The following is a 72,089-nucleotide window of genomic DNA, read 5'->3' on the forward strand; positions in this document are numbered from 1 at the left end:
CTATTTGTGATACTATAGTCAGTGGCTTTCTCTTTCCTGTTGCTTCAAAAGGGATTTTTTTCTTCTTCTTTGGATGTGCTTAGCACCTCTATTCTCATGTTCTGAAATGTCAGTTTGATTTTCTTTGTGTTGGGTCTATTAATTCTGCTGAGCACTTGGTGGGTTCTTTTGATCCGAGGACTCATGCTCTTCCATCCTGGGAAATGTTCTTGTATTCTTTTATTTATTTTCTCCCTACATTTCCCGTGCACTTTCTTTTCATAATTCCCATGGATGTTATGTTAGACCTCTTATATTGATCTTCTAATGTTCTCTTTTTCTGATTTCTGTTTTCCATTTTTTATCCTTTTGTTTGTTTGTCTGGGAATGTGCTATGTCTTTGTCTTTTAATTCTTCTACCTTTTTTAAAACTTTGGCTGCCATATATATTTTTAATTTCCAGGAGCTCTATTTATTCTCCTCAAGTTTCTATTTAATTGCATGCTATTCATAATATATAGGTGCAATATCTTCACATATTTATTTGAGTATATCATAGTAGTTTTTTTAAATGTTTTCTTTTGAGTCTTGCATTCATCAGGCTTAGTAACTTTTGAATTTCATTTCAAGGTCACTAGGCAGTGAGGGTCAGTTTCTTTGGAGAATTCCTAAATGTTTAATGTCTCAACCTTTTCTCTTGGTCATTCAATTTCTCTAGAGACAAACTCATCAGTTTCTGACATGTGGTAGGCAACTGTCATTTGTGGATAATGACAGGAAAAGAGGTGTGGAAACTCTCACCAGTGCAATATGAAAATTTTCATTGGCTCCTATTATTTTGAGATTTTGCCCCACCTTTTTCCTTACTGTTTCTGGTTTTTCCTTATTTGAGAGCCTCACTAGTGATCTTTACAAAGTCTTCCTGCCTCCTGCAAAGTAGAGGTGGGTTTGGAAGGTATCTACGATGTAACTATTCATAAACAAACTTTCAATCAGTCCTTCATTTTTGGTCAGAAACTCACCCTACCTTCTTGGGACCTGGGTCTCAAACCCTAAGATTTTCACGGGTCTAGAAAACACATAAGCTAACTACTCTCTGCATACTTATTTATAGATAAAGTTGTAGCCCTTTTTGTTCATCTAAGAGAATTCCCACCACATATCTATCCACACCTGTCTTCAATAGATCTATTTAAACCTCATGTCCATTGCTATGCGCTCTTGCCCTTTTTCTTTGCTCTTGTGAGATTATATCTCTAAATCTATCTCTGTGTCTATCTCTATCTGTACCTCAGCCTAGTTCTATGTCTGTATCTACCTATTCTTTGCCACTTTACAGGCAAGCCAGTAATGAAGGATTTATGCATATATCCACCCATCAAGTTTAACTAGAACCATTTCCTAAAACTAAATCAGATTAGTCATCTCCCTGATTCGAATCTTTTAGTGGTTTTGCATTCAATTGACCCAGAACCCTTTCCCTGCCTGCCTCTCTCGCCTCATCTGTTGCCACTCCCTTTAAAAAATCTGCTACTAGCTTGAGCCCAGGAGTTTGAGACCAACTTAAGCACCATAGGGAGACCCCATCTCTACAAAAAATAAAAAATTAGCCAGGCATGATGATGTACACCCATAGTCCCAACTACTCAGAGAGCTGAGGCGGGAGGATTGATTCAGCCCAGGAATTCGAGGCTGCTGCAGTAAGCCATGATTACACCACTACACTCCAGCATGGACTTCAGAGCAAGACCCAGTCTCAAAAAAAGAAAAAGAAAAAAAAATCTGCTACTGGAATCTTAAAACTGGAAGTGGCCTTAAAGATTAGCCAGTTGAGTTGTTTTTAAACAATACCTTGCAGATACCCAGAGATTTCGTACAGATGCCAGACTCACTGCTGAAGGTTGTGGGTTGTAGGGGGTTGTGATGGGGTGGTTACAGAAGTGGACAAAGAGTCTTACTCTGGTGTCTTCCCTCAGTTCAGTCTGAACAACTCCACTTTTATCAGTTTTATGGGCCAAATCTCTGCATAAAAAAGCTGCAGGCTGCAGTAAAATTAAAAACACGAAAACCATCCATCCAAACCACTTATTTTAAACATGAGCAATCTGGAGCCCAGGGAGGTGGTCAAATGACTTCCACATTCATGGTCAGCAGGGACAGAGCCAGGGCAGTCAGTATGTCATTTGCTCTGTGATGCTGCCCACAAAAGAATCTAGCGGGTGATGTGGGTTGCCCAAGCCTGCCCTGGAACAGAAGAGGTACATTTATGTCTTGATATGTTCACATGAGAGAACATTTATCCATCACCTGCCATGCCAGCCACTGTTCTAGAATGCAGGGATGGAGCAGTGAACACAGTACACATGGTGATCCACCCACCTCAGGCTCCCAAAGTGCTGGGATCACAGGCATGAGCCACCGTGCCAGGAAAGAAATTTTTTTTTTTTTTTTTTTTTTCAAGAAAAGCAGGCTGGGCATGGAGGCTCACATCTGTAATCTCAGCACTTTGGGAGGCCAAGGCAGGCAGCTCTCCTGACATCAGGAGTTCAAGACCAGTCTAGCCAACATGGCGAAACCCCATGTCTACCAAAACTACGAAAATTAGCCAGATGTGGTGGCACACACCTATAGAATTGATTATGGTATAGGGCTTATCAGTGGACCAAACCTGGCCCACTACTGCTTTTTGTAAATAAAGTTCTAATGGATTGTCTATGGCTGGTTTTGCAACTATAAGTCATTGCATGAAAAAGTGAAATTTATGCTGGTTGTGGTGGCCCATGCCAGTAATCCCAGCACTTTGGGAGGCTGAGGCAGGCAGTAGATTGCTTGAACTCGGGAGGTTGAGAAATTGGGCAAAACTGTGAAACCCTATCTTTACCTAAAATAAAAAAAAAAATAGTAAAAAGATTAGCCAGGTATGGTGCCCTGCACCTGTGGTCCCAGCAACTCAGGAGGCTGAGGTGGGAGGATCGCTTGAGCCCAGGAGGCGGAGGTTGCAGTGAGCCAAGACTGTGCCCTTGCACTCCAGCCTGGGTGGCAGAGTGAGATCCCATCTCAAAAAACAAACAAACAAACAAAAAACCCAAAACACCATACACGCTGAAATGTAGACCCTCAAAGCCTAAAATATCTGATTATTTACAGGAGAAATTTGTTACATGCACAAGATGAATGTATTCCACAAAACAAATGGTGAGTGGAAGAAGAGCACTCCCGTAAAATTCAGAAATAGTTAAAACTAATCTAGCAGTCACAACAGTGAATACTTTTGGAGTAAGTTAGTGATTCTGCAGGGTGTGCCGAGGGCTTCTGAGGAGCTGAGAATATTCTATTTTTTTATATGAATGCTGGTTACACAGTTGGGTTAAATTTGAAACTTTATTGGGTCATACACTGCATAAGATTTGTGCAGTTTCAGTATTATGTTTTTTTTTTTTTTTTTTTTTTTTTGAGACGGAGTCTCGCTCTGTCGCCCAGGCTGGAGTGCAGTGGCACAGTCTCGGCTCACTGCAAACTCCGCCTCCCGGGTTCATGCCATTCTCCTGCCTCAGCCTCTCCGAGTAGCTGGGACTACAGGCGCCCGCCACCGCGCCCGGCTAATTTTTTGTATTTTTAGTAGAGACGGGGTTTCACCATGGTCTCGATCTCCTGACCTCGTGATCCGCCCGCCTCGGCCTCCCAAAGTGCTGGGATTACAGGCGTGAGCCACCGCGCCCGGCCTTATGTTTTAAGTTTACTTTTAAAACTCATTTGTTAAGGTAAGGCATAAAATCTCTTCTGCAGTCTAAAAAATGGAAGGAGAGAAATTGCATTAAAGGCTAAATATCAAGAATGTAGGTTTCCCAGAAATATTTTCTTTTCCTTATATGACTTCTTTCTTTTATGTCTTGTACTGTCTTGTTTCTTACTTCCTTCATTTCTTTCTTTCTTCTTTCTTTCTTCCTTGCTTTCTTGCTTTCTTTCCTTCTTCCTTTCTCTTGCTTGCTTGCTTTCTTCCTTTCTTTCCTTCCTACCTTCCTTTCCTCTTCCCTCTCTCCCTCTTCCTTTCCTCCTTTTTCTTTCCTTCCTTCCTTTCTCTTTCCTTTCTTCCCTTTTTTCCTTCGTTCCTTCCTTCCTCCCTTCCTTATCGCTCTTTCCCTGTTTCTTTCTTGCTTGCTTGCTTGCTTTCCTTCCTTCCTCCCTTGCTTATCTCTTTCTTTCTTTCTTTCCTTCCTTCCTTCCTGAGACAAATTCCCTCTAACACTGAGTCTGTGACATCAAAATAAGTTATCTACAAAATAAGTTATCTCCACTGTAAAATAGAATGGTGAGAAAGGTGTAGAACAGACGTTCCCATTTCATAAGGGAAGAATAGTCAAGAAGAAAGGGGTAACTGGCGCCAAGTATGAAAACCCAAAAGAGAAAACAAGTCTTAAAACTCCAGAATGGTCTTCTTTGACTCCATGTCCCATGTTCTGGGCACACTGGAGTAGAGGTTGGACCCATAAGGCTCATACCACCCAGCAGCACTCACAGGTTGGAGTCTCTTGCTGTGCCTGCAGCTCTCCAAGGCAGTTCTGGGGTTGTGGGAGTGGTCTCAATCCCATGGCTCCACTAGAGATTGTCCTGGCGGGCTGTCTGTGGGGGCTGTGACCCCACAGTTTCACTGGGCATTGCCCTCATAGGGGCTTTCTGTGGTGACTCTGACCCTACGACAAGTCTTACCCTGGGTCCCCTGGCTGTCTGTGTCATCCTTTGAAATGTAGGCAGAGGAAACCATGCCCCCAAGTCTCTTGCATTCTGCACGCCTGCAGAATTAGCACCATGTGGACACTGCCAAGATTTATGACTCGTACCTTCCAGAGTGGTAGGTTGAGCTACACTGGAATCTACCTGAGCCACAGCTGGGGTGGCTGAGGAGCACTGCACTGGAATGTGGAAGCAAAGCTCCGAGGTGGCTGTGGGCAATGAACCCATGGAGGGTACCCTGGTCTGTCCCCCAAATTTATTCTACCCCCCTAGAGCTCTGGGCCTGTGATGGCAGGGGCAGCCGTGAAAGTCTTTGAAATGCCTTTGGAGTCATCCTCCCATTGTCTTGATGATCCCTTTTATGCATATGAATCGCCTTAGCTCACCCTTGGTTTGCTGTCCTGAGCACACCTTTTCATTCTTTACATAGCCAGGCTGAAAACTCCATTCTGCTGCCCTTTTAATTATAAAATCCATCTTTAAGTTATTTCTTTCCTCTTCTATCTTACTGTATGAGGTTAAAAATAGCAATGCATCCCATCCCCTTGGGAATGTTACGTCATACCTGATCAGGCCACTGACCTAAACTACTGGGCTTGCAATTACATATACACTTATGAGTTAGACAGACACTTTGAGAGCCGAGGTTGTGGCAGGTTTCGCTCTGTCAGCCACTTCTCTGAATGCCGAGAGCTCAGGCTGTGATGGGCCTTGGAGCTTTGAAACATCCCTCCTTCCCCTTCCCACCACCACACTGCTACTGCCCTCTAGCATCAAGGGACCTTACGTCCTTCACGGATTTCCCCCACTGTCTTGGTCAATCCAGCTTCTCTGGAGAACCGCTCCTATCAAAGTACATCTCAAAAGTTTATAATTAGGCTTTACTTTTCTTAGAGCCCTGCTTCCATCCTAACTGAGCAATTGGGAACCCACTCACTATGTGGTTTACCTACCTGGTCTATCAAATGTGTTCTTTGGAAGATCTGTTTTCTATTTTCCCCATCGTTAACCATTGTGAATCAAAAGAGAAAAAAATCTCATATGTCAGTAAACCATGTGATTCCTGAAACTGTGCTCTGGTAGCTCCTTATTTTAATCCCATAGAACACAATTCTACTGCCTGTATAATCAGAGATTATAAAATAACAGATGTTACCAAAAATGACAGATGTTACCAAAAAATAAATGTTTAAATGACAAATTGCATGGGATATATATTTGAATACATTTTTAAAAACATTTGTGTTAAATAACCACACCCCATGAAATCTGCTATCTTAATCATTTCTAAGTGCACAGTTCAGTGGTGTTGAGTATATTCATATTGCTATGCATCCCATCTCCAGAACTCCTCATCTTGAAAAACTGAAAGCTTATACCCATTGAACTAACAGTTTCCCATTCCCTTCCTTACCTGCTCCACGCAGCCAGCCCCTGGCAACCACCATTCTACTTTCTGTTTCTAGTCATTTGATTCTAGGTGCCTCATATGAGTGGGATTGTACAGTATTTGTCTTTCTGTGTCTGGCTTATTTCACCCAAAATAATGTTTTAAAGGTTTATACATGTCATAGCATGTCAGCGTTCTTCATTTTTAAGGGTATTTTACCACAAATTAAAATTAGGGGGTGGGGCAGAAGGACTGGATAGCATGGGAAAACCAGTGAATCAATCACTCCATCTTAATGGCTTCCAATAGAAGCTTATTAAGCCATATGAAGGGGGAGAAAAATAGTCTCCTATCTTCTCTACTTAGCTCTTAGCTGATGGATCCCTGTAGCAAAAGACAGATTAACAAGAGAAAAACAAACAAGCTTATTAAAATGTATATATCATATACATATGAGAGATACTCAAAAAATGAGTAACTATCAAAGAGATGGCTTAGAACTCCAGCTTACATAGCAACTTCAACAAAGAACAACAAATGTTTTAGAATTGTGACAAGACAAAGGAAAGGGACTTTGAGCCTCCAGGGGCAAATAAATGGTTGACAAAGGAGAATTAGTAAAGCTTGTTATGTAAATTTCACTGGGTGGTCTCCAGGCTGATAAGGGTTTAAAGGTGTCTCTGGTGCTTAACCTTTGTCATTGGTAGAATGGGAAGGAGGGATACCCTTGTAAATTTATGTCCTGCTTTTAGACAAATAGAAGGAGGGCAGAGAGTTTTTCCTGTGTCTGTTTCTTCTCAATGCTTTCAACTCAAAATAATCTTTATGCTAAAAAGATATATTTTGAAGTGGTATATTCTGGTCTTTTACACATAAAAAGGAATAGAACACTGATACATACAAAACCATGGGTGAGCTGCAAAAACATTCTGTTAAGTGAAAGAAGCCAAACATAAAAGGCCACATGCTGTATGATTCCATTTATATAAAATATTCAGACTAAACAAGTCCTGAAGACAGTGGATTGGTGATTACCAAGGTATGGGGCAGGGGTCAAATGGGAAATGCCTGGTTAATGGGCATGGGGATTGTTTAATGGGTATAAGCATTTCTTTTTGAGGTGATGAAAGTGCCCTGGGATTAGATGGTGGTGATAGTTGCAAAACTTTTTGAATAGACTAAAAAAAAAATCACTGAACTGTACACTTTTTAAAGGATGAATTTTTATGATATGCAGATTATATGCTAATTTTTAAAATGATGTGATTGAAAACATAGGGACATAAAGGAGACAGAGAAAGAGTTAACATAGGGCATGGTTACGATTCTGATTGCTTTATTTTCTTTCCCTACTACTAACTGATACAGGCAGGAGGCAGACAAATTCCTAGGCAGAAAGAGGTCCTCAGTGAATCCCAACCTTCAAGCTAAACGACAACCTGAAGCCTGAAAACCGGGCTGCCAGTTCCAGGTAGAGTCCACAACCCAGAGTGAGAACATCCTTGGTGCCTTTTAGCCAATGAAATGGTGCTTTTTTCTTTTTTTAATATATATATATTTTTATTATACTTTAAGTTCTAGGGTACATGTGCACAACTTGCAGATTCATTACATATGTATACATGTGCCATGTTGGTGTGCTGCACCCACTAACTTGTCATTTACATTAGGTATTTCTTCTAATGCTATCCCTCCCCCATCTCCCCACCGCACGACAGGCCCCGGTGTGTGATATTCCCCGCCCTGTGTCCAAGTGTTCTCATTGTTCAATTCCCACCTGTGAGTGAGAATATGCAGTGTTTGGTTTTCTGTCCTTGTGATGGTTTGCTGAGAATGATGGTTTCCAGCTTCATCCATGTCCCTACAAAGGACATGAACTCATCCTTTTTTATGGCTGCATAGTATTCCAGGGTGTATATGTGCCACAGTTGCTTAATCCAGTCTATCACTGATGGACATTTGGGTTGGTTCCAAGTCTCTGCTATTGTGAAGAGTGCCGCAATAAACATAGGTGTGCATGTGTCTTTATAGTAGCATGATTTATAATCCTTTGGGTATATACCCAGTAATGGGATCACTAGGTCAAATGATATTTCTAGTTCTAGATCCTTGAGGAATCACCACACTGTCTTCCACAATGGTTGAACCAGTTTACAGTCCCTCCAACAGTGTAAAAGCATTCCTATTTCTCCACATCCTCTGCAGCACCTATTTTTTCCTGACTTTTTAATGATCACCATTCTAACTGGTGTGAGATGATATTTCATTGTGGTTTTGATTTGCATTTCTCTGATGGCCAGTGATGATGAGCATTTTCTTATGTGTCTGTTGGCTGCATAAATGTCTTCTTTTGAGATGTGTCTGTTCATATCCTTCGCCCCCTGTTTGATTTTTTTCTTGTAAATTTGTTTAAGTTCTTTGTAGATTCTGGATATTAGCCCTTTGTCAGATGGGTAGATTGCAAAATTTTTCTCCCCAAATGGTGCTTTTTTCAGGCCTGCCCATGGACCAATTAGTATGCACTCCCTGATTCTGAGCCCATAAAACCCTCAGACTCAGCCACACACTGGGACTATCTGCCTTCAGGCTCCCTCTCACATAGAGGGCTACCCACTTTGGGTTCCCTCTTGTTTTGAGAGCTTTTCTGTCACTCAAGACAATTCTTCCCCACCTTGCCCACTCTCTAGTGTCTGTATAGCTCATTTCTCTTGGATGTGGGACAAGAACCTGGAGCCCACTGAATGGCAGGTGTGAAAAAAGCTGTAGCACTGTAGCCCTCCACCCTCCACTGGTGCCAGATGGCTGCCCCATGTGACAGGAAGCGGTGACAGCAGAACTTGGCCAGCCAAGGAGCCACGGGCCTGGGCAGGGCGGCAGGACCAAACAAGCTGAGACGTGACCTGATTTGCTGAAGCTTGCAGATGATGGGAATGAATGAGCTGTAACACAAATGAGCTGTAATGCTTCCTGAGGGCTCAAAGGACACTTTGAGCCTAAAGTCCCAGCACTTTAGTATTCCCTGAGGAAAAAGCTGTAACACCCCTTGGGGCTCCGTGGTTGCTGGCATCTTCAAGCTTTCAGGCACTGCTGCATCCCCCTCATCCAGACATTGGTGCCCAAGTCAGAAGTCATTCAAGGCCGCATGCAGACCAGTTGCAGGATGAGTGAAGAGCTGATGGGCATGGGATCCAGGCCAGGAGCATGAGCTGAATACAGCCTGCCAGGCCAAGTGGGTGAAGCAAGCCAGGCAGTGAACCCAGAGCTGAGCAGGGTCCCTGCATTGCCAGTCACAGAGGTTTCTGGCTGGCACAGAGTCACCAGCAGACTCCTGTGTCATAACCTTTGTGGAGATAAAAATCACCCACATGAGAACAAGGTTTATTAATTGAGATCACGCTCTGTATTGTAAGAGTCAGCCACCACAACAGCTTGTGCTTGACAGAGACTCAAAGGCAGGCAGAGGAGTAGGAAAAGAGGAAGGTGCATCCTGCTGGGAACTGGCTGATCTGGGAATGGCTGGAGGCAGACTGACAAGAAGAGGTGCATTCCGCATGATCTGTGAGGGTCAGCGTATTTGGCTTTCCCCTCTTGACCCTAACTTGGAAGAAGTATCAAAAATGAGGGAGGGTCTGGATTCAGTCCCGAGCATTTGGGACAGATCACTGCAGAGGTGTGGGTAGGCTCTCCAGGCTGGTGGCTGCTCACGGCCTTCCTGTGCTCACCAGTGAACTGAGACAATTCATTGGCCTGGAAACCCTCTTTATCATCTCTGGTCAACTGAATACCTTTCCTAGACTGAGAAACTTTGTTCAATATTTTTATAACAACTCCTATTGGTAATCATAGTAATAATTACAATAATGATAAATAGCAATGATTATACTTTTATATACTTATTAATATTTATAAAATGCTTATAATCTATACTTTAATTTACATTTTGGAATTTATATGACATACAGGGCTGGGCACAGTGCCTCACACCTGTAATCATAGCACTTTAGGAGGCTAAGGCGGACAGATCACTTGAGGTCAGGAGTTTGATACCAGCCTGGCCAACATGGCAAAATCCCGCCTCTACTAAAAATACAAAAATTAGCTGGGTGTGGTAGCATGTGCCTGTGGTCCCAGCTACTTGGGAGGCTGAGACAGGAGAATCACTTGAACCCAGGAGGTGGAGGTTGTAGTGAGCCGAGACTGTGCCATTGAACTCCAGCCTGGGTAACAGAGCAAGACTCTGTCCCAAAAACAAAAACAAAATTTATATAACATATTTATGTATTATATAATTTATAGATAAATATTTTGTATTTTATGTATAGTTTATGTATAATAAAGTTATATATTTATAGTACTTATATAATTATATATGTATTAATTACAATTATGTTTATAATTAACAAAAATATTCTCATTACTATAAACCTTGTGAGTCACTCTCACACCTGACACCCCAGCCTGCACCCTCCAACCGAGGACTCGATTTCAGTTTTAACCCTCTAGCTGCCCTTTCACACCAACTCCTGCCCATTCCCACCCCCATTTCACCAGGGTCAGGTCGGGCCATCTGTGTGACCTTCATGGATTACAGAAAAGCAGCCACCAGCTTGTTCCTGGCAAGGGATGCAAAAGTTTATGTCCACGAAAGCCACTGCAGGTGGTGAGGACACCCGGCCTTGGCTCCACTCACGTTGGGTCACATTTCTTGGCCCAGGGCTGGCAGAGAGTGCCCAGCATGGGCCTGGCCTCCACCTTGGAGCTCCCTGGTTGGAATGGGTTGGAGGGGGCTAACCCCCACAGTCCAGGAGGCCTTGATTTTCTTTTTCCAGAGGGCCCTGGGCCAGGGACAGCTGTGGGTGGGGGACAGCGGTGCCCTGCAAGGTTGGACATTCTGAGCCGTGAGCCCCTCCTCCATTGCCTTCCATTGGTGGGACCCCTTTGTGGACAGACAGCTGTACTCAGCATGTTTATTGCTCTAGCTACGACAACAAATAACCGTAACAGCGATCGTTACAATCATGATGAGTGGCAGTGACAAAAATAACTTCAGGCCTGGCATAGTAGCCCACACCTATAATCCTAGCACTTTAAGAGGTGGAGGTGGCCAGTTCTCTTGAGTCCAGGAGTTGGAGACCAGCCTGGGCAACATGGTGAAACCCCGTCTCTATAAAAAGTTTCAGAATTAGTCAGACATGAGGGAATGTGCCAGTGGTCCCAGCTACTCAGAGGCCAAGGCAGGAGGATCGCTTAAGCCCAGGAGGCTGCCATGAGCCATGGTCACGGCACTGCACTCCAGGGTTACTGTTACTCTGGGCGACAGAGCAAGACCCTGTCTCTAAAAAAATAAAAATAACTTTTCACGTGTTTATTTTTCACATGGATTTATCATTTATAACCTCTACAATTTATATTTAATGTTATAGAAGACTGTATTACAATTTTTGTGATTTCATATTTACAGATAAATATATCTTATAACAATAACATTTTTCCCATAAACCTTGGGCCCCACCCCACCTGAGGAATGATTCTCTGCTTTACCCCCACTGCCAGTCTGGGTCCCCGTGGGCCCTTATCTAGGTTGGCCCTAGCCTCTTGTCTAAGGCGGGAGCCGGACAACTGGTCAACCCAGCTGCTCGAGGCCTTGAGCTAGTCCAGTATCTCAATGGGCTGTCCCTTGGCTAGAATCTAATGGGGACCCCTGGCCTAAGGCAGGCAGGGGCCCATCGATGTGAGTCTTTGGAGGTTGATGGACTACAGTAGAGAGACCGAGCCTGGCAGACTGCTGGTCAACCCTGAGGATGCAGGGGGCTACCCATCCATCTCTGCTGTCCCCACCGCTCCCCAACTTTGTCCCAGCCCAGGGTGCATCCTGGCAGGGTGGCGAGGAGGCGGGGCATTGAGTCAGGTTACCTGATCACTGCTGCCCCACAGTGTGGCTCTGGGTCCGAGTCCTGGTGAACTAGAGGGATAGATGCATAGATGCTTGGAGCCTCCACGTGGGTGGACAAACCCTGGTGTCCAGGACTGACTTACAATGGATTGCAGTGAGGGAGCTGTTCTGCTGCTTAGGAAACCCAGAGGCAGGTCTTACTCGCATGTTTCCCCAGGAACCTGCATTTGGTGACGAGCGAGGGGCAGGTGCCTCTTTCTGGCAGTTCCTCTTTTCCCAATAGGGACTCTACATCCAGATGGGCCTAAGCGTAAGAGGAGGATACTGTGCACGCAGGATGCACCCCGCTGCCAGGGGAGGGGAATGTCTGGGACGAGATATCCAAGGTCAGTCAAGCCTCCTATGCACCGCTCTATCTTCTGTTTGCCTTAAGGTCACCCTGATGGTAGCTTTGCCCGATTGGTTACTCAGACAAGCAGACAGCAAAAGCCTGAGCCTGCAGTTCCTTTGTTAGGGAGCAGGATTGCCATGGCAACAGTACGTCTCCTGTAGGAGTCTAAATGTTAACAGTGGTCCAAACCCAGCTCAAATGTTCCCTCCCACAGGGACTGTGAGCAAGAGTTGTCTCCCTGAATGGATTTCAAAAAGCCGGCTCTTGGGTTCTTAAGAAAACAGCTCTGGGGGGTCGCTTTGCATCTCAAAGTGCAAAGAATGTGTAATTGCAACCTTTTTAAAGTAACTATTCTAAGAGAGAGTCCAGGGGCCTATCTGCCTATCACCTGGTTTGGTCTGGAATAAATTTTGGTAGCATGGAGCTTTCTCAAGCAGGCATTTTAAGTGGGACTGGGGTCATGGCCTTAAGCTGCTGGTAGCCAAGCTAGAGAGTCTGGTCAGGTCTCTTAGTGCAGTGGTTTGGATGGAGCCATTATGTGCCAAGAGGTCTGCAGTTCTCTCCCAACTCCTTCCTTTTCTGCAAACTCAGTCTGAGTTTCCATTTTGTTCTGTGGCCCTTTCCTTGCGGCCTCTTCACAGAGAAGTGGCACCACTGAATTTTAAAAAAGATGGTTAATCCTCTTTTAGCTAGTACCTACATTTTGGGGTATTAGAAAGTCTTGTTGTGATGTGCACTGCTCCTCAAACACTGAGCTGAGGAAGCTGTTCGTGATGGTTAATATTAGGTGTCAACTCGATTGCATTGAAGGATGCCTAGATAGCTGGTATTGTTTCTGGGTGTGTCTGTAAGGCTGTTGCCAGAGGAGATTAACATTTGAGTCAGTGGACCCGGAGAGCAAGACCCACCCTCAAGCTGGGTAGACACCAGCGAGGGTAGAACAAAGTAGGCAGAAGGTGGGATAAGTTGGCTTGCTGAGTCTTCTGGCTTTCATCTTTCTTCCGTGCTGGATGCTTCCTGCCTTTGGACATCAGACTCCAGGTTCTTTGGCCTTTGGACTCTTGCACTTACAGCAGTGGTTGGTCATGGGCTCTCGGGCCTTTGGCCACAGACTGAAGGCTGCACTGTTGGCCTCCCTGCTTTTGAGGCTTTTGGACTTGGACTGAGCCACTGGGGTCTTCCTTCTTCCTCGGCTTGCAGACGGCCTGCTGTGCAGCTTCACCTTCTGATCAAGTGAGCTAATTCTCCTTAACTCCCTTTCATATATAAGCTATCCAATAGTTCGGTCCCTCTGGAGAACCCTAATAGTGTTAGAAAACCAAAAGGTGAGAGTGTTTAATTCGGGAGCTTTTAGGTGACAGCACATCCCATGACTAAAAAAAGGATAGCTTATATATTTGTAAGAAACTCATATTACACTGATAAACACTGCAAAACAAGCTAGTTGATATTTTTGAGATCACATGTCTCTTATTTAAACCATCTTATTGATTTTAATATACCTATAAAAAGGATCTTTATTTAGAAAAGATTTCTAAGACCTTTTATGCAGAGTAACTGCAAAACTTCTTAGCTCTTTCATTCTTAAATACTCCCTTGAAACGAATTTTATTGATGTTTGTCTGCGTATAATTTCATGAAGAGCAAAAGGAAAATAAAATTAGCCTAATTAAAAAAAAAATAGCCTAATAGCTAATGTTGGCCAGCACTAACTACACTCAAGGCCCTCTCCCAAGCATTTCACATGGAGCAACATTTCATCCTCCCAACCACCAGTGAGGGGAGGACCATTCAGCTCCGTTTTCAGACAAAGAGCTTGACGCACACAGAAGTTACCTTGTCCACAGTCACATAGCACGTAAAGGGCAGGGCAAAGCCAGGATGCAAAGCCACACAAGGCCACCTGGCTCCAAAGCCCCTGGGTAGAAACCAGTGGGCCACCCTCGCACAGCAGCAGGGCCTTCCTGGAGCCAGACAGCAATGGGGAGGCTGCTCTGCGGCACCTCGCCTCTCACCTCCACTTCCTATCCTGGGCTTGTCAGCAGCCCTGAGCACCTCTCCTTCAGGGGACCGTCAGTGGGGAGAGGTCAGGCTCAAATTCATTTTTACATAAATGTTTTTGGTGTTAAAACTTCCCAAATGAGGCCAGGTATGGTGGCTCATGCCTGTTATCTCAACACTTTGGGAGGCTGAGGTGGGAGGATTGCTGGAGGCCAGATGTTTGAGACCAGCCTGAGTAACACAGTGAGACCCTGTCTCTACATAAAATTAAAAAATAAAAAATAGCTGGGCATGGTGGTGTATGCTTGTAGTTCCAGCTGCTTAGGAGACTGAGGCAGGAGGATTGCTTGAGGCCGGGAGTTTGAGGCTGCAGTGAGTTATGATCGTGCCACTGCACTCTAACCTGGATGTAGAGTGAGACTTTGTTTCTAAAAAATAGACCACCTGAATGAAAACGTCTAATATTATGTTGATATGTAATATTGACCAAAGCCTAACTATGGAAAACAAAATCTTAAGGTCTTGGAAGACATATGTCTTTTAAGTATCTATATTAGCAAAATTCATTACTCAATTCAATTATGCTAGATTTTTCCCCTTGCTATATGCTTAGAAAAGACGAAAAATGCACCCCTGTTAAAAAACTCATAAGAATTAAAAGAAATTTTTAAAAACCTCAAATTTTAGGATGATTTTTATTTACAAAACGGATTGGGTCTTTTGTTTTACAAAAATTACAAAAAAAGACTCTTAAAAATAGAAATAGCTTCTCAGACTCTTGGGAACTACTTTTAAGCAACCAAGGAGTTAGAACTCAGATGGTTTTCTTCTTTGTAAAAGCAACAATGACCACGGCTGTGTGCCACGTCAATCACCGCTGAGTGTCTTCTCCTACAATTATACAGCCCCGAGCTGTGTCTGGTGGAAAGGTCTCCACTCAGGTCAGAGTCTGAAGGAGCAAGATCTTCTCGTTAATGCAGAATCTGTGCAGAACCACCATAAGATTCTCTCCACAGCGGGAGACCTGGCGCTCCATGGCCAGGCGAAAGTCCTCCTTCACGCCTTTGGTGATGCCTCGAGTTACCGTGTGGTGCCTGAGGTCAGCAATAGGGAAACAGACAAAGACAAGGGGTTAGCACCAGCATCGCTGATCGCTGCTACTTGGGTAGGAATAAAGCCTGCCCCATATCTAAGTATAAGCTCAGATATTTTAAAAAGAACACAAGAATAGCTGCAACCAACCAAACATTCCAGCCCATTCCCCTTCAGAAAGACTTAAAACTAGACAGACATCTGTCGCACTCTATAAAAGGTTATTTCAAACATTTAATTGTTCAGTAAAATGACACCTGCTTTGCATTTGAATCAATGAAGCTCTGGTGTTATGCATCCCTACTGCTCACTGGTATACAATTCAGTTACTTAGGGCCAAATGGGTCCAGTCCACACTGGCTACAAAGAGCTTGTGTCCAGCCAGGCCAGCAGACCCTCCAGAGGCAGCAGCAAGGAGGAAGGAGACCTGAATGAGCCAATCACCCAAGTGAGCTCCCACCATGGCCCCCGCAGCTGGTGCTCCCAGAAAGGTTCAGGGCTCCTGCACAGCCGGGGTCACGAGCACATCTCTCTCCCCAGGACACCAGAATAAGGCACCTCCTCTAAATGCTGTGCCCATCTAGACTCTCATATGTTGAAGAAAACGCAGCAGGAGCTGGGGTCCTGACACGAGAATGTGGCACAGGTCAGGAGAGAGAGGAGGAGAGAGAGGCAGAATCTCTGAGGGGCAGAGGCAGTGGACTGCATGGTCCTACACTGTCCGGGCACTCAGAGGAGACCTGCACATGTGTGGAGGGGGTGGTGGGGACACAGGCAAAAAAGGTCTCTTAACTACGCCCCAAAGGTTGTGCTTTAGAAAAAGAAACCACACATGAAATCCCAGGAAACGGAAGAAACAAAATGAAGAAAGGAAAAGAAAAATCTAGCAAAAATCAGTCAGCTCAGTTAAGAGGAAGGGAGTTTTACCTACTAGTTCAGCAATTTGGTAGACTTAAACAAAAGTCACCTCTGTTTCCCACCCTCCTGCCTAATTTCCCTCACACAAAATTATAGGGATTGAAAATGAAGATTTTTTATGTTCTGGGCAAGATAAAAGTGTTGAAATTACTCTAAAATGTTTCTGTTTTTAAAAACTTGTACTAACGATCATATCAAATAAGGACAACAGGAGTCACCAAGTTGTAAAACAACAGATGAAAAGAAAAAAAAATCCAGTTTTGTTAGATAAGTAAAGCTATTACAGAACCTTCTAATGCCCATGGATGTTTTAAAGAACTACGGGGGAAAATAGCAGGGCCGTGGGGTAAATGCACAGTTCTTTGTGACTATCTCTCGTCAAATCTGGGTGGGTAGCGCAGTAGTTAGGACATAGCATCAGTGAGGTCCCACTAGGATAGATGCAAACCATTTATGCTGCCCTGAGATACTGCTCTTCTGGGTCCCAGGCTGCAGCCTCAAACTGGGGCTGACCCTCTGACCAAGTGGAGGTTACTGGCATTTGCAGACAGTTAGCCAGTTAGCTAAAGGGCAAACCCTCCTTTTCTTTTCTTTCTTTTTTTTTTTTTTTTTTTTTTTTTTGCGATGGCGTCTTGCTGTGTCACCCAGGCTGAAGTGCAGTGGCAATGATCTCAGCTCATTGCAACCTCTGCCTCCTGGGTTCAAGCAATTCTTGTGCCTTAGCCTCCCGAGTAGCTGGGATTACACGCACATGCCACCAGGCCCGGCTAATAAATCCTGCTTTTAATACCACTAAAAATATAACTAAATGCTACATCCTGCAGATCAGGGTCCAATTGTATTATCTCCATATATAAAGAGTGGCACAATTCGATTATATTTCTGTTAGAAGCACTATCACTTTGGTGAGTTTGGATGAAAAAGAGAATTAGTAAGCTTTTGTGGTTTAAGAACAGGATAAACCAGCTAATAAATGTGGCATTTTAGCCTATCAAATATTTTCATTTCAGAAAGGTAAGGTCTGAAAAAACATCAGTAGCAGGAAGAAAAAAAACACATCAGTGCCTATTTAGATACCAGGCAACTAATTGCTAATATGACAATAACGACTGGTCACTCATATGAATATCCACAAACAAAAATGTACTTAAACGTCAGCATCCTTAAATATATATGACCGAAAGCCTTAACGTTTTATCAAAAGAGAATCATAGTGCACCTAAGCTAATGTGCACTTAATTGAATACAGTTTTATATAGCTTTCATTGTTTTTTCCAGATCCATAATGATTTTTAAATCGAACACAAACACACTGGCAACTTATGGAAAAAAATAAGAAATGTTACAATATTACAACCAGATGGTTTGCCAAAATGCAGAACAAATTAAAAAATAAAGAAAGCATGAAAAAGAGCACTGAGGAACAAAGAGCTGAGAACCATGGGCAGTGAACATGTTGACAAACAGCACACTATGAGCGGGCGTTTATTCCACTTGGTACCTGTCAGCAGTCTGTATGCTGGGCTGAAGCACAGGTAAGAATTCCTGCTGCAGCAACCCCATGGGAGGGCTAGAAGGCCTTTAAAAAACAGCAAACAGCAGCATTCAAACACCCACACCGACTCACCCTGCACTGCAAAAACAACACTCCAGAGAAAATACACAAGACTACAAGCAGACTAAACAGAAACTCGTTAACCTCAACAAGCCCCTGGCCGTGGCTGGGTGTTTAAGGAGACTGGGGAGAAGCTAGCCGGCCCTCACTGCACCCGCTGCTGCTGGTGCGTGTCCAGAGGCGTCTCGGTTCCTGGTCCCAGAGCTCAGCCCCCTTTTGATGTGGTATAAAAAGCGACCAGTGAGGAAGAGGACGATGGAATGCAGCTGAATGGCAATAGGGAGTAGGGGCAGCCTTTGAGAAGACACATTTTCAAAGCCAGCCTCTTTACTTTCCACTCTTCTCACGGTACACCAGTCCCAGCATTCAACCTGGTGATGTCTCGTAACCATCTTTAACAGGACTGAAGCCCCACCGGAGAGGCCCTTCCAAGAGGACTAAATGGTCTGGCAATGTTTTTGATAAAAAAAAAAAAAAAAGGTGGGGGGGTGAGTTTCAATTTCAAAAACGTATTGAGAACAGATGGGGGAAAATAAGAGTCCGGGACCCATGGCTGTGCAGAATTCTGTAACAACAAAGATTTAGTGTATTAGCCGGTGATCACCTCATAGAACATTATTATCCACCCTATTCAGAGTATAAGTAGGACATTGTTTTCCATTTTAATCCACTCTAATACAACTAAGATACTGCATTTATCAGCACAGAAACATTTCTCTATTTCAAAATACTTAAGAGCAAAAGGTCTGTGTAACAGATTAAGAGCTTCTCCCTCCTTTGAGTGAAGCACCGGGTGCCCTCAGTGTTGGTACTGTACCTGCTTGCATCCCAGATGTCATAGCTAGGGCAGACTCACAGCCTTACCCCCGGGGAGAAGTGTACACTGCTCACAACATCTCTGCCACTCATCTGGAGGGACAACCCAAAAGGTCTGTAATGGCTTCAGGGAACTTGTTTGGAACCCAAAGGGAAAAGGAATTTACATTGTTTAATAAAGATTCCAACCATTCCTCAGTTAGGAAGAGCTCTCTGGCTTAAGCAGTGTGCTTTCTACCATGTTAATTTAGGCATAAGTAATTAACCTTGAGATTCACACAGTGAAGACTGGGCGAATCCCTACAAGGTCAGATTACTAGGGAATAATCCCTATTCCTGCTTTCAAACTGATGCAACTGCAGGTTTCCTAAGAGGCTTGTCTTCTATAGAAAGTTAGAAGAAATTAAGGGTTATATTGATCAAGGTGGGAGACCTTGGAGTTATCCCTCACTAGTTAGAAATGCATGATGGGTATCCTTTACACAAACAACTCCAAACACTCTTCCCTGTGATACTAGCTGGTACCCAACACTCCCTTGCTCTCATTCCTCATCCTAGGGTTTGTCCACGTGGACTTAAATCACGCTTCAGCTCAGTAAAAACTGGTAAAAGAAGAAAGGTTCAGTACAATGAAGTCTGAAGTTCAACTGTTGATTTTTTGACAATCCATCTCTCACATCTGCACTAACAGTTAGGCATTACCTAGGTACAGTGATAATCATCTGTAGGTTTAATCCTATGTACACAGACTTCGGTTCCACTATGGCTGTCTCTATATTAACTCGTATAGTGACTGCTGATGGGAATTAACTAAAAAGCTTGATTCAGGGTGTATTTGTATATCCAGTTTCAAAGTCTAGAAAACAAATCACAATACAAAAGGGGTTACCTGGGCTTCCGTATCCAAAGGTAATCTTTATCCCCAAACACTGTTAAGAATATTTTGAACAACATAGTTATTCTTCCCAAAGTTTCGATTCACTATCTTAGAAAAGTAAATGGGGATGGGAAGATGCCAGTCCTTGTCCATCCCGCTTAAGCAACCCAAAGCAGAAAGGTCTCGTGTATTTTTAAAAAGAGCATTGTTCTTTTATTTTAAAAGCTTATAATTTAATAACACTTATAAGATGAAGGAGAAAAAAATCACTTAATCTTTCTATTCTTGAGAATGGATTCCACAAGACCCTATTCTTGCTAGACATAAAAAGAAATGTTTGCTATGCAGCAAATTACTGAGGTTACAGAAATCTGAAATGAACAGTTCTTACTTCTTTCCCTAGGCATTTCTAAGACTATCAAGATAGAACAAGATGTGGATTTTTGCTTTCAACCACTGAAAACTAGTTTATTCCACAATTGAGGGAAAAAGAAAAATGTTTTTAGTTTTAGCAGTACTTTCTTCTCATTCAGGATTCAGTCTCTTGCAGAAACTCTAACACTGACTTACAGACACACTGAATGTGCAGGAAGCAAAGGAGGAAGTATGAAAATAAAACTACACGTGGCATTTACAGCAGAGAGGATATATTACCCAAACTACAATGAGGATTGAAGGAGAGAAGCAAGATTTATGAGCTATTTAAAAATCATAAATGGTCACTAATTTGGCATTTTCATCTGGGCCAACCCGGAATTTTAGTAACATCTTGTGGGTTCAGGAGAGTATGGTAGAGACCAACCACTCCCACCATCATTTCTTGGGACAGGTATGTTCTTAGAGGCACTACACCTGGCTATTAATACTTTGTGTTATGTAAGTAATGAGGACTGCATAGGAGGGCTTCGTAGGTAGTTTATAAATAAAAAGTCTGTAGTTTTTCCTAAAGAATTTTTCTAACCCAGCACAATTTTAATTAAGCACAGCTGTTTTTTTTTCTTTTTCTTTTTTTTTTTGAGACGGAGTTTCACTCTTGTTGCCCAGGCTGGAGTGTAATGGCGTGACCTCGGCTCACTGCAACCTCCACCTCCTGAGTTCAAGCAGTTCTCCTGCCTCAGCCTCCCAAGTAGGTGGGGTTACAGGTGCCCGCCATCATGCCCAGATAATTTTTTTTTTTATATATTTTTAGTAGAGACGGGGTTTCACCATGTTGGCCAGGCTGGTCCTGAACTCCTGGCCTTAGGTGATCTGTCCTCCTTGGCCTCCCAAAATATTGAGATTACAGGCGTGAGCCACCACGCCTGGCCACACAACTGTTCTTAATTAAAGGCACTCTGTGACTAATCAGAAACTTACAGAATCACCCTATAAATTTTTGAAAGGAAAGATATCATGAATGAGACTTTTGTCTAGTGAAAAAGATGCAAATGTGACAAAAATACCCCAATTTTAGCAAAGTGTTTTAAGAAATGTAGTTAAGGAAATGCAAGTTTTTCAAAAGGTACCCAGAATCAAACTGACTGTCATAACAGAGATCAGGTTTAAAGTCCTTTGTATTAAATTTCTGATAGGTATAGACATTTACAAATACTTCATACAAAGACACAAAAGGTGAGCACTCAGCATGGAAGAGCAAAAGAGAACATGCTTACTTGATCAGCATTCCTTGATTGGGTAGTAATTCCAGATGAATTTTCCCACCTTCCTGAGTTCTCAAGTAGGCAAATTCCTCCAGCATATCAATATCTGCAGGCCAGATTCAGGTTAACCACATGTAAAAAAAGGTGCTAGTTTTCTCTGACGAGGCAGTTGAGTAACTTGCCCATTGCCATCCCACTAAAAAAGGTGCCAGTTCTCTCTGATAAGGAAATGGGGTCTCGGCAGTTGAGTAACTTGCCCATTGCTACCCCACTAACTGCAGACTCCATATTTGAACACAGATCTGTCTGATGCCAAAACCTGATTCTTATACCCACTAAACTCCCTTGCACAGATAACTCTTGGCATGAGATGTGCCAGGCTAAAGAGCATGAGGACAACATGTTTTCCATCTCGATAATAATTAATACTACATGGTCACAAGAGCAAATTTTTTTTGTTTTCTTAATAAGAAATGAAAGAGGAGGTGAAAGTAGGGAGGAACTTTGGTGTTACAGAACATAAAATTCATAAAAATCAAGTGATTACTTCTTCATAACTGGGGTGCAAGGGTTTTTAGATGCATCAGAGGATGAAGCTCCTGTGAGTCACCCAAATTTTATGCAATATGTCGATGACATTCATGTATGCATTTTTCTGGTGAAAAACTATGTAACTTTCATTAGATTCTCAAAAGATATGTCCCAAACCATGGTTAAAAACTATTACTTTGGTCTGGCATGGTAGTGCACACCTGTAGTCCTAGCTACTCAGAAGGCTGAGGTAGGAGGGTCTCTTGAGCCCAGGAGTTTTTAAGACTGCAGTGAGCTATGATCACACCACTACACTCCAGCCTGGGTGACACAGCAAGAACCCAACTCTAAAAAATAAAAATAAAAATAAAAATAAAAATAAAAATAAAAACTATTGCTCTGAGCACCTGAGCAAGAATATCATTTATATTCCTTACGATTCAGAAATAATGTAATAAGATAAGCAATGAAGTAAAAACACACAAATTGATAACTAACCTTTAATTCAAAGGTCTTTCCCTAATAAGCAGTGTGAAATAAAGCATTACCTAATGTCAGAAGCAGCTACTGTGCTGTGTAGCATCTCTGGTGGGTACTCATTGGTAGCTAAGACAGCTATGGCAGGGTGCCCTAACAAGTGATCGCAGGGCACAGCCACTATCCCCAGAGGCCACAGGAGGCATTCTTTTGATAGATGGAAGAAGAGGAACTATTAGTATTATATTCCATGACTAAGCCGGGCAAGCTGGACCTATCAGCAACCTGTAGGCTATTACTGGAGGCATTTTGGGTACCTTCTTAGAAGTCACCTAGCAGTGGGAAATGGAAGAGGGTTGTAAGATTTGCAATTCCTTGAATCGTGTCTTTTACGACTTTCAGAAGATCAACTGCCACAGCCCCAGTTTTAATCCCCATTCCTTCTCTTCGCTGCAAAATAGTAAAAATCATTATTTCTATCCAGAATGGTTCATTCTTTTTGTATCATGTATTCATTCTAAAGAAAATCAGAATGTGTTATGCTTAAACAAGAAAAAAGGATACTTGTAACGTAATTGAAAAAATTCTCATATTGGAAATTTCCTTGTTGGCAAATTTTATTGACAGCTTTCAGGAAAAGATTCTCGCCCCGTGGCCACTCTTGCTGAAGCAACACAATCACATGCCCCAATGCCATGTCGTCTCTGTTGTCTGTGAAAGCTCTAAGCTGCAAGACAAAGATTTATACAAGACAGAAAGAAAAGGAAGTCACAGGGTAATCTGAAATACAGCAAACATCACTTTCCAAAAATATGCTGTATATGCAAATGTGTGATAAAGGTCATTAGAGTAAGAAGGAAACAAAGGCAAAACGAAATGGCTGGTAAACATCACAGCTGCCTTCTAAGGAGGGCGGATTCTAACCAAAGAAGCCTCACGCTCCCTCTGCACAGCTGCTGGCAGTGTGTAGATAGGAGTTGCACATGGGTGGGCCTGAAGCTTTTGCATATGAGAATCAGGGGCAGAGAACTTTGATTCATCTTGTGTAATGGAGAAATAAATCTGGAGATTTCTTTGAAGGGGAGCAGATGGGAGTAGAAGGTGGGCAAGAGGCCATCCCAGAGAGAACTGTTTGTAGAGAACATGGGATTAGGGGGAAGGAAAGGCAGCGAGCCACAAGGAAATAAGCAGAAGTGTGAACTAAAGAAATGGTCAAAAGAGTTTTTGTTTCAAATGAGCGGTTATGCATAAAATCACATTTTAAATTGTTTTTGTTGCCCTAAAAAAGTGATATGGATGATGAGTTAAGTGGGAGTTACTGCACTGAAGTGGAGACCCAATGTTTTACTCTCTGGCCAACAAACCTTCCAGAAACAATGAAGCCTCCCTGCTCTAAGGCTCTGCTCTACCTGCAGCCAAGGGCTGCAGTTCCAAGTCCTGGAACTTTCCCAAATGTTGGGCCGTTAACTGGTGTTGATCTCAACACCTAACATGCTTCATCTAGCACATCTTTACAATGACAAACTCATCATCTCTCCATGAACCTAACTGCAATTTGTATTCCCTTTCTTTGTAGCTAATATATTTATATTGATAAAATATTTACCAAACACTACAACAGTCAAGGTTATTTGCATATCTGTCCCACTATTACACTTTTTGAGGATGGGGAGAACTTCCTACTTCTCTTTGCCTAGCGCAGTCATTATTTAATATAGATTTGTTAATTAGTAGCCCATGTGCTTTTCTAACTGTTTGGGCCTGCCCTCAAAAGTACTAAAATAACAATCCTTAGCAAGGTTCTCAAGTTCTCACGTCATGAGAATAATATTTGAAATTAAATTTTTTTTTCAAGCTAATCAACTTTAAGCTTACCTTAAAACAGGCTAACATTAAATGCAGGCAGTATGGCATGATAGCCTTGCTGGTACAAGGCAGGAGCTTCAGATCCGAACCTAACAGAAGTCCACAATGTTAGGTTAATGTACATTATTATCAAAGATAACAGCTTTGAAAGGCACCTGTTTAAGATGCTTTCATTAACAACAACAACAAAAGGAATATGCAGCAGTCACACAATTTCAATTATAGTTGAAACACAATTATACTTTGTGATGGTGAAACTGGCTTTTGATGGTCTCTAGATTTCATTTATCAATATTCTTTCCTAAACTTACTTAAATACTTTTTATGAGAAAACATTTCAAATATACAGAAAGTTATATACAGAGAATATAACACTGGTGTGCTCACCACTCAGCTTCATGAAATGTTAATATCTTAATTTTAAACATTTCTAGTATCAATCATCACAAAATCAGTTAAAGCCTATTGTGTATCCTTCTCTGATCCCATTCTCTTCCATCCCAGAGGTAGCCATAATTCTGAAGGCAGTGGTTGTCATTCCTGTGACTGTTAAACGCATAAACAACAATGGACTGTTCTTCATGCTTTCAGTCTACTATATAAATGGCGTCATTTTGTATGTATCCTTCTGCAAATTGCTTTTTTTACTCAACTTCATGTGGTTCAGATTTATCAACTGGCCAATATCAATACATGTAGCTCCAGTTCATTCATTTTTCAGTGTTATATAGTATTCTGTTGTCTGCATTCCTTTTGCGGAGGATATTGACATTTCCAATTTTTCACTATTACAATGATAAATATACATTCTTACATATTCTTGTACATTTATGTTAAGAACTTTAAGCAACAGCTTGCAAAGCAAGATCCCAATCTTTCCTTTCTGGTCTGTGTTCTTTATGTCTGTTATCTTTCTCTACTCAGAGGCAAGATAGCAAGAAATAAATATATTTTTCACATGGGATCCTGTACACACATACTTACATAAATGTGATATATCCAAAACAAAAGGTGCATGGAATAATAGTCATTCTTCTTATCTGAGATGTCTTCTTAAAATATTATTAAATTCTATCTCATTAAAAAAGAAAATTTCTGGTTGAAACTCATAACCCCATAAATGAAGACTCATAGCTTGAAAAACACTCATCTAAGGTATACAACTAGGAGGCGAGGTACATTTAATAATTAGGTAATGACACGTTCAACTTGGCCATGTGAAGTTGGTTTCCAGAATGGTTGCATGACTTTATACACCTTCCAGAAGCACGTGGCACTGTGTTCCTTCATATCCTCTTCAATTTTTGCATTCTGATGTGTGTGAAATGGTAGCTTATTGTTTTATTCTGAATTGCCCATATGACAAAAGGTTGAGAATCTTTCCAAATAGTTTTTGGCCATTTGGATTTCTGCTCCTGTGAATCTGTTGTTCCTGTCCTTTGCCTGTTTTTCTATGAAGACTGGATAATTGCTTCCTATTGGTCTGAAGGAGCTCTTTCAAAACTCTAGATACTAAGTTTTTGTTGACTTTGTGTGATAGACAATTTTCTGGCAGTCTATGGCTTATCTTTTCACTTTGACTGTAATAGCCTTTGTTGGTATTTTAATTTTAATGTGATCAAATTTACTAATCTTTCTATTTTTAAATTTTCTTCTAAAAGTTTAGAAGCTTTGGAGATTTTGCTGTCACACTTCAACCTTAAAATTTAAAGGATGTGTATGTAGCGTGAAGGAGGGGATCTCATTTTTCTATTGTGGTTTTTTACATTTGGATAATAAATTGTTCTAGTACGACTTATTGAATAAATTCATTCTTCCCCCACTGAATTTTAATGTCATCTATTTCTCAGTTTTCTATGCTGTTCCACTGGTCAACCCCTGTGCCAATACTACCCTATCTTAATTACTAAAGCTTTAAAATAAGTCTTGAAGTCAGCTCGGTCAGTCTTACTCACCTAATCGGTTTCTGGAAGGTATATAAAGTCATGCAACCACTCTGGAAACTAACTCACCATTACCAAATAGAACATGTCATTACCTAATGATATACCTTGCCTCCTACTTGTACACCTTAGATTAGTGTTTCTAAAGCTGTGAGTCTTCATCTACAGGGTCATGAGTTTCAACCAGAAACTTTCTGTTCTGCACAAATACTTAATTTTTGAAGAAGTCTGGGCTAGATTTTTTTTTTTTTAACCATTTGTTATAGAAAACTTCAAACATATACAAAGTAATCTGCTCCAGCACCATTGGTTGAAAAGTCTTTCCTTTCGCTATTGAATTACTTTGATGCCTTCATCGAAAATCATTTGATCAAATCTATGCAGGTCTGTTTCTGGATTCTCCATTCTTATATCAATATTTTGTCAACTCTGTCTTGATTATTATGTTTGTATATTAAGTCTTGTTATTATGTAGTATAAGTCACTTAATTCTGTCTTTTTTAAAACTGTTTTGACTATTCTAGATTATGTAATATTTCCACTTACATTTTAGAATCACTTTGTGAACTTCTAGCAAAAAACCACCAAAACCCATAAGGTCTGCTGTAATTTTGGTTGAAATTGCATTGAATCTATAGATACATTTGGGGAGAACTGGCACCATAATAATATTGAATCTTCTGATATAGAAACATGATCTGTCCATTTTCAAAAATATTTAATTTTTCTCAGAAATGTTTCTGATATTCAAAGTGGAGGTTTTGCATATCTTTCATTAAATTTACCTCTAAGTATTGTATGTCTTTTTGATGCTATTAGAAACAGTATCTTAAAAAATTCATTTTCTAATTGCTTATTAATAGCATAGAAATTGAATTGATTTTTTATACACTAAAACGTCTTGAAATTTTTTTTTTTTTTTTTTTTTTTTTGAGACAAGTTCTCACTCTGTTGCCTAGGCTGGAGTGCAGTGGTGCAATCTTGGCTCAATGAAACCTCCACATCCCAGATTCAAGTGATTCTCCCACCTCAACCTCCTGAGTAGCTGGGATTAAAGGCGTGTGCCACTATACCTGGCTTATTTTTGTACTGTTAGTAGAGATGGGGTTTCACCATGTTGGCCAGGCTTGTCTCAAACTCCTGGCCTCAAGTGATCCACCTGCCTCGGCCTCCCAAAGTGTTGGGATTAGAGGCGTGAGCCACTGCGCCCAGCCTTGGGAATTTGTGGAGATTCCCTCAAGTTTTCTACATAGCCAAATATGTAACTGTGTTAGGTGTTTTGTTTTTGTTTTTTGAGACAGGGAAATCTTTCTCTGTCACCCAGGCTGGAGTGCAGTGACGCAATCATAGCTCACCACAGCTTTGACCTCCTGGGCTCAAGCGATCCTCCTGCCTCAGCCTCTAGAGAGCTGGAACTACAGGTGCACACGACTAAGCCTGGCTGATTTTTAAATTTTTTGTAGAGATGGCATCTCACTTTGTTGCCCATGCTGGTTTGGGCTCCTGGGCTCAAGCAATCCTCCTGCTTCAGCCTCTCAAAATGCGGGGATTACAGGCATAAGCCACCATGCCTGGCCAAAATATGTAACTGTGAACAAAGGTACTCATATTTGTCAAATCTTTATGCCTTTATTCACTTTTCTTGCCTACTGTACTGCCTAGAATCTCCAGATTATTGAACAGAAGTGGTGAGGGCAGACATCCTTGTATTGTTTCTAATCTTAGTGGGGGAAAGCATTCAATACTTCATAGTTAAGTTTGATGTTAAAAAATAGTTTCCTTCTATTCCTAGTTTGCTAAGATTTTTGTTATGACAAACTGATATTGAATTCTGTATGCATCTACTAAGACAGTCATGATTTTCCTCCTTCTGTCTGCTAATGGAGTGAATTACACTGATTTTTGTTTGTTTCGTGTTTTTTTTTGAGACGGAGTCTCACTCTGTCGACCAGGCTGGAGTGTAGTGGCGCAATCTCGGCTTACTGCAACCTCCGCCTCCCGGATTCAAGCAATTCCCCTGCCTCAGCCTCCCGAGTAGCTGGGATTACAGGCGCCTGCCACCACGCCTGGCTAATTTTTTGTATTTCTTAGTAGAGACGGGGTTTCACCGTATTAGCCAGGATGGTCTCGATCTCCTGACCTCGTGATCCTCCTGCCTCGGCCTCCCAAAGTGCTGCAATTACAGGCATGAGCCACTGCGCCTGGCCACTGATTTTTGTATGTTCAAATGCCTATGCATTCCTGGTATACCTGGTCATAATATATTGTCCTTCCATATTGCTATATTCAATTTGCTAATATTTTGTTAAGGATTTGACACCTATTATAGTTCATGATGGATACTGGCCTTTAAAGTTCTTTTCTTGTGATACTCTTGTTTGGTTTTACTATCAGGGTTATTGTGTTAGCCTTTAAAACTGAATTGGGATTCTTCCTCTATTTTCTGATAAGAGTTTGTGTAGAATTGGCACTATTTCTTCCTAAATTCTTGATAGAATTCACCAGTAAAGCCATTTGAACCTGAATTCTTTGTGGAAGGTTTTTGATAACAAATTTAATTTCCTTAATAGCTAAGGGAACATTCTGATTTATTTATTTTCTTTCTTTCTTTCTTGAACATTCTGATTTCTTTCCTTTTTTTTTTTTTTTGAGTCTGGTTGTGTTGACCAGGCTAGAGTGCAGTGGTGTGATCTCGGCTCACTGCAACCTCTGCCTCTCAGGTTCAAATGCTTCTCCCACCTCAGCCTCCTGAATAGCTGAGACTACAGGTGTGTACCACCACACCCGGGTAATTTTCATATTTTTAGTATTTTTAGTAGAGATGGGGTTTCACCATGTTGCCCACACTGGTGTCGAACTTCTAGGCTCAAACGATCTGCCATCCTTGGCTTCCCAAAATGCTGGGATTACAGGCATGAGCCACCATTCCTGGCAGAACACTCTGATTTTCTATTTATTTTTTGTGTCAATTTGGTAAATTGTGTTTAAGAAACTTTTTCATTTCATCTAAGTTGTTGAATTTATTGGCATAAAGTTTTTCATAATGTATTCCTTTACTGTCCTTTTGATTTCAGTAGGATTTGTAGTGACATTCTCTATTTCATTTCTGATACTGGTAATTTATGTTCACCTTCCTCCTTATCGATCTCGTTAGGGGGTTATCAATTTTATAATATTTTTCAAAAAAAACTAGTTTTATTAATGTTCTCTATTTTGTTTTCTATTTCATTGACTTCTGCTCTTAGCATTATTCTTTCCTGTCATCTATTTTCAAGTTTAATTTATGTATCTTTTTCTAACAAACTCAGATCAGCTGTACATTTCATTTTTCAAGCAACATGAAGCTTGAGCTGAAGCTCAGAATGGTTTCAGAGGGATGTGCTGACAGAAAGCTTGAGCTGAAGCTCAGAATGGGTTCAGAGGGATATGCTGACAGATACCTCCTAATTAATCATCTACACATTTTTCTAGAATTGTAAAGACAGGAAAAAGAGTTCACTGAAATTTGTCAAAGAGATAACAAACTCAGGAAGTGAAGAGAGCTTTGGAAGAAAGACATTTACAGCTGCTCATGAAATCAGAGCCAAGGAAAAACTTGGAAAGGGATTAACTTTTTATACAATTTGGCAAGCCCTGCAGCAGTATTATCTCATTAGGAACTGTAAAACATTGTTCAGCCTTGGGTCCTAAAACTATTTTTCTTTTCTTTTTAAATCTTTTTAAGAGATAGGGTCTCACTACATTGCCCAGGCTGGTCTCAAACTCCTGGGCTCAAGCTAACCTCCCGCCTCGACTTCCCAGTAGCTGAAATTACAAGTGTGAGCCACCGTGCCTGGCTTTCTAAAGCTATTTTTACGAAATAATAAAACATGTCACTGTACCTTTTCTAAATTTGGGCTTTACTTTTGAGGGTTCCTCCTGGGATTTGCCTCCATCTTGAATGGGGAGTACCATGTAGCACATCAAATCAAGGACTTTTTCACATGTCATCTAAAGCAGAAAAGACCAAAGAGGAACTAACTTGAAGCTGTCTGAACTGAAATCAAATAAAGTACCAAAATATTTGCAGCATACAATCAGGCAATGTGTACATGGAGGTCTGTATTTCTACCTCTTTATGTGATCATTACCATTGCTCAACAGTGAATACAGAAAGAATAAAGAATAAAACTCAAATCTATGTACTAGACCTTTGAGGGAACAATAATCCATTCTTTGCTATTAAAAAACCAAAACTTACAAATTAACCAAGCGTTAAGTACTGAGGTGTTCAACAGCACAGAAGCAGCCAAAAGAAAGATGTCCCTGCCTGAAAGATACTGACTAACTCACTGCATAGAAAAACTAACAAAGAAAACAACACGTAGCAGAGGTCTAAGGAGTATGATATAGAGCATAACTTAAAATGCAGGAGAAAATACACACAGGAGAAACTAGCAGGAAAAGCTTCAGGCAGGAAGGTTATCTTGACCTAAGCCTTAAAGAGAGGAAGGATTTGGAATGCAGAAAAGAGGCCTTTGAGGCAGGAGAGAAAGACATGGGGAAGGGCTATATATGGGTTTAGGTGATTTACTTGAGGGCCAGAGGTTTGGTCTAGGACACAGATGAAGCACGGGACGGATGCAGTGCTGGTGGAGAGGAGCCTCGAGTTCCTCTGTGCAGGCTGGCCTTGATCCAGACAGTCCACATCACCACTCCCCCTCTATCTACTCAAATTCTCCTAACAACAATCAGATTCCATGCAATGAGCCTTTTATCTGTGTCAAGCAAATCCTTTTGTTCTCTATTTTCCAGAGGAGGAAGTGGAGCTTTTTTTTTTTTTCTTTTATGCAAAAGGCCAGAGACATCTCTGGGTCTCTGGGTAATTTTCTATTTATTTATTTATTTTTGTACTTTAAGTTCTGGGATACATGTGCCGAACGTGTATAGTTGTTATGTATATATGTGCGTTGGTGGTTTGCTGCACCTATCAACCCATCATCTAGGTTTTCAGTCTTGCATGCCTTAGGTATTTGTCCTAATGCTCTCCCTCCCTTTGCCCCCGACCCCCTGACAGGCCCCAGTATGTGATGTTCCCCTCCCTGTGTCCATGTGTTCTCACTGTTGAACTCCTGGAAGTGGGGATTTAAACCCATGCTTCCCAACCCTTTTCATGTTGTGGCACACCCTGAAAGTAAGTGTATGTGGCTGCTCAGGGTTGGCAGCAACTGACCTTGGGTGGCCCCAGCAGCCCTAGGTCATGACTGACTGCCCCAAAGGCTGCAGGATCCATATATTGGCACCTCTAGAACCCACCTATGCCCACAGGGTTGTGAAGCTCTAGTTTAGAGAGATGGGCAGCCTGGTAGTTGAAAACTTGAACTCTGGAGTTGGACAGGCGTGGGTAAGGTAACCCGCCAATATCACAGAGCTAGCCAGGACTTGTGCTCCAGAGCTATGAGCCGCCATCCTTCGATGCCGATCTCCAGCCAATCTTTTCTATACATCTTTCCTTGAGTCTTTGGACCCAACAGAGAAAACACTCTTCCCCGAATGCCTGTTGTGCCTGTGACTGAGGACTACCAACTAATATTTGATTTTTTCATTGTCTTATACAAACACTTATACTTTTTTCCCTAACTAAACCATATGCCCCTGAATGCAGGGATCTCATATTCCCCACACCCTGCTTCTACTCCCCAGCTGACAGCAGGGTTCAACACTAAGCACCAAGAAAACCAATACTTCAATTAAGTGGAATGATGACAGCAGTATTTTAGAAAGCAACGACCATAATTTTATAGGGTTGGAAAAAGGGTTATAGGCCAAAAACTTAGTTAAAAGGCATGGATTAGGGTGGTGACAATAGAAGTACAAGGTAATATAGCGAAGAGATTAGTATCACGCTGGAAGAATCAAAAGGATTCGCTAGAGTAAGAGTCCACCAAGACTTGAAAGTTTTGTGTCTAAGGGCCAGTACTATGGTCTGAATGTCTACATTCCCACCAAAATTCGTATGTTGAAACCTAACCCCCAATGTGAGGGCACCAGAAGGGACAGCCTTTGGGAGGTGAGTAGATGATGAGAGCAAAACCCTCATGAATCGGATTCGTGCCCTTATCAGAGCGACTGTACAGTGCTCTCTTGTCCCTTCTATGAACCAGGAAGCAGGACCTCACCAGACACTGAATCTGCTGATGCCTTCACCTTGGACTTCCCAGCCTCCAGAACTGTGAGAAATAAATTCCTATTGTTTACAAGCCTCCCACTTTATGGTATTTGGTTATAGCAACCCAAGCAGACTAAGACAGCCAGAGAACTAAGGACACTTACATCTGCACATACTGAGTCTGGGCTAAAGATGGGAAGTCAGGAATCAGGTAAGTCCGACACTGCCCATAGGTCTAATAGTGATGTACTCAGAGGTTGGAACTAAGCCCTCAAAGGGAATGAGTCTGTCTTGTTTAAGTTAGACAAGTCTGTCTTATTTAGTAGTTTATATTCCCTACTACAATGTAGTACATGGTATAGCTAATTCTACGTGAGATACGTATGTCGGTATGAGTAAATATGTGCTGCCTTTTAAGTTCTTAAAAGGAATTAATTAAAACTTAGAGTTCAGTAACTGATGGTAATTATACAAATAATGGTGGAAAAGCATTTTCAATTTTGAATGCTCTATACATTCTCCAGTTGTTCCCTTCTAAAGATCATAATGACAAATTAGTAATCATATTTCAGAGTTCACGTTAAAAAAATTTAGGGTTTTTAATCACAAATTGATCAACAACATACAGAGAGGTGAGAAGAAATCAGTTTGTGTTATGCTGTGGCTTTGAGTTTATACAGTCCTTGCATACACAACACCATGGTTATCATTTTAATTGAATTCAAACACTTATTGTACTGTGCTAGGTGTCATGAGCATTCAAAGAAAAAAACACAGTCCCCACCCTGTACTAGGAAGGGCTTAAAACCTCCTGGAGGAAACACACCCATTTATAAATCTACTCCTGCAACACCCCTATCAGGTATTATTACCTTTTTTTTTTTCGAGATGGAGTCTTGCTCTGTCACCCAGGCTGGAGTGCAGTGGTGCAATCTTGGCTTACTGCAACCTCCACCTCCCAGGTTCAAGTGATTCTCCTGCCTCAGTCTCCCAAGTAGTTGGGATTACAGGTGCCCGCCACCACACCCAGCTCATTTTTGTATTTTAATAGAGATGGGGTTTCACCATGTTGGCCAGGATGGTCTTAAACTCCTGACCTCAGGTGATCTGCTGGCCTCAGCCTCCCAAAGTCCTGGGATTACAGGCGTGAGCCACCGCACCCAGCGTGTTATTACCATTTAAAGAGAGAATCTGAGGTTTGAGTAAGCTAAATATAAATCCTCCATTTCCCACTTAATAACGGCCTTGTGTTTCCAAGTACAACAGAAGAGACAAGAGTGCAATAATAATAAAAAGAAAAATAATAATAAAAAGAAAAATCCTCCAACAAATGGAACAATGAACAAGAAACTTCAAAAAGTACTGATGCCTTATTTCAGGGAAGCTGTAGTAAAGAGAAAATTACGTAAAACAAAATCCATTGTGATGTTCACTAGCAGATTAAGTAATTAGGCAGAAAGATCAAATTGAAACAAACGTGCACTGAATGAAAAGCCGCGCTAGGAAAAGGAGAAAGGCCAGGTGGCCCCGTGCACCTGCGGCAGGCATGCGTGCAGTACTCACTCTGTACTCCCCTAGCGCAAAGTGGCACGTCGCCAGCTGGATGAGCGCCCTCTGATGCTCCAGGGTCCCCTGCCCTGCGATCTGTGGCTGAGAAATGGATCCCTGGAGAGCTGCTAAGTGATGCAGGCTGGCTATCGCCTTTTTATATTGACCCTAAGAAAGAAAGAATAGCAAGGAGGGGAAAAACATCGCCGTTAAAAAAAGAAATTTAAAAAATACCCTTCCAGGGTTCATGAAGCAATGAGCAAGCAACTATACAAAGATGGTAGCTTGGTTCGATCATCTGAGGAAGAAGCGGAGACTTGGCAATAGAATCAAATCAACTTAATTAAAGCCAGGTGGGAGTTCTTTATGGCGGTACTTTATAAGGATGAAGATTTTTCTTTCTGGTCTTAGGTCTTGAGACTAAAGAAAATAACCAGGCCCTGTGATCCAGCACATTTTGGATATAACATTTCTTTAGAAATATTTTACTATAAGCACTACTTCTCCTTTGTGAAGGATGCAAGCAGCAGCCTGCCCATTCCAACACCCCCTCATTCGTAAATTATCGACTATCTCCATTCTAGGTCTAAGATGCTGGAGAACAGTATAGCCAGGCAGACTCCACCAGCAGAGAGAGAAGGAGGGTGAGAAGTAATCCTCCTTTACCGAAAAGTAAAAATCTTACTTTTACAGAGAGGTGTGATTGGATATACCAAAAGTAACACAGAAGGTACAGGCTTGTCATTTTGGAGTTTTTGTTTCATTTTGTTTTTGAGACAAGGTCTCACTGTCACCCAGGCTGGAGTGCGGTGGTGCTATCATGGATCAATGCAGTCTTGACTTCCTGGGCTCAAGTGATCCTCCCGCCTCAGCCTCCTGAGCAGCTGGAACTATAGGCACATGCCACCACACTGGGCTAAGTTTTTTATTTTCTAGAGACAGGGTTTCACTATGTTGCCAGGGCTGGTCTCAAATGCCTGGGCTCAAGCAGTCCTCCCACCTCGGCCTCCCAAAGTGCTGGGATTACAGGCGTGAGCCACGGCACCCGGCCCATAGTTACTTTGAAAGGAAAATGGACCATACCCCTTCAGCCACTGAAGACAGAACAGGTGTCAGCAGGCAGTGGACTAGCCCAAGAGGGAACATGACACATTCTGTATGGGAAAGCTGGTTTGCCACCATAGCCATCCTGTACAGACACAGGTACATAAAATATGTGTAATACTCTACCTGATAGATGATCATATCAGTGAGGAAGATTCTTAACCAAAGCCAAGTATCCGTCTTCCAGGCCAAGCAAATCCTTGTAAATTCTGAGTAAGAATTTAAGAATAAATTTACCAAGTATATGTAGCACAGAGCAGAAAACAAACTAACAAATCCAGTAAGAGAGAACAGAGACAAACTACCAAAAATGTATAGTAACTTTGACTTTGATTTCTAAAACACTGCTCTAGAATTTCAAGCAGAGAAGAAACACACAACACTTAACAGTAATACACAAGCAATATTTTGTAGATGCTAACAACTTACTCAGCACATACCAGGTGCCAAGAACTGTTTAAAGTGCTTTTCATGTATTTCCTCATTTATCGTTTAAGCTACTTTGCTTTCCCCAAAACAAGGTCCCATTTTATTTTTATTTTATCTTATTTTTAGAGACATTCTCCCTGTCGCCCAGGCTGGCAGTACAGTGGCCCTAACATGGGTCACTGCAGCCTCGACCTTCCAGGCTCAAGCAGTCCTCCTACCTCAGCTTCCTGAATAGCTGGCACCACAGACACATGCCACCACTCTCGGCTAAGTTTTGTTTTTGTTTTTTTTATAGAGACGGGGTTTTGCCATGTTGCCCAGGTTGGTCTCTAACTCCTGAGCTCAATGATCCACCTGCCTCAGCTTCCCAAAGCACTGGGATGACAGGCATGAGCCATCTTGCCTGGCTCATTTTATTTTGACCTAATTAAAATAACAAACATACAATAACACTAAAAGGTTTTATTCATTTTTTTAAAAATCAATTTCTAACTAAAGGAAAGATCTCCTCCAAAACTGTCACATATGTGTTCACAATCCCAAATGTAACAAAGAGAAACTGAACGGTGCTAAATTTACTTAGAAAAGATGACACAGCACATCTGGCCAAGGGCTCTGTATGACACATGACTGCAGCCAGGGGATGAATGTCCACGGCTAAAAGTAAAATAAGGGGCCCCGATTCCAAAGTATAGTAAGAATACCTTAGTTAGCTAGTGATTTCTAAGCAATGTCAAAATACCCAGTATACTCAAAGGAAAATAGGCTTCCTATAGTTTTTGGATTTTGAGTTTTTCAGACAATGGGGTTAATGCAGATAAAAACAGCAATATGGCTGGGCGCGGTGGCTCACGCCTGTAATCCCAGCACTTTGGGAGCCGAGGTGGATGGATCACGTGGTCAGGAGTTCAAAACCAGCCTGATCAACATGGTGAAACCCTGTCTCTACTAAACACACAAAAAATTAGCTGGGCGTGGTGGCACGTGTCTGTAGTCCCAGCTACTAGGGAGACGGAGGCAGGAGAATTGTTTGAACCCAGGAGGTGCCTGTTGCAGTGAGCCAAGATCATGCCATTGTACTCCAGCCTGGGTGAAAAAGAGTGAGACTCCGTCTCAAAACAAGAAAAAAAAAATGTATGAACTACTGTAATCAACTTAATTTGCCGTAAGCGACCTGACGTTTCAAGTAGCTTAATGATTTTACACAAAACATTAAACAGCACCAATGACATGCGCTTTCTTACCTTTGTCAAGGAATTCTAGGGAATAGAGCAACTCCCAGCTCTCCCTGGCCAATTTAAAGCTTTCTAAGACTTCAATGGAGTTAGCAAGTTCGGCTTTATTGACTACAATGTGACGATTTCTTCCTTTCGCCGAACAGTCTTCGTCGTCTGAACTCTGCTTAAAGAATGTGGAGACCATGGTTAATTCAGTTATAAATATAGTCATATATGGAAACATATTATTGCTGCCAGTTTTGCCCATGGTACGAATTTTATATCAAAGGATATCACATACATACAATTTTTTTGAATTTAACAATTTAGCTTTGAAAATTAATATATAATTTTTGTCTTTATACTCTCACACATTCCATTTTCACTTTTAAAATTGAGTGAATTTTTTTTCTGATGCTAAATTCTTATGTTTGCTTATGGTGGTTTTGGAACAAAGTTTAAAAATATCAATGTTATGAAAGTCAAAATTTAGATTTTTACATTGAGAGACACGGCTTAAACAGCACCTGTTTATAGTTTACTTTTTTTTCTAATATGTGACATGATTTAATTGGCTTCCAAATAATGGTTTGGCATGTACTGGGATAAAATTAAAGCCTGAGGCTTGGCGTGGCAGCTTATGCCTATATCCCCAGCACTTCGGGAGGCCAAGGAGGATGGATTCCCTTAAGGCCAGGAGTTTGAGACCAGCCTGGCCAACATGGCGAAACCCAGTCTCTACTAAAAATACAAAGTCAGCCGGGCATGGTGGCACGTGCCTGTAATCCCAACTATTCAGGAGGCTGAGGCACAAAAATTGCTTGAGCCCAGGAGGCAGAGGTTGCCGTGAGCAGAGATCCCACCACTGCACTCCAGCCTGGGCGACACAGCAAGACTCTGTCTCAACAATAACAAAATTAAAGCCTGCGTCCTCTAAGAAATAATGTCAGTGAATAACTGTTAAGTTATCTTTGGTTCACTGCGCGTGACTCCCCTTCACTGGTCACCCCTCTGGCGCTCTCCTCCCCCAGTGCAAGGTCCTGGTCAGAAAGTACGTTTGTCTGCACTTACCTAGTAAAGCCCTCCGTATTTTACAATACACATTTCTACTTTTCTTGCTCTTCATCTTAAGTAATATAAAGCCCACAGAAAAGAGAGGGGTACAGAGAAAGGCAATTATTGGAAATACTGCTGGGTAGAGCCAGATGTTTTGCCAAAAAAAAAGTAAAGGTAAAAACGGCTCCACTGAATTTTATTTTGCTGAGAATTTTCTGAATCTTTTATTCCACCTAGGTCATTTTACTGATTTAATGACCCAAATTAAATTCTTCCTGCAGATCTTTACTCCACTAAGATCATTTAAAAATATGTGCAACTACATGTACACATATGTAACGAACCTGCACGTTGTGCACATGTACCCTAGAACTTAAAGTATAATAATAATAAAAAAAAAGAAAACCTAAAAAAATAAAGAAATAAATAAAAATATGTTCAATTATTGTCACTAAAAGCTCCAATCCTCAAGTTCATCTCAGGTAAGGGGGGCAGGAAGCTGTGAGCACCTCCCTCCACTGCCCACCTTTCTTTCCACTTTCTGAGCTTGGTATCTTCCTGCTAGTCCCTGTGCTTGGTGACTTTACCCTACCCCACTGTTCTGCTGCATGTTCTTATCCTCCCTAAGTAATGTTTTTGCATTGGGAAAAACACACCCTTTCCAATCAAAACCTATCTACCAGGCCAGGTGTAGTGGCTCACCCCTGTAATCCCAGCAATTTTGGAGGCCAAAGTGGGAGGATTGCATGAGCCCAGGAATTCAAGACCAGAGTGGGCAACATAGAGAGACCGTGTCTCTACCAAAAAAAAAAAAAAACAACACACAACCCTATCTGCCAGGTACTGTTTCACCAGGGGCCTGTTCTTTGCCAAGTAATGGCAACCTAATATAATACACGAACATGCATGACGCGTCTGCTAGTGCTGCAGCTTACGGAAAACATTCCTGCCGCAACACGAGATCAGGAATTTATGAAAGGACCCCAGAGGTGGTGGGACTAGTGTGAGTTCCAAATGTTTTTACATTTAAAGAAACTGATTTTGAAATGTGCAAGTACACTCTGAAGCACTGGGAGTGTGCTCTGAAGCAAGAATGCACCAGGTGGGGGACAGATGCCCACAGGAGACGCCCGTCCCAGCACCAGCCACTTATGACGTCACATGAGCCTGTGATGCAAGCTGGCTGGAGAACTGATGTTGGCCACCCCCCAACTCCAGTTGTGGGTTACCACCGGGGCCAGTATGATTAGATATCCTAATCACAAAAAGGAAGTCAGAAATCTGGATTGTTATGAGAAATGCTAGGTTTCTATTTTTTGTTTCTTTTTTACAGACAGGGTCTCCCTCTGTTGCTCAGGCTGGAGGGCAGTGGTATGGTCATCGCTCACTGGAAACTTGAACTCCTGAGCTCAAGGGATCTTCTCATCTCAGCCTCTGAAGCAGTTGGGATGACAGGTGCGTGCCACCAGCCAGCTAGTTTTTTTTCCATTTTTTATAGAGATGGGGTCTCACTATATTGCCCAGGTGGGTCTTAAACTCCTGGGCTGGTGATCCTCCTACTTTGGCCCCCAAAGTGCTGGGATTACAGGCATGAGCCACCGCACCCAGCCTGGTTTCTAATTTTTAAATACTAGGTTATTTAAACAAACAAAACACTGTAAGCAAAGCAAGATATCTGTGAACTGAGCTCATGGGCCTTTCAGGTCTGGACCTGCATCAGGTTGGGGAAGACTCAGGGATAGAATGAAAATCAGGACAAAATCAGTTAAGACCATGAAAACAAAAATGGATGGAAATTCCGCATTGGGTGGAAGGCCAGGTTATGAGAACAGGGCTTGCTAGATGAGTGCTTGACAGGCAAAAAAATCCGGAAGGAAGAACAGCTGGGCCAGGTTTAAACAGCCATCCTATAGCCTGGACACCAAACCCAGGTGGGATCAATGGGAATTCCCTCCTTCACCAGATGCTCGCCACACACCTGCTCCAGCCCAGGCACTACTCAGACGCCCAGGGTATGGTAGAGGATGAGGCAGAAAAAATGCTAGGCCCCATGAAGCTTGTACTCTAGTGAAGAAGGGACATAGACAGTAAACCAGTCAGTGAATAAACAAGAAAAAACAGACAGCAAGGAGGATGCCACAGAGAATTAAAACAGAGGAATCAGTAGAGAGAACCGGACAGCTACTTCAGATGGGTGTTCAGGAGAAGCGTCAGAGGGAGACTCGTTTGGGCTGGGACCAAGTGACAAGGACCTAGCCGGGCAGAGATCCAAGGGAAAAGCACTGTAACCACAGAGCACAGCCTCAATGGGCAGAGGCTAGGAGGCAGGGACGGGCTCGGGGCACTGCCTGGTCAGGTTAGAGGACTGACGATTCTTCACATTCTCAGGTTTCTTGCATCTTTGTGCAAACTTTTTCCTCTCAGCAAAATCTACCTCCCAATTCCAACCGACAAAACCCTTCGTCTTTCAGCACTGATTTCAAATGTTGACCTCCTTCATGAAATCTTTTCTGCATCTGCCCATAGGCTGTTCCTGCTGCCCTGCCCACCTCAGAGCTTTCCATTCTCAGAGCCAGTACCCCACACTGCACCCTGCTCTAGAGGTCCGATGCCATTTTGCTTTTGTTTTTTAAACTGAATCAATGCCATTCAGTCAAAACATGTATAAGGAACATATACCATGGGTTCTCCACCACTTCACAGAACTTTTGGGCGGTCCTGTATACTGTGAAGTGCTCAGCAGCATCCCTGGCCCCTCCCCACCAAGCTGTGACAACCAAAAATGTCTCCAGACATTGCCAAATGTCCCCTGAGGGCAAATCACCTCCAATGGAGAACCACTGACTTAGTAATTATTAATATATCGTATAATTTTAAAACCCAAGCTTTATCGATTTAGCTCCAAAGCCATATTTTACAAAGATTCATCTCTAGCAAAGCGTCCCATCCAATCTGTTAATAAGTATATTTGAAAGCCTTACCATGGTTTTTTCTCTTCCTTCAGCTAGTTTCCTCTTTTTATGGATGTGTTTATTACGATCAACTTCTACATCACCATACACGTTCGATACATCTTCAAGAAGAACCAGTGGAACTTGGCTAGGGGCATTAGGACCTAAGGACGGGGAAAAACACCAACACTTACAAATGAAGCAAGGAGGCCAGGAGCGGTGGCTCACGCCTGTAATCCCAGCACTTTGGGAGGCTGAGGCAGGTGGATTGCCTGAGCTCGGGAGTTCAAAACCAGCCTGGGCAACAGGGCAAAACCCCGTCTCTACTAAAAATACAAAACATTAGCTGGGCATGGCGGCATGCGCCTGTTAATCCCAGCTACTTGGGAGGCTGAGGCAGGAGAATTGCTTGAACCCGGGAGGCGGAGGTTGCAGTGAGCTGAGATCACGCCACTGCACTCCAGCCTGGGCGACAGAGCGAGACTTAAAAAATAAATAAATAAAATTTAAAAAAATTTAAAATGCAGCTAGGAAAAGAATACTTAAAATAAGGGAGAAGCTTACTCAACTGTCATGAGAAACGTCATTAAAAATATGTTCAGTGTGATCTCAACTAGGTAAACAAACAAGTATATGCACATAGAAAAAAAAGACTGTACAGATATATACCAAATTATTACAGACTCCCTGTCAGTAATAGAATACAAGTGACAGTTCCTTCTTTGTATTTGTTATGTATCTGCAAATTTTTTATAATGATCATGAGTCATTAAAGTACCATGAAAAGACTACCAAATTATATTTACATTATGGTTACAAATTCCAAACAAAATCTAAATATATGTAATATTATAAGGCAATATGTAAAAACGACTGCTGCATTATACTGGAAGGATTGTGGGTGATTTCACTCTTATTTCTATTTTTCAAATTTTCTACAGTATATTTATGCATAATATACTCTCTATATATAAAATGGATATTTTACTTAATAAATCTTTGCCTATTGTGGTCTTCATGAAATCTACTTAAATATGTTGTTAATATATATTTAAATATGTTGTAAATATGTGCCCACAATCATACCCAGCTAATATCTGTATTTTTAGTAGAGATGGGGTTTTACCACATTGGCCAGGCTGGTCTCAAACCCCTGATCTCAAGTGATTCACCGGCCTCACCTCCCAAAGCGCTGGGATTACAGGCGTGAGCCACAGCGCCCAGCCTGCTGTTATTTTCAAAATAGTGGCATTTGATATCTGTATTTAGTTGTGCAGTACCATTACACCCTTTGATACAGAAACTTTTAATGAAACATACTTACATAAAAACTACCAATTAAACCAAACTAAACAAAACTAAATCGCCAACGATAAAAAGGACTGGTACCACCCCACAGTTACTCGGATCCAGCAACAGTGGATAAACACTTTCATCTTCCTTACCATCCCCACAGTATGAACCGGCTTTTTGGACACTCTAAAATTTGTAAACCAACCTTGGAAGAGAGACGGCTGTATGCTGTTGACATACTGGAATGCATTCTTAAAGAAGACCAGCATGGTGGAATACACCACTTGGTTTTTATATTTTGCATGTGCTTCACTATCAAAGTTGTTCATGTATCTGCAGAGATCCTTCATTCTATGCAAAATATCTCCATAGCTTCTAAAAAGGAAGGAATGATGAAACTTATTCGATTACTCTGGGCTGGTCAGCAAAAAGTCTAAAGAAAAGCTCTGGTGGTACCATTACATGTACCAAATGTTGCCCTAGGCATGTACAACTATTCTTTATTGTCCAATATAAATGCTAACTTTTCCCTTCTGAATTAGGGTGGTGATCAAGATTTCATGACACAAACATGCTAAGTAGCTTCTCTTTTCTCTGAAGTAGCTAGGAGAGGTTCAAACACAACATCGTCTTAAGAGTTCATATTTCAGTTAGAAATCTGTTTTGTTTTTTTTTCTTTTTTGGAGACAGGGTCTCACTCTGTCACCCAGCTGGAGTGCAGTGGTATGATCTTGGCTCATCGTAGCCTCCACCTCCCTGGTTCAAGCGATTTTCTCATCTCAGCCTCCCGAGTAGCTGGGACTACAGGCACCCACCACCTCGCCTGGCTAATTTTTGTATTTTTAGTAGAGATGGGGTTTCACCATGTTGGCCAGGCTGGTCTCAAACTCCTGACCTCAAGTGATCTGCCCACCTCAGCCTCCCAAAGCACTGGAATTACAGGTGTGAGCCATCGTGCCCGGACAGAAATGTTTTGATAAAATGAAAAACCATCCTCTTTTGCATCAAGTATTGAGTGTCATAAAATTTGCCCAAAAACTATACCTACGCATTACACAGATTTAAAAAGCATGATTTTGTTTTTGTAAGGATCCAAAAGAATCAATAGACAATTCTGGAAATAAGCTATTTATTACCGTCTTCCTTTATCCATCTGCCATTCACATCTCATTCCAACAACATTCAAAATCTTAAACAACCTCTCCCAGGGGTCCACGATCTGGGATGATTTTTCCGTCAGCCCTTCTATTATGTACTTCTGAGAGCTACGTTTGCTAGGTGACATTAAATCAGATGTATCCTGGGCGCCTGAGAGGTAAGAAAAAAGTAGCCTACAATTAACATTATGACTTACTGTTGACATGGTACCTGATAAAGAAAGTCTGACTCCCCATGAAAACGCACAGAGCACAGAATTCCAACACATTTATGTTTTGTTCAAGGACCGACAACAGGCCACTGGTATGAGCAAGAAGTAATTTCCACTACTTCATCATGGTACATGTGTAATGTCGCATGCAATAACATTACAGTTCAGCCAGAAGACTGTTTTGATCAAGGGGTGGCATTGCTTCCAGAAAAGCCTCATCTTTTAACTCTAGTATTTTTTTTCTAGATACCATCTTTTGAAACACTCCCAAACTGGTAAGTATCCAGAGGAGAATAATCAGAACACTGAGGGGTTTCTGAATTTTGCAATATTACTAAAGCCTATTTAAATAAAAGTACAGGGTATTCCTACTTACCTTGATGCTGATTTTCTATTTGAGTAGACCTAGTGACATAATTGATATAAAATTCAGCTGCTTTGTTCAAGTACTTATATAATAAATTGGCAGGTAATCGAACATCATGGTTGTTAATTATTAGAGGAAGGACATCACAAACTGTTGGAGGAGAAAAAGAAGAAATAAATTAATTAGGTTGTCTACCCTAGAGTTCCGATAAATACAAAAGCTTTTAGAGTTCATTCGATGTAGTATCTCAAATATATAGGGGGAAAAATCCCTTATGACTCATGTATTCAAAATGTGCTGTGCAGAGAGACACCAGTGGCTGGAGTCAGGGAGGAAACACACAGGCAGTTCTATGCTGTGGGTGAGGGTCCAGTTCTTCCATTGAATTCAGATGTTTGTTTATTATGATGCTTCATACTTACATATACACTTATGCATATTCTTTCAGAGGTATCAAATCTTACATAACAAAAGTTTAGAAGTTGTTTAAAACGCTTTTTTTTTGAGATGGAGTCTCACTCTGCTACCAGGCTGGAGTGCAGTGGCGCTATCTTGGCTCACTGCAACCTCGGCCTCCTGGGTTCAAGCGATTCTCCTGCCTCAGCCTCCCTAGTAGCTGGGACTACAGGCATGTGCTACCACGCCCAGCTAATTTTTGTATTTTTAGTAGAGACAGGGTTTCACCATGTTGGCCAGGATGGTCTCGATCTCTTGACCTCGTGATCCAACTGCTTCGGCCTCCTTAAGTGCTGGGATTACAAGCGTGAGCCACCGTGCCCAGCTAAAATGCTTTCTAAATAAAAATAAGAACTTAAATGCCATAACACATAGAGCTCCTTTACCTTCCATATATGAGCTTATCCCTGAACCAACACTTAACCCAGCATATTAATTTACCATAGAAGTAATATAGAATATAATTTTCCTTACCAAATAATTTTCTAAAGCAGTTCACTGGAGATTCTTGTTCTTCAATAGTTTCAGCCTCTAACAGTGCCTCCCCAAGGCCAACCTATTTCAAAACAAAATTAATCATTTAAATGTGTTACAGCCTAAGTTGTCAGAACTGTATGAAGTAATGGGGCATTTTTTTTTACTCATCACAGTTTGTGTAATCGAACTTATCTGAGAAACAAATAATCACATTTTAAAGACTGGAAAATAAAAGAATGCACCAGCCACACACCCTAGAAGGCCAAATTCACCTGAACATCTGACCACTCTGTCTTGGTTATTCTCTTCACAATTAGCAAAATTCTAATTAACGATGAAAAAGAATTAACAAAATGTCTACAGAAATGTAAAGGAAGCAATGGAACTGGAGTTCAAATGATAATACAGAGGTAGAGAGATTTTCTAAGAAATAAAGAAACTAAGTTTATTCTCTACATGAAGATACATCAATATAGACAAAACGTATCACGTTCAAGATAAGTTCTCAGGAGTAGCCAGTCATACAGTCTGGCGTAGACTGGACAGAAAGGTCTGAGTTTTAAGGCTACCTTTCCATTACCGATGCCCTAGCATAGTAGATAGTTCTTTACCCAAATCCACCAAGACGTTGGTATCAACTTCCTTGCGACCACACAGGGATGCGCCACAGGAGTGGAAAAGTGTGAAAGATTACATCACACAGAAGGTGAAAGGTCAGAGTTATGACCAGAAAGTGTGCTGGGCTGAACAGTGCAACCAAATTCATATCCCCCCAGAACCTCAGAATGTGACCTCATATACCTCTTACCTTTTTTTAAAAAAAAAAGCATCTTTGTAGATATAATTAATTAAGATGAGGTCATAGTGGATTAGAAAGGCCCTCAATCCAATGACTAGTGTCCTTATAACATGGCCATGGAGGCTGAGGCGTGAGAATTGCTTGAAGGCAAGAGGTTGCAGTGAGCTGAGATCATGGCACTACACTGCTGCCTGGGCAACAGAGAAAGACTCTGCCCCAAAAAAAAAAAAAAAAAAAAAAAAAATGGCCATGTAGAGACACAGGCACAAAAGGAAGAAGATCATGTGATGATGGAGCAGAAATTGGAAGAGTGATGCAGCTGCCTGCCAGGGAATGCCAAAGATTGCTGACAACCATCAGAAGCCAGGGAGAGGTAAAGAAAGATTCTTCCCCAGAACCTTCAGAGGGAACACGGCTCTGCCAACACCTGGCTTTTAGACTTCTAGCTTCCAGAATTGTGAGAGCTCTTCTGTTGTTTTAAGCTACCCAGTTTGTGGTACTTTGTTATGGCAACCCTAGGAGACTAACACAAGCAGGTACGGAAATGATTAACCAGGGACAGACACCAGAAAATGGCATGGGAAAGAATAAGCCGCAGAGTATGAACGAATGCAGTGAATGGTTTGAAACCTGACACCTCACTGGCTATGGGAAGTTACTAAAACACAAAATGCTCAGTTTCGTCATCTGTAAAGTGGGATACCATTTACTTTAGGGGATTTAGGAAGATAGGACATACCTAGCACTTTCCCATGCCTGCCAATAGCACTCGATAATTATTACAGATGAAGGGAAGGCGCAGGAATAGAATGAAAATAGTCTCCATAGGGCAGAAGCACAGGAAAAACGCCTCTGTTAAGACTATAAACTCTACGCTAAATTCAAAAGCACACTGTAGAATACAATGGAAAAAGATTACTTTTAGCCATATGGATTGCAAATAAATAGTACTGTCAGAGCTTGGTGATTTTCCTGATAAAACAGCTTCTCCTGGAAACTTAGGAAATTTGGTAAAAAGAATGTCCTTTTAGCTTTACTAACAAAGAACCTTTTATTTCAGTTCAATCTTAACCAGTACTCTTCAGAAACTTCTGCTTTGTAGCTCCTCACCATACTGATGAGTCTGTTGATGACCCACTGTATTTTATATTAAAAGAAGGGGAAGAATCAAATCTCACCCCATGCTGCACCACCGTTTCAGGGAAGCGCCTCAAAAGTAGAAGCAACATTTCTGATCGTTCTAACGTGTTGAAGCATTGTTCCGTGACCTTGAGTAACATTTCACACTGGACCCGACCAGGAAGAGTTTCAAATAAACCTGTATGAAACATATTTCACTTTTAAAAGTTTCTTGCGGACAGAAAAGACTGCAGCAAAAGTGCTGAGTAAGGCATTTTCATATACAGAACAGTAAACACTACATGTGAAATCAATGCGGTTAAGTTTCACCTGCAACCTGGCAGCCTTTTGGGGCCGACAGTATCTGGCACAGGATGTTTGCTGAATAATGGTAAAATATTTGGAAGGCTGATCAAGTTCAAAAAACAATGATGTATGTGAATGGTCACAAGAATGCCTGTTGCAGGTTGAGATAGAGAGCATGTGCTTGTTGAAGTTCAAATGACCTATGCATCTACTTGCTATTTGATCTAGAATTTGAAATCTTTCATTGACTACAGCAACACAGAGAAGTTTAAAGAGAAAGCTTCTAAATTACTAAAAGCTTCTCTCCTGTTTTGTGGAGAGCTGGTTAATCTACAGCTGCTATCTGGTTACTGTAAAACCTGTTAAAAATATATACAATCGATTCCTCATCTCACTGATAAATCCATATACTTTAAAGAAGCTTAAAGGGTTCTAAGCAAGTCAAGGAACTGAGTGACATTATTATAGACTTTGGTTGCCAAGAATAAAACATACATATGGTTACCAATACCCCAGGTGTGACTTTTTTGTGTGTGAAATTACTATATATGATTTGGTATTCCCGAAATGGTAACTTATACACCATTATTCTTACTTCTTAAAAATTGGGTTTGTTTGTCCTGTGAATCATTCCTTAATGCTGATGTAATAATGCTGATTTCTCTCCACACCACCGGCTGGTCTGGGAAATTCACAAACCTATTTTTAAAATAAATACATTAAATTAAAATATCAAAGTCTATACAGTATCCAAAAGAAAAAACATTAGCATTTGGTGAAAAAGTTTCCTTTATTCCAAGTGAATGCTTAGACGTGCCAAAACAAACCAAAATAAAAATGTAAAAATAAGAGTTACTTGATTTATAAAAATGAGAGTACTCACATAAGTCTTTAGTGAGTTTTATAGGTGAAAAGACAAGTAACCATAATATAGAAAGAACTCCTGAAAGTCAACAAGAATAAAACAAACTATTTGAAGGAAAAAGTAGGCAAAGGCAAATCACAGAATACAACATAGCCAAAGAGAACAGTTGAAACAATACTGGACCTTATAAACAGTACGAGTAGTACAAATTTTTTTTTAAAATAGCAAGATACCATTTTCTCCTGTCACAGTGGCAAGAACTAAAAAGAGACTAATAATATCCAGTGTTGGGAAGGGTACGGGAAAACACACTCTTTATACACCACTGGTGGTAATGTAGACTGGGATAGCACATTTTGGAGAGTAATTTCACGGCGTATCAAATTTTCAAATGCGCATAAACTTTGACTATGAAAATGTCTTAGAATTTATTCCACAGAAAAACACCGAAATATGACTACAAAATTGTTCACACACCAAATACAATTTCAAATAATTTAAAACTATCTATTGAAATGTCTACCAAGAAAAGAGTGGCTATGACATACTACACAGGCATGAAAAGGAATGAAGTGGATCTCCACATACTGATATGGGAAGGAGTCCATGACAGTGAGTAAAGGAAACATGCTGCAGATCAGAGCAAGGGTAGTATGGTCTTCTCACTTTTGTAACCCCTTCTGCCCAAAACCCTATTTATGTATTATGTATATATATATATATAGATATACTGCCTGCAAAACTTAACTCTGGTTGAGTTCAGGAGGCACTTTCACTTTTTATTCTCTATAACAAGTAGTGTTTGAGTTTTTGTAATGAGCACATATTATTTCTAGAATAAATTATGAAACAGAAGTTTTAACAAGGATAAAACATAAGAATAATAAACTCTTCTGCAAAAGCCATGTCAGCAATTTATGGCAGGCCTGGACTCCTTACTAGGTTTGCTTTAGGTATCGAAGATGTAGATGAACTTGAAGATCTTCCCCCAACTCCTACTTCTGCAGAGAGAAACAAAACCTCGTGGAGAGATTCAGTGCAGTAAAAGTGATGTCAAGCGTCTCACTCACATGTCGTACAGCAGCCTCCCGGCGGTGGCGGTCCGCTCTGCATTCCGCTCGATGGTGTACATCTCATACTGCAACACACATCAGGTACCCTGGTCACTCACCCCTGCCCGGAAGGCTCCCAGCTCATTCAGCATCGCTCGTTGGTCCTCCCGCGGGAAGGGAGGGCCTGAGACTGGAGCTCCGCCTTGGTGACACAGCGCCACATACATGGCAGCCTTGCCATTGGGCTTAGAGTGTGACCCTGGGGTTCACTTGCAATCTCAGGCTCCCAGGATTAAGTGGGATAATGTTTCCAAAGTCGCAGGCCCCGAACAAACTGCTGCCATTATGATGAATGAAGGAGCGAATGGCCTTTTGCTAGTGGCGATCATGTGCTGTCTAGGCCAGATGGCACGCTGAGCCCCAGGGACCCAAGCACACCCGACCTCAAGTGGGGTCGGCCGTCTCTCAAGTACTGGGGAGAGGGCTCCTGGAAGGTGTAGGAGCAAGGCGGGTGAAAGGTGTAGGAGCAAGGTGCAGGATGGGAGGGGAGAGAGGACGGAGTGGGAGGGGAGAAAAGAGGGGGCCGGGCAGGAGGCGGCAGCCCCCAGACAGGCGCAGCTCTGGGCTGGGCGACTGGAGCACGCACCTCCCTGCAGAGCGGCCGCATGCACGGCCGGGACCTCACCTGGATGTTAAAGTCTGCCGGGTAGAGGCTGCGGGCCGTGATCAGCCACGCCTTGGCTGCCCACAGGTCCTGCGGGACCAACTCCCGGGCTCGCTGCACCAGGAACTCGCAGTCCCCCTGGGCCGACATGACCCGGGCGCTCTCCAGCCGCCAGCCCGAAGCGGCCGGAACGTCCGGCTCTGGACTCTCAGCCTCCACGGCCGCCACCGCCGCCGCCACCGCGGGGGAGGCTACTGCGCATGTCTGGAGGCGCGCGGAGGCTAGCAGCGTGGATCGGGAAAGCTTTTCCGGGTTTTGCGAGCAGTGTCCTCCCCTTGGCTCCTCGTTACCGCCCGGTCCCCTCCTCTTCTGAGAAGCCAGAGCATTTGAACTGCTTCCAGGTCACCTCCAAAATGCGGAGAAGTGGATTTTCAGTCCTGCGGGCTGCAGCGTGACCTTGGTGAAGTCAGGGAGCATGCGCGGGAGCGGGCAGGCGCTAGGCCACTTCGCCATTTCCATCCTCTGGGTATTGCTCAGTTTGGCGGGGGCGGAGGCGGGGGCGGGGAGACGGGCGGTTCCGGGGAATGGGCGGTCCCTGGGCGTCCCCCGGCGTGGAAGGCTGGGAAGAAGTTTGAGAGGAACAGCAGAGAGTGTCGGGGAGGCGGCGGGAAGCACCTTCCAGCCGGGCTGGCCTGAAACACCTTCCCCGGGGGCCGCTGCCTGCGACTCACTCCCCGGGCTTCGATTTACGCGAAAACTCCTGGGACTGGTGGGGGTGATCGTGCAAAGTGTGAGCTCGGGGGTTCCTTCTCTTTCCGAAATCCGTCCACGTTTTATTATTTCACCGGTTTCTCTAACAAACGTTTATTGAGCAATGAAGTACTTGGAAAGCGCTTTGGTGGATGCCCTTCGTGGTTGCTGCAAAGATGACTAAATCCCTGACCCAGCAAGGGTTTTAAATGTTTTAAATGTTCTGGACTTGAAACCCACAGAAAGATAACTACGCTATCATTATAATTATCTCCTCTAGCCAGAATCAATGTCCTTTTCACCAAAACTCCAGATTTGGAAAACATCTAGGAGATTCTCCATCTAAGAGATTCTGCTGCCTCGGTCTCTCGAGTAGCTGGGATTACAGGCGTCCACTACCACGCGCAAGCCCGGCTAATTTTTGTATTTTTAGTAGAGACAGGGTTTCACCATGTTGGCCAGGCTGGTGTGGAACTCCCGACCCCAGGTGATCCGCCCTCTTTCGCCTCCCAAAGTGCTGAAATTACAAGCATGAGCCACCGCGCTGGGCTTGAAAGCACTGTTTAATATCCCCTAATTATGCACAGAACAGCAGAACTGTATGATTACTTTATAGGCCAGGATTACTCAGTGATACAATTATTTTGGCTTTGTAGAATAGAAGAAGGTAGAAAATTGGATTTAAACAGAGCAGGATAATTTTTATCTTATAAAGTGTAGAGCATAAAAGCAGATTGCTAGCTTGAATTTTTAAAATTATTTCACTGATGTTAATATATGAAGTGTAAGAATTTTCAAATGGTAAAAATGACTGATTTGGTCATTAAACTTTCTGGTTTTGGTCTCTACCAAAAATAAAAAAACAACTCCACACTTGTTCCTCAGCCTAGTGTTCTGTGGAATAAAAATTGTAAATTAAGATTTTAAAGTTAGAGGCTAAATAAGGAAATTCTGTGTTTGTTTGTTTGTTTGTTTTTGAGACAGAGGCTTGCTCTGAAATCCAGACTGCGACTGAGTGCAGCAGCTCGATCATGGATCACTGCAGCCTTGACCTCCCAAGCTCAAGCCATCCTCCTGCCTCAGCCTCTGGAGTAGCTGGGACTACAGGTGTGTGCCACCACATGTGGCTAATTTTTAAATTTTATGTAGAGACACAGTCTCCCTATGTTGCCCAGGCAGATCTTGAACTCCTGGGCTGAAGTGATCCTCCTGCTTCAGCCTCCCAAGGTGCTCGGATTACGGGCGTGAGCCATTGCGCCCAGCCTCTGTATGTATTTTAGATGCCAACCTTGAGAGGGCCTCTAGACTTTTTGCCAGAATACAACGTAAGGTTTGCGGTTATTTTCTTGTCAGCTTGTTGATTTTGAATGGTCCCCAGCTACACATTTCTCCTACAGTGTTATGCTGGCATCTCAAAGTACAGAAGGGAGGTACCACACCAAGTAAGTTTACATCTTTTGGCCTCCTTGGTGTGATTTTGACTCACTGGAGACTTGAGGCGCCTAGCTCATGTTCTTCTCCATGACACCTTTTTTTTTTTTTTTAAGACGGAGTTTTGCTCTTATTGTCCAGGCTAGAGTGCAGTGGCACAATGTCAGCTCACTGCAACCTCTGCCTTCCACTTTCGAGTGATTCTTCTGCCCCAGCCTCCCAAGTTGCTGAGATTACAGGCGCCAGCCACCATGCCCAGCTAATTTTTTTTTTTGTATTTTCAGTAGAGATGGGGTTTCACCGTGTTGGTCAGGCTGGTCTTGAACTGCTGACCTTGTGATCCACCCACCTTGGCCTTCCAAAGTGCTGGGATTACAGGTGTGAACCACCACACCGGCCCTTGACAACTTCGAAGTCACATAAAATGCCCTGCATCCAGCACCCGGCTTCAATTTCTGTGAGCTCAGTTCAGTGATTTGAATTAAACTCTACATTGCTTTTCCCCTTCCACTTCAAAATCTTCGAACTCCCAGTTTCCTCACATAACCTCTTAACTTCCCTGCCCTCAACTCTCTCCTTGGTTCTTTTTAATAATTTCCTACTTTCCCTTCTCCCTGATTTTACCTTCATGAGCCTCTATCCCCTTGACACCTACATTTTCCTCTGGGTGCATCTGCCACCCTTTGGGCTTATTCCTCTCCCACTCATGCTAAACCCTGTGCTCAGACATTCAATGTGTTCATGTCTTTGCCTTCTTATCCTGCCACTGTATCCACTATTTTTTTTTTTTTTTTTGAGACAGAGTCTTGCTGTCTCGTCCAGGCTGGAGTGCTGTGGCGCAGTCTCAGCTCACTGCAGCCTCCTCATCCTCGGTTCAAGTCATTCTTGTGCCTCAGCCTACCGAGTAGCTGAGATTACAGGCACACGCCACCACGCCCAGCTAATTACTGTGTTTTTAGTGCAGACAAGTTTTTGCCATGTTGGCCAGGCTGGTCTCAAACTCCTGGCCTCAAGCCATCCACCCTCCTCAGCATCCCAAACTGCTGGCATTACAGATATGACCCACCATGCCCGGCCCTTAAACTCCAAGTTTGAATACCACAGCCCTATTTATCTTTCAAGACTATACATCTGATCATATATGTGTTTTTGTTTTGTTTTGCGTTGTGTGGTTTTTAAACAGTGTCTTTCTCTGTCACTCAGGCTGGAGTGCAGTGGCATGATCATGGCTCACTGCAACCTCAACCTCCAGGCCCAAGCAATCCTCCCACCTTAGCCTCCCAAGTAGCTGGGACTACAGGCGTGTGCCACCACACTTGGCTAATTTTTAAATTTTTTGTAGCAATAGCGTCTCACAATATTGCCTAGGTTGGTCTTGAACTCCTAAGCTCAAGCAATCCTCCTACGTAGGCCTCCCAAATTGCTGGGATTACAGATATGAGCCAGCAGAATGGGCCCAGATAAGTATTCTTTTTTTTTTTTTTTTTTTTTTTTTGAGAGAGGGAGTCTCGCTCTGTCACCCAGGCTGGAGTGCAGTGGCGTGACCTCAGCTTGCTGCAACCTCTGCCTCCCAGGCTCAAGTGATTCTTCTGGCCCAGCCTCCCGAGTATCTGGGACTACAGGCTTGCGCCAACACTCGGGCTAATTTTTGAATTTTTAGTAGAGACGGAGTTTCACCATGATGGACAGGCTGCTCTGGAACTGCTGACCTCAAGTGATCTACTCACCTCAGCCTCCCAAAATGCTGGGATCACAGGCATGAGCTAACACGCCTGGCCCGTATATGTATTCTTAAAAACCCTTGATAGTTTATAATTGTGCTTCCATGGGGTTTGCAGCTAGCTTTTTGCCCCATCATTCGCTAGAAGCCTCCGCCCAGAAATTCTTTCAGTTCTTCAATGTAGTATGTTCTTTGTCGTTTCCACACTTTCATGTGTACTATTTGCTAATATCACCTCTGTCCTGCCTAGAACACTGCCCCCTGCCGGCCTCATTGGGCTAATAGAGTTTCAGACAACACTTCCCAGGGAAACCTATTCTGCCCCTACCCCTCCCCTGTTCCCCCAGTCCTTATGCTGTTTCATAACTGATGGTTTACCAGACAGTAAGCTCCATCAGGACATGGACCTGACCTGTCTTTTATGCTGTGGCTTTCCCAGCCCCTAAAACATGCCTGACACTTACTGATAGTAGGCTAGCAATAAAATTTAGGTGAATTTTAAATGTCTTGACCCTTTCCTACAAATGTACATGAAGGCTCTAATTTTATACAATTTTCATTTTGTCTAGTTTCAAGGGATAAAGAGTCCCTTTTGTTCAAGGCCAAAATCCTCACTTGTGCTTCTAATCCTATACCCTTGGCTTCCTTAGAGAATCTGTTACCAGTTATCCTCACTCTATAGTTTCTGTCTATTTCTCCTGGTATCTTCCAGTAGAGTACGTGTTTGCGTTAGATTACTGCTGTTTCCCATTGATTACAGTAGATGTTGTATGCCCTGCTCAGATCGCCATTGCCAAGCAGTACAACCACTCCCTGCTGCTGTCAGTATTGGCTGCTAACTGCTCACAACTGCTCCCTTCCGTAGAGAACTTCCCTTAGCTTCCTGGACGAGTTAGCCACTCCCAAGGGGGTGATACACAGTAAGAAGGTTAGTGACCCTGCCTCAAAGGGGGCAAACGTGTGACATAATTTGTATTTCAAAGTCCTCCCTGGTGGATGGGGCCAAGGCTGGATCTGTCTGAGACACACATGCTCAGCTCTTTCCTCTTCTCTACTCTTCTTACCCACTTTGTAGGTTTTTCTTGACGAGCACTTCCTCAATAAATCATGTTCTCCCAGATCCCTGTCTCAGGCACTTCTAGGAAGCCCAAACGAAGACGATAGTTATTACTGGACGGACATGAGGTGCTTCCATGGATCTTCTGTGTTCCAGATACAGCCCCTCCTGCATCGCTCATGTAACAGCAACTATTTCCCCTTAGTTATCAGGATCAATCGTCTGAGCAATAAAGTAACCCCTTTCTTTTGCTCCTGTTAGTTCCATAGTATAAGAAGCCCAGGGCCGGGCTCAATGGCTCACGCCTATAATCCTAGCACTTTGGGAGGCTGAGGCAGGCAGATCACGAGGTCAGGAGATCGAGACCATCCTGGCTAACACGGCGAAACCCCATCTCTACTAAAAATACAAAAAATTAGCTGGGCATGGTGGCACACACCTGTAGTCCCAGCTACTCGGGAGGCTGAGGCAGGCAGATCACGAGGTCAGGAGATCGAGACCATCCTGGCTAACACGGTGAAACCCCATCTCTACTAAAAATACAAAAAATTAGCTGGGCATGGCGGCACACACCTGTAGTCCCAGCTACTCGGGAGGCTGAGGCAGGAGAATCGCTTGAACCCAGGAGGCGGAGGTTGCAGTGAGCCAAGATGGCACCACTGCACTCCAGTTTGGGCGACAGAGCGAGGCTCCATCTCAAAAAAAACAAAAAAACAAAAACAACAACAAAAAAAGGAAGCCCAGATGCTCAGGAGGCAGTTTCACTTACAATTCAATAGAACCAGGACTATGTTTCCTGTGGAAACCCTCCTCTCTTAGGAATTAGAGCTTCTTCCAAGTCCTCAGAGCACAAGATTGGGGAACGTTCTGTTAGTGGGTTGTTAGTATATTTTGAGAGGCTACTAGCTCCTTCCACCTTTGATTGATTTAAAGCATATACTTCTCCATAGGATGGTACCCAACCTCAAAGGATATGGCTTAGCTGACATCATAATTAAGCCTCCAGAAGACCATATCCCACCATTCTTTCAGGCCAGTTACTTCTGGGTGATGGGAACAGGGTAAGACCAAGGAATTCCTTGAGTCTGTTCCCTTTGCTGTATTTCTTTTGCCATAAAATCAGTTCTTAGGTCTGAAGTGATATTTTATGGGATACAATGGGCTATGGTTTGAATGTCCTCTCCAAGTCTCGTGGTGAAACTGAACTCTGAATGAGGCAGTGTTGAGAAATGAGACCTATCAGAGGTGACTGGAACATGAGGGCTCTGCCCTTAGGAATGGACAAATCCATTCATGGATTTATTGGTTAATGGATTATTGGGTTATCATGGGAATGGAACTGGTGGCTTTATAAAAAGAGGCAGAGAGATTCAAGCTAGCATGCTCAGCCCCCTCACCATGCGATGCCCTCCAGTGCCTTGGGACCCTTTAGGGAGTCTCCAGCAGCAAGCAGGCTGTTACCAGAGGTGCCCCCTCAACCTCAGACTTCCCAGTCTTCAGAACTGTAAGCAATAAAGTTCATTATAAGTTACCCAGTTTCTGGTATTCTGTTATAAGCAACAGAAAACAGACTAAGTCACGAGGGAATAATTAACGGAAAACAAGATACAGTGGTAATGAATAAGGTGCTCTGTACATGGATGAATGGTGGTGGGACAGGCAGAAGTGTTATGGAGACAAATCTGAATCCATAATAGTATGAATTCCCATGAGGACAAATCACTGCCTCCTCCACGATGGAAAAGGTCCAGTGTCATCAGCTTTCCACCAAGTGACTATTTAATCCTGCTGGGGAATGGTGCCATATTGAGGGTGTTGTTCTGGCTTCTTCCATTGACTGGGCACTCATTGGTAGTTTTAGGCACGTCATCCTTGGTGAGGGTAAGTCATGCTGAGCCCATACATAGCATCTCTGGTGCCATGGCTGTTCTTTCCATGGACCCATTGAGCAAACTCCAAATGGCTGGTGAAAGAGAATGACATCACAGGGTGGGTCATCCTGTTTCCACCTGATTAATGAGGTGCTTCTTCACTATAGATGTCCTCTGGGGAGGTTTTACAGAGAATGCAGCTGTTTTCACTCTTTGTGCCCATTCTAAGAGTCCACATACTCCTCTGCTGGACCTCCTTGACACCAGTATTCCAATTTTTTTCTTTTGACATCCCTGACCTGTCAGACAAGTCTGTCAGCCACTGCCCTTGCCAATGGAGAGCATACTTCAGGGTGTCTTTCCACAGTGGACCACCCAGATGAACTGCCCAAAGTCCTACCTACTGGAAATATTTCCCTTCATTGTGTTCTAGGGTTACCACTGAAGATGGCTGTCATTCAGAGGCTGCGTGCCTCCCGATGACCACATACCATACACACCCTTCTGTATACCAGGTGCTCCCAAGAGGCTAAGATGTGAGTTTAGGGAAGGGTGGTGAGGCAGTAGATGTAGCTACGTGGCATTCTGAGCCATGTTGATGAAATCTTGTGCTTTTCAGACCTGCTGAGGCCCTTTCATAAGTATTGTATTTCTACTAAGTAATAGAATGCTAGTACTATAGCATAGTCGAAGTACAGTTCCAACTTCATGGTGGGGTCATAAATGATATTTAAGATAATATCAAATTCATGATGGGCAGCTGAGATCACATGTCAGTTGATAGTTTGTGATCAGGGGTTCAGTCTCTACCAGGCTCCATTAACAGTCTAGGTTCTGGTGTTCAAATGGGCATGGTTTGGGCTTGCACTGTGATTCTTCTGTTAGCCATATCTGAGGCTCCAAACAGCATCCCTCTGTCACAACCATTTTGAATTCTATCGCATCTGTTACAGTAGTTGTAGAGGCTTATCCTGCTTTGAGCGCCACTCAACTGGCATTTGCTAGGGGAAAAGTTACATACCAGGTATCAGGAGCTATATTAATTTGTTTTTTTAAAATTTTTTTTTATTATTTTTCTGGAGACAGAGTCTCTCTCTGTCATCCAGGCTGAAGTGCAGTGGCACATTCATGGCTGACTGCAGCCTCGAACTCCTGGGCTCGAGTGATCCTCCCACCCCAGCCTCCTGAGTAGCCTGGACTTCAGGCATGTGTCACTATGCCTGGCTAAGTTTTAAAAATTTTTATTTTGCGGAGATGGGAGTCTTGCTATGTTGCCCAAGCTAGTCTCAAACTTCTGGCCTCAAGCAGTCCTCCTGTCTTGGCCTTCCAAATTGCTGGGATTATAGGCACAAGCCACCACACGCAGTCTTAATTTGTTTTAGTATAAAGATACATATCTCACTTGAGCTCAGGAGTTTGAGACCATCCTAGGCAACATTGGGCGACCCCCGTCTCTATAAAAAATAATATAGGCTGGGGGTGGTGGCTCACGCCTGTAATCCCAGCACTTTGGGAGGCCAAGGCGGGCAGATCACGAGGTCAGGAGTTCGAGACCAGCTTGGCCGATATGGTAAAAATACAAAAATTAGCTGGACGTAGTGGGGCATGCTTGTAGTCCCAGCTGCTCGGGAACCTGAGGCAGGAGAATCGCTTGAACCTGGGAGGTGGAGGTTGCAATGAGCTGTGATTGCACCACTGCATTCCAGCCTGGGTGACAGAGCAAGACCCTGTCTTAAAAAAAATAACAAAAAATTACAAAAGGAAGTTACACATCTAAACCAGCATCTGCAGCTGGCAGCACTACCTGATTAAGGTTATGACATAGTTGTTCTCCAAGATCCATCTAGTTTTTTCAAGATGAATGCTCTGCTGTGTTAACTGAGGTATCATGGGAGCCATTTACCGTCCATCTTTCAAGGCATTAATCTCTGCAATTCCCGTTGAGGATACAGTGTTGCTTTTGGTTTACTATTTTGGCAACAGTGTTTCTACTCTTCTTACATAATAGTTCTACCCTTCCTATATAATAGCTCTCACGTGGTTTGGCTGTGTCCCTACCCAAAATCTCATCTTTAATTGTAATCCCCATAATACCCACGTGTCAAGGGAGAGACCAGATGGAGGTAATTGAATCATGGGAGCCATTTCCCCATGCTGTTCGCTTGATTGTGAGTGAGTTCTCAAAAGATTTGATGGTTTGATAAGTGTTTGGTAGTTCCTCCTGTGTCATTCTCTTTCTTGCTGCCCTGTGAAGAGGGTGCCTTGCTTCCTCTTCACCTTCTGCCATGATTACACGTTTCTTGAGGGCTCCCCAGCCATGCTGAACTGTGAGTCAATTAAACCTCTTTCTTTTATAAGTTACCCACTCTCGGGCAGTTCTTTATAGCAGTGTAAAAAGGGACTAATACAAGCTCCTATTTTATTAGTCAGGGAATGGATGCGAGGATTCTTTTTGCTAGTTGTGAAATGTATCTATGGGGAAATAATCACAGGATCATTTCCTGTGAGCATCATCGGACCCACTGTGAGATGGGCTTGGACCAAAACACACTTATCACCTGACCAGTAGACTAATGTGGTCAATATTAATTCAGAGTAAGTATCTGATAACACCAGGAGGCCTGGGTTTTCCATTCCTTTAATGGCCGGTCACCCTGTTAAATAGCTGGAGGTCCCTCTGTGGAAGGTTTTGAGGATGATGTATCGTATGAAATTGTGATCAAGTTGCAGAGTCCTTCCTAAAAGGGATCTGGCCGCCACCTCAGCCAAGGAACTCTGGATGTATGAACTGGCTGCAGTCTGGGAATTGGGTTCTTCCCACGATGGTTACTCAAGTCAGATTTCTGATCACTTGGCTTTGACTTTCTCTGATGTTATAAATCAAGTGATACATCTGTAGGCTGCCCATCGGTTGTATTCCTAGGACCTTTATGATCCATTAGCTACTGCTACCAACTCTGACAGCCAAAATGCTCTAGTTGCCCCTGTATCCCTGTGACCTATTAGGGTTATTGCCTCTGATGGTCAAGTGCTGCCACGTGACTTCTACTATGCAAGAATCCCACTATTCCCATTGAAATCAGGAAGCCCACTTCTATGGCGGTATCTCATGCCAGCCTCTCTGGCCCACAGGATAGCCAACACAAAAATTTTTATGGATGTTGATGCTTCCTTCAGTAATACATTTCTGGGCCCACCTGGTGTGTATGGTACGGGTTTGCTGAGCAGACTGCAGATAATGAGTTCCTTCCAGCATTCCCATCTCATTAAGTCACGGATATGGTTTGGCTCTGTGTCCCCACCCAAACCTCATCTCAAATTGTAATTCCCATAATCCCCGTGTGTCAAGGGAGGGACCTGGCAGGAGATGATTGGATCATGGGGGCAGTTTCCCCCATGCTGTTCTCATGATGAGTATGTTCTTACCAGATCTGGTGGCTTTGTAGCTGTTTGATAGTTCCTCCTGCACTCGGGCTCGCTCGCTCTCTCCTGCCACCTTGTAAGACATGCCTGCTTCCCCTTCTGCCATGCTTGTAAGTTTCCTAAGGCCTCCCCAGGCATGTAGAACTGTGAGTCAATTAAACTTCTTTTATAAACTACCCAGTCTTGGGCATTTCTTTGTAGCAGTGTGAGAACTGACTGGTACAGCCACCATACTCGTTTCTCTAAAGCATGCTAGGAAAATTCCAGCATCTGAGTCTAGGCCATGTTTCAGCCTCGCTTGGAGCCATTTGGTACTCAATACTCATTTCAGGATCGAAGCAAGAGAGAGATCTGCAATTATTCTAACACATTCAATAGAATTCATAGTGTTTGTGACAAGTAGCGGTGCCGTGTGGAACCTCTGAAAAGGTCTAATAGGAGAATCACAGTGTAAGCCCATAAGTTTGAGAACAAAAGCATGACCATTTGAAAAGCAGTTTCATGCCTGTGATGTCAGCACTTTGGGAGGCCAAAATGGAAAGATTGCTTGAGGCCAAGAGTTTGAAAGCAGCCTGGGCAACATAGCAGGACCCATTTCTACAAAAAAATTTTTAAATTAGCTACATGCAGTAGCATGCACTTGTAAGCCCAGTTACGTGGGAGGCTGAGGGAGGAGGATTGCCCGGGAGTTCAAGGTTGCAGTGAGCTATAATCATGCAACTGCACTCTAGCCTGGGTAACAGGGCAAGACCTTGTCTCAAACAAACAAAAAACAGTTCCTAGATTGCTACTGGACATACTGAATCTGGAATTCCTGGAAAATGCACTCATATTGATAAATTTGGCCCTAATTTTATAATTTGTCCCATTTGATCAATAACCTTATTGTCAATTCCAAGGGTCCTATTAATACAAATTAGCAGAATCCTGCAACTCATTTGGCATACCCTGTACCTCTTCCTGGAATGGGTTTTATACTTCGCTCACTGGGCTATACAGGAATTTCTTTTCCTTTTTTTTTTTTTTTTTTTTTTAAAAAAAGAAACATTTTACTTGGAAATAATTTCAAGCTTACAGAAAATCTACATGAATAAAATTGTATAAAAATTTTTTATATACTTGTTATGAATTTAATCATGTCCCCCTCAAAGCAGACAGGTTGAAATCTAAACCCATAGTATCTCAGAATGTAACCTTATTTGGAAATAGGGTTTTTACAGAATTAAACAGATGTTTGACTTGAAGTCATTAGTGTGGGCCCTAATCTGATGTGTCCTTTTTCAACGGGGAAGTTTGGACACAGAGACAGGGAGAATGCCCTGTGAACATAAAGGCAGAGATCAATGTGACATGTCTATAAGTCAAGGAACCCCAAATACTGGTAGCAAATCACCCAGAATCTAGGAAAGAAGCATGGAACAGATTGTCTCCCACAGCCTTCAGAAGGAACCTTCCCTGCCAATGCCTTGATCTCAGACTTCTACCCTGCAGAACAGAGACAAAAAATTTCTATTGTTTAAGCCACCTAGTTCATAGTATTTTGTTACGGCAGCCCTAACAAACAAACAAATACATATCCTTTACCTGGATTCACTTATTATTACCTTTTAATTTCTTTGCTTTATTATTTGTACAGATGCTCTCTCTCTCTGCATAAATACGTGTGTATGTATAATATTTATACTGAACAATTTGGGAATAAATTTTATACATCATAGCTCTTTACTCCTAAACATTTCAGAGTATATTTTATAAGAAAATGGATATATGTATATGTGTATGTGTGTGTGTGTATATATGTATATATATATATATATATATATTTTTTTTTTTTTTTTTGTGAGACAGAATCTCGCTTTGTCACCCAGGCTGTAGTGCAGTGGCATGATCTTGGCTCACTGCAACCTCTACCTCCCGGGTTAATGGATTCTTCTGCCTCAGCCTCCCAAATAGCTGGGAGTACAGACACCCACCACCACACCCAGCTAATTATTGTATTTTATAGAGATGGGGTTTCACCATGTTGGCCAGGTTGGTGTCAAACTCCTGGTCTCAAGTGACCCACCTGCCTCAGCCTCCCAAAGTGCTGGGATTACAGGCATGAACAACTGCACCCAGCCGAAAATGGGTATTCTTCTACATAGCCACAATATAATTATCAATGTCAGTAAATTTAACCTTAATAAAATAGTTTCACCCATCTACCATCTCTATTCCAGTATTTTAATTCACCAATAATGTCTGTTACAGCATTTCCTCCTCTAGTGGAGTCCAGTCATGGATCAGGTATTACATTCATTTTTCCTTTAGTGTTTTTTAGTCCAGATCATTTCCACAGCCTCTTTTTTTTTTTTTTTTTTTTTTTTTCATGACTTCAATATTTTTGAAGAACGTAGTTTGACTTCATTTTCTTTTAAATAGAATGTTCGTCATTCTGGACTTGTTCAGTCCTTCCTCATTGTTAGATTCATTTGTGTATTCCTGGCTAGAATACCACATATTTGATATGTCCTTCTCAGGGTATCATATCTGAAAGCATAAAATGTCTATTTGCCCATCATTGACAACATTTATTTTGTTCACTTGTTCAAGATGCTGTCTAATTTCTCCATTGTATAATTACTATTTTTTTCCCTGGCAACACTAAGCAAACTACGGGAACACATTGTAAGTTCATACAAATACTCTGTCCTAGAATTTATCTCTTTTTATATGCCTGGAGACAATGAAGGATAATGAGGTGAATCTTGCAGAATAGTTATCCTAACCCTCAGCCACTTACAGCCTAGCAGCAGAGATAAGACGTTCCTAGGAGGCCATGATAGAAGCTTTCTGATTTCAACCCATGCCTTGGTTGAAAGTTCAACACACCAAGCTTATCTTTTTCAAAGCTGCCAATCTACTTATTTTTTGTCTTAATGATTAAATAAGATTTCCCACGTCTTTTCTCCCCACTATACTCCATTTCATGCCATGGCAGGCCATAAATTTGAAATTATGCCTTTTTAACTTCAATTACATGGAAACACTGTGCTCTTATATGGCTCCTGCTCCACCACCTTTCACTCATTATATCTTTGATTTCACTAATCGTATCTTTATACATTGTATACTCCAAGACATAGACTACTGATTTTTTATGCATTTATCTTTTAAATCACGTGGAAATAAAAATTGGCGTTGCAAACTAAAGTTATAATAATACTGGCTTTACAATTAAACCAGATATTTATCTTTACCAGAGATCTTTATTTCTTTATGTGGCTTCACATTACTGTCTTTTGTTCTTTCACTTTAATCTCAAGTATTACCTTTGGCATTTATTTCAGGGCATGTCTAATGGTAGTGAATGCCCTCAGTTTTTGTTTTTCTGGGAATGTATTAATTTTTCCCTCATTTTTGAAGGACAGTTTTGCCTGACATAGAATTCTTGTTGACACTTATTTTTCTTTCAACACTTTGAATATACCAACCCACTACCTTCAGTTTCCAAGGTTTTCTGATGACAAATCTGTTGGTCATTTTATTGAGAATTACTTATATTGGATGAATTTGTTTTTTGCTGCTTTTAAGATTTTTTTTATCTTTGGCTTTTGACAGATTGTAATGCATTTTTGTATAGGTCTCTGAGTTTATCTTACTTGGAGTTAGTTGAACTTTTTAGATTTGTGGATTCACATAAAACATCAAAGTTTTTGGCCATTATTTCTTGAAATAATCTCTCTCCTCCTTTCTCTGTTTCTCTCTTCTATTTCTGCAATTTCCACAATGCATATGCTTGTCCACCTGATGTATTTCCTCAAGTTCCTTGGGCTCTGTTCACTTTTCTTCCATTTTTTTCTTACTTTTCCTCAGAGGCAATAATTCAATTCTCCTACATTCAAGTTTGTTGATTATTTCTTCTGCCTGCCCTAGTCTGCCTTTAAATTCGTCTAGTGAGTTTGCTATTCAAGTTATAATTTTCAGTTGCAGAATTTCTCTTTTGTTCTGCTTTGATATTTGTCTCTTCATTGATATTCTATACATATTTCTGACTTTGTCCACATCTTCCTTTAGCTCTTTGAGCATCTTTAAGACAGCTGTTTTATTTAAGTATTTTTCTGGTAGGTCCACCATCTGAACTTCCTCAGGGATGGTTTCAGTCTATTTGTTTTGCCTTTGAATAGGCTACACTTTCTAGTTTCTTTTTGTGTCTTTTAATGTTTTCATTGAAAACTGCATATTTGGATTTTATAATTTGGTAACTCTGGAAAACAGATTTTTCTCCTTTTGGTTTTCTTTTGTTTGTTTTTGTTTGCTGTTTTTAAATTTTTTTTTCAGTGGGGTATTACCCTCTGTGTGAGATCAGCCTGAGATGTAAAATCACGGTCTTCTCATGTCTTTGCTGAGCCTATGTCTCAGGCATGTTTGTTGACTTTTTATATTCCCACAAATATGCAGTTGCTTTTGAATGTCCAATCTTAAATGCCTGGCTTCCAAAGGTAGAAAAATGGGGAAATAAATGAGAAAAAAATAGGCATTGTCTTTGTCAAACAAAATTTATGGAAGGCCATTATTTGGACTAAGCTTCTGCTCTAGTTCCCAGCAGACCTGACCAAACCTAAATGGACTCATTCATGCTAAGTGCCACATAATCAAACTGAACTTTGAAAAAGGCCATTTTCCCAAGAAACAGAAGATTCACAGCAATCAGTTGCACTGAGCCAGCATAATAAGAAAGTTCCTTCTAAACCCTATAACGAAAATCATTTGGAAATTGATGCAGGATTTTTCCTTGACCCCTTTGCAGGACTTGCAACAGGGGTGCCCTATTCACTCAGGCTGCCACGCTCAACTCCTTGTGGGAGGGAGCACATGAGCGAATGAGCGTAGGAACTGGCTGGCTGCTTTGGCGCCAGCAGGAGCAAACTCTAGGCAGGACTGCAGCAGCATCCAGACGGGGGTGCCTGTGACCCCAAAACCCTTAAGAGTGTGTTACAGTGCTCTCTTAGCTCCACCATCTGAGGACAGCAGAGTGCTATCAGCTCAGTGGTCCCTTTGCCTCATTGCATGGGGTGGCTGCCCTCCACCAGTGAGAGCAAAGGGCCAGTGTGAGCCTTTTTGGGCACCTGCATTTGGTGGGTCCCGAACTCTTGTCCAGTACCCAAGAAGAGTGAGGTCACGTGGACAACTGAAGGCTGGTGAATGCGAAGATTTTTACTGAGTGATGAAAGTGGCTCTCAGTAGAGAAGGGAGCTGGAAAGCAGATGGGAAGAGCAGGTCACTCTCCCCTGAAGTCAAGTTGACTTTCTACCTCTCTCCTCAGAAGTCAAGTTGACTCTTCAATGTCCAGCTGCTTCTCTGAAGTCAAGTCACCTCTTCCTGACATCCAGCCATTTTTTCTCTTTACTGACTGAAGCTGGGGTCTTTATAGCCACAGGATGGGGGGCAGGGCGGGCCATATGTAGTTTTGTAAAAGGCAACATTCATTTGGTAAAAAGACACTATTTAGAAAGAACCAATCAGGAGAGAGCAGGCAAATGGGTACAGAAGTTCTCACTTTCCGCCACGGGTTTCAGGCCTTTCGGCTTGGAGGTGGAGTTTCACTGGGGACCTGCCCTTGTCTTCCTATAGTTTCTCTGCTTTCTGCCTCTGTGAAAGTGACCAGTATGCTTTTTTGTTCGTTTGTTTTTTGTTTTTGTTTTTGTTTGAGACAGAGTCTCACCCTGTCACCCAGGCTATAGTGCGGTGGCATGATTTTGGTTTACTGCAACCTTCACCTCCTGGGTTCAAGTGATTCTTGTGCCTTAGCCTCCCAAGTAGCTAGGATGACAGATGTGTGCATTTTTGTATTTTTAGTAGAGATGGGGTTATGGTATATTGGTGAGGCTGGTCTCGGCCTCAAATGGTCCACCTGTGTCGGACTTCCAGCGTGCTGGGAGGACAGGCATGAGTCACTATGCCCGGCCCAGTCTGCTTTTTATTCCTTGTTTTTGCTTTGAGCCCTTTTCTCCTTATAAAGCCAAGTCTCTCTGCTCAGCTCACCAGAGCATTTATTCTATTTTTTAGAATGAAATACTTCCTGATTCTAGAGTCACAAGTATAAGCCAATTGGATCCTTAACTCTGTAGTTTTTGTCTTTTAACATCTCTTTAAATCCACTGGTAGCCGCTTTGGCTGGAGTGGTATTAAACAATGGCAGTGGGAGTTGCAACAGTCGCTGCCTGCCTCTGTGTCTGCTTCTTTGTAACCAGAAGCACCAGTCATGATTACAACACAGATCCCCAACATTTGGAGAACAAAGTCCTTATTGCCCACTCTGTATCCTAAAAGCCACTCTAGGCACCCTAACACAGCTGCCTGCCCCAGAGCTGGGGGTGGGACGATGCATAGTTGCTACTGCACTAGGCTGAAATTGATCAAAATTAACCACACCTTCCCCTGGAAACTGCAAGCCTTTGAGTGGAATATAGAATTCCCAAATAGTTGTATCAGACAGATTCTGCCAGTAAAATCGTTGTCTCCCTCAAGAGACAGATCCCTGTTGCTTCCTGTTCTGCCACCTCCCCTGACATTCCAAGCTTGTTTAAACTTACATTCTTGTACAGTTCCTTTTAAATTATGTGTCGAAATTCTAATTTAACATTTATGAAAACTGACTCTAAGTTGTGTGGAATTTAGAGGTGTTGAGAGTCATAATTGGAAATTAATTTTTAATAACGTTTTAAGGTCTTTTTCAAGTTATATTCCAGGTTAGGCAAGGACAAGAGTAGGCATGTTTCTGTGTAGAAATAAGACATACACAGGAGAATGGCGTGAACCCGGGAGGCGGAGATTGCAGTGAGCGGAGATCGCGCCACCGCACTCCAGCCTGGGTGAAACAGCGAGACTCCGTCTAAAAAAAAAAAAAAAAAAAAAAAGAAATAAGACATACATATATCATAAAATCCAGTAGAGAAAGGATTGGGATCCTGGGGAACTAAAGCTTTTGAGACTATTGTAAAACCATCAACTTGCCATTATCTTAAAAATAAGAAGGTAGCATTAATTTAGATTAAAAATCTTAATTGTTGTGGAGTAGCATCTATTGTGACAGAGTGATCAGGCAGAGTCCCAATAATGAAGAAAAATTACTTTCTGGAAGTTTAATGTTCGTCTTGTATTAGGCCTTCTTTTATGGCTTCATCTTACTTTTAGATATGTTTTCTTTGACTCCCTGTGTTATTTATACACTATTGTATTTTTGTTATTTCCATTAGCTTGATTTATTTCTCCTATTAGATGGCATTTCTTTGAGGGCAATCATTGTTTTAATTTTTTTATGCTATACACTATTGGGTACAGCTATTTAATGTTTGATAATTAATTATTTTGGATACAAGAAATCTAACACCTTGAAACTTGTGATTTATCAGAGCAAATACTTTTATTTAAGAAGCTGCGGCCGGGCGCGGTGGCTCACACCTGTAATCCCAGCAATTTGGGAGGCCGAGGCGGGCGGATCACGAGGTCAGGAGATCGAGACCATCCTGGCTAACACGGTGAAACCCCGTCTCTACTAAAAAATACAAAAAAATCAGCCGGGCGAGGTGGTGGGCACCTGTAGTCCCAGCTACGTGGGAGGCTGAGGCAGGAGAATGGCGTGAACCCCGGGGCACGGAGCCTGCAGTGAGCCGTGATCGCGCCACTGCACTCCAGCCTGGGTGAAAGAGCGAGACTCCTTCTCAAAAAAAAAAAAAAAAAAAAAAAAAAGAAGCTGCTACATTAGTATGAGTTCTGATGAGAGTGAAAGAAGACATTCTTGACCTAGAGAATGATTTCCTAATTATGGCTCAAAGTTCTCTGTTTTGTTTCTTCTTGATCCTATTGGACATATAAATAATTCACTGACACGTATATAAGTCAGTAAGTTGGTATTTTAAGTTTGGTAATAAGGCATTAAACAAAATAAATGAAACCATTGAAAATTGGAAAAGGACACTATTATTCAATTTTAGCTGTGGAACACCTTGTAATAGTTTGAGAATCGCCACCGTAAATCATCCAAATACAGATTGAGCATCCCTAATCAAAAAATCTGAAATCCAAAATGTTCCAAAATGGAAAACTTCTTTGAGCACCAATATGACACTAGAGTGTAAAATTCTACACCTGACCTCGTGATGGATCACAGGCAAAATCTTGTTTAATGCACAAAATTATTCAAAATATCATATAAGATTATCTTTAGGCTATGTGTGTAAGGTGTATATAAAACATAAGTGAATTTTGTGTTTACACTTGGGTCCTATTCCTGAGATCTCTCAGTATGTATATGCAACTATCCCAAAATAAAAAAAATCTTAAATTTGAAACAATTCTGGTCCCAAGCATTTCAGATAAATGATACTCTACCCATATACCATGAATTTAACAAGTCAGTATTCAGACTTATTTCCTGGACAGTGTCTTTTGCTAAAACCAGTTGTTTTTATTCATTATAATTGTGTAACACTTAAACTTTCTGAAAATAATACATAATCATTATAGGAAATTAGAAAAGTACAGAAAAGCACAAGGAAGAAAATAGAAATCACTCATAATTCCATCATTCAGAAATAGTCATTATTGCCATTAGGGGGGATCCATGCAGTCCATTTTAAAAATCTTTTTCTCCATTTATATTCTATACTTTTAAAGGAAAAGACAAACAATCCAATAGAAAAAATGGGCAAGAGATTTGAATAGGCACTTCCTAAAAGACTACATCTAAATGGCCAATAAAGCTATTAGAAATAAGGAAAATACAAATTCAAATCTCAACAGAATATTGCTACATAACCATACTGTGATTAAGGCTAACAATAACCAGTATTATTAAGGATATGAACAATGGAAACTCTCACCGTGCTGATGAGAGTGACAAATGGTTATAGGCAATTTGGAGAACTGTTAGATATAATCTATAAAAGTTGAAGATCTACATATCACTTCATCTGGTTATTCTATTCCTAATTCACTCAACAGAGTTATGCGCTCCCTGTGTGATGAAAGACATCTAGAAGAATGTTTGTAGTAGCATATTCCCAAACTGGAAACTAAATGTCCTTCAAGAGCAGAGTGAATGAAGACATTGTGGTATATTCATGCAACCCACTAGAAAGGCTTTTTCCATTCCAATGTGTATACAGCAATGAAAAACGATTACTATGTGCAACAACAGGGATAAGCTTCACAACCAAAATGTTGCGTGAGAGATCCCAAGAACAAAAGAACGTATATGATTCCATTTACATAATGTTTGAAATCAGACCAAACTAAATTACAGCATTTACTGATATATATGCAAGTGATGAAAGTATAAAGAAAGGAAGTGATTACAATCCTATCAGGAATGTGGTTCATTTGCAGAGAAGGGAGGGTATAGAGATTGGAAAGTAGAAGGAGGGCATTTTGGGTATGCCTGAAAGATTTTAGTTCTAGACTTGGGTGGTGGTAACAGATAATCATTTTGTGATAAATCAGCTATCCCCATTTCTTCTGCACACAGTTATTTATGTGTGTTACATGGGATAGTAGAAATGTTTAAAAGGAAATGATAGTATTGCAGTAGACATTGCTTTTAAATTTTCTCTTTTCAAAACCATCTTACTAATGTTTTCGACATTATTAAGTGTTCTGCATTTTTATGGCTGCATGTTATTTCCTTGAGTTGATAATTTAAAAAGCTCCTTATTATATATGACATTTAGTTATTTCTAGTTTTTTAAAACTATAAATAGTTTGCTGAACGTCTTTGTTTATATACTTTTACAAACTTTCGTAATAATTTCTTTGGACTAAATTCTTAAAAGTGAAGTCATTTAAGTAAAGATTTTTAAAAAGGTTTTTTGGAAAAAAAACTTTAATATTAAATATTGCCAAATTACTCTCCAAACAAGTTATGACAAACTAGATTCCCATCAGCATTGTAGGAGAATGCTACTTCTCTCCATGCTCAACGACATTAGGTATTGCCATTTTATTTTTATCTTTTCCAATATCATCAATCACACTCTTATTTTTGACTTGAACTTGCATTTCCTTGACAATAAGCAAATTTGAACGTTAAAAAATACGTTTATTGCTCAGCGTAGGTCTTCTATGAAATATCTTCACCCATTTTTAAAGTGAGCTAAGTTTTTTCTTATTATTTTTTAAAGATTATTACATAAGAATATTAATCATTTGCTATCATAGATGGACTTTTTATAGGGTGCCTTTTAATCTTATGATGTTTTAGAAATAATATTTTTGTTTGTAAAACAGGGATATAATGACCAAACAAAATGAAAACATAGCTTAGTGAATTATTCTAAAGCAAACATCTTTGTAATTACTTCCCAGGTGGAGAAAGAGAAGTTTGTCTCCCACAAAGTACCTGTATGCTCATCTTTATCTCCCTCCTTCCCCCAACAAGTAACCACTACCTGACTTGTATAAAATAACTTCTATTATAGTTTGAACACCCAAGCGTGCATCCATAAACACTGTGGTTTAGTATCATCCATTAAAAATTAATATGTCCACTTTATTTGTTATTTTAAAATTGGAATATAATTTGCATACCATAAAATTCACTCTTTTAAAGCATACAATTCAGTGTTTCTTAGCACATTCTCACAGTTGTTCACTCACAATCAATATCTAACTCCAGAACATTTTCACCACTCTCAAGAGAAACCCTGTACCCAATAGCAGTCACTTCCTATTCCCATTTCACTTCCTGTTCCCATTGACAACCACTAATCCTTCTGTCCCTAAGAATGTGTTTATTCTGGACATTTCATATTAATAGAATCATATGAAATGTGATTTTTGTATCTGGCTTCTTTCACTTAGCATAAAATTTTCAAGGTTTATGCATGTTATATTAAATATTAGTACTTCATTCCTTTTTATGGCTAAATAATATTCCACGGCAGTATATACCATACTGTTTATCCATTCATCAACCATTGGACATTGGTGTTGTTTTCAGTCTTTGGCTAGTATGAATAATGCTCCTATGAACATTTGTGTACAAGTTTTTGTGTGAACTTGTGTTTTCATTTCTCTTGGATATATACTTAGGAATGGAATTGCTGGATCACATGAGAACTCTGCATAGCTAACTTTTGGAAGAACTGCTAAACTTTTTTTTCAACAGCAGCTGCACTATTTTATATTCCCACTAGCAATCTACAAGGATTCTAATTTCCCTGCCAACTCTTGTTATATTAGTATGTTGTTTAAGGTTCTTTTATTCTATACAGTCTCCCATCCCATTTCTTTCTTTTCATAACAATGTATTTATTGAAGAAACCAGGCTATTTGATCTGTAGAGCTATTCATGATTTGGGTTTTACTAAATGCATACTCATGGTGACATTTTAAATGTCATCTAATTTCTGCAAGTTGGCAGCTGTATTCAGAGACTGGGTCAGACTAGGTTTGGTGTATTTGGCAAGACTGTAGACGGTTTTATCAAGAGGCACGTGATGTCTGACGGTCTCTCGGATGGTGATGTTAACAGCTGCGAATGCTTTGTGCCTAGATTTAATAATTCCCTGGGGGTTATGAAATGTTGTTATTCAAATTCTATCACTTCTCTTTCACTTGTTGGCTAGAATATGCTCATAAATATAATTTTTATTACTCTCGTGCTATAATTCATACAGGATGCAGCTCATACAGGAAGGAAAAATACATGCTTGATTCGTGTCCTTTATTAATTAGATCTGCAAGACAATTAACTGGTTTCCTATCAACCTCTGAAAGTGATTAATTTTGGTTTTAAAAATATTAATTAGTTAGTATTCTTTTTTTTTTTTTTTTGAGATGGAGTTTTGCTCTTGATGCCCATGCTGGAGTGCAATGGCGCGATCTTGGCTCACTGCAACCCCCACCTCCCGGGTTCAAGTGATTCTCCTGCCTCAGCATCCCAAGTAGCTGGGATTACAAGCACCCACCACCACGCACAGATAATTTTTTGTATTTTTAATAGAGATGGTGTTTCAGTATGTTGACTAGGCTGGTCTTGAACTCCTGACCTCAGGTGATCCACCCACCTCAGCCTCCCAAAGTGTTGGGTTTACAGGTGTGAGCCACTGCACCCAGCCCAATTAGTTAGTATTCTTATGAACTCTTGGGTTTAAATTTATTTGATGGATTTCAGATCATTGCAATGATTAACCTTCTTGAGAGCCTATTGTCTTATCTTTGGCCAGTAGAATCCTCTTTGAGTTGGCTGCACAGAGTTATTTTGTCAATACTCTAGTAGTTTTTGACTGCTTCCTTTTTACCTGGTGTATTAGTCCATTTTCACACTGCTAATAAAGACATACCCAAGACTGGGTAATTTATAAAGAAAAAGAGACTTAATGGACTCACAGTTCCATGTGGCTAGGAAGGCATCACAATCGTGGCAGAAGGCAAAAGGCATGTCTTACATGGTGGCAGGCAAGAGAGAATGAGAACC

General features: G+C 41.8%; 1 protein-coding gene across 7 annotated transcripts; it reads right to left on the reverse strand.

Moving 5' to 3' along the window:
• Positions 1–15,061: 15,061 nt before the first annotated feature.
• On the reverse strand, positions 15,062–49,716 carry INTS10 (integrator complex subunit 10). 7 transcript variants are annotated; one of them, XM_032162323.2, is made up of 18 exons: positions 49,402–49,715; positions 48,735–48,802; positions 47,395–47,498; positions 46,553–46,692; positions 44,573–44,654; positions 43,652–43,792; positions 43,043–43,214; positions 42,112–42,281; positions 40,644–40,777; positions 36,634–36,790; positions 35,087–35,169; positions 33,872–34,024; positions 30,042–30,150; positions 24,227–24,306; positions 22,916–23,078; positions 21,356–21,449; positions 17,897–17,974; positions 15,062–15,479 (listed from the first exon to the last, which is right to left on the reverse strand). In XM_032162323.2, exons 1-18 carry the CDS (start codon positions 49,528–49,530, stop codon positions 15,323–15,325), a joined length of 2,214 nt encoding a protein of 737 aa, XP_032018214.1. In that variant the 5' UTR covers positions 49,531–49,715; the 3' UTR covers positions 15,062–15,322. The 7 variants fall into 7 exon arrangements, 6 of the variants coding, with proteins under 6 accessions (XP_032018214.1, XP_032018215.1, XP_032018216.1 ...); XM_032162324.2 differs by having other exon boundaries at positions 36,634–36,787; positions 49,402–49,714; XR_009214393.1 differs by lacking the exon at positions 17,897–17,974 and adding an exon at positions 19,529–19,682 and having other exon boundaries at positions 15,399–15,479; positions 49,402–49,716.
• Between the last annotated feature and the right edge of the window lie 22,373 nt (positions 49,717–72,089).

This window comes from Hylobates moloch, unplaced genomic scaffold (assembly GCF_009828535.3).
Source record: "Hylobates moloch isolate HMO894 unplaced genomic scaffold, HMol_V3 SCAFFOLD_8, whole genome shotgun sequence".
Taxonomy (NCBI): Eukaryota; Metazoa; Chordata; class Mammalia; order Primates; family Hylobatidae; genus Hylobates; species Hylobates moloch.

Bases quoted from the DNA above. Each gene is read 5' to 3' on its own strand.
- INTS10 (XM_032162323.2), bottom strand. From the start codon at position 49,530: ATGTCGGCCCAGGGGGACTGCGAGTTCCTGGTGCAGCGAGCCCGGGAG. The intron at 42,282-43,042 runs GTAATAAATAGC...CTTCCTTTTTAG, and splicing joins CAGATGGATAAAGGAAGACG to AAGCTATGGAGATATTTTGC. The intron at 34,025-35,086 runs GTAGAGTATTAC...TTTCTTTCTTAG, and splicing joins CTGATATGATCATCTATCAG to GGTCAATATAAAAAGGCGAT.